The sequence below is a fragment of the Pinus tabuliformis genome, chromosome J, assembly GCF_031772625.1.
Source record: "Pinus tabuliformis cultivar Carrire ecotype Pingquan chromosome J, CPIR1, whole genome shotgun sequence".
Classification (NCBI taxonomy): domain Eukaryota; kingdom Viridiplantae; phylum Streptophyta; class Pinopsida; order Pinales; family Pinaceae; genus Pinus; species Pinus tabuliformis.
The window spans coordinates 1,642,518,826-1,642,590,914 of record NC_142295.1 but is presented as its reverse complement, the minus strand read 5'-3'; positions in this window follow the sequence as shown (position 1 = coordinate 1,642,590,914).

The following is a 72,089-nucleotide window of genomic DNA, read 5'->3' as shown; positions in this document are numbered from 1 at the left end:
AGATGTGGATGGAGCGACAGAGAGAGCGACAGTGCAGGGAATCCCAGGACAACGCATAGCATGCAGGCTGCAGCAATGCGAGAGGCACAAGTGTTTTGCACAGTGCTAGGTGGCACAGAGAGGTGTGCAATGGTGTGAGATGCATGGAGATGTTGCAATAGCGCAGATGTCAGAGAGGGAGCACTTGTCAGCAGCAGGTAGAGCTTCAGCATCAGAGTATTTTCCTAGCCCAATAGAGTGGTCAGTTGGGAGTGTTTTTGTTCCAAGTGTTGTTGGAGCAAAGTGGACCGGGCAGATGTGTTGCATGCGGAACATTCCAGAGTTACAGGACTGGGTTTGAGAGGAAGCCTTTCTTGTTGAGAGGGAGTGTTGAAAAGTGTGCAACAAGAAATGCTTTTTGAGAATGCAACAAGATGATGGAGCTTAGTGGAAAGGAGTCGCCTTCAAGTGGGCCCACAGGCAAATTATGGCGCAAAGTCTATTTTTAGACATATGGATCATGTCTATGAGTTGCAGGATGCTGTTTATGGATGAATGGTCATGTTGGGAAAAATAGATGGACTTCTATTTTTAGATCACAGCAGGAGTGATCAGAGTCTATTTTTAGACTGCTAGTCAAAAATAGAAAAGTCAAATATTATTGTCTCATAATAATATTTAGACTATAAACTTTATCTTATCCTTTTGGAGCACTTCAGTTCGAGCTACGGATGTGGCACATGCAGCTGACAGAAGGAATCACTTGGTTTCTTATATGTTAGTTGAGCTATTGCATGCAGGACATCAGTTAGAACTCATGTGGTTGAGTTCTTTGGAGTTGGATGAGCAGTTAATGGAGTTGTGTTCAGTTTGACTTAGTTGAACTAGTTGTATTTAGTCTAACTGGACAATAGACTAAGTGATGGGTTGTGTGAATTAGTTATTAATTAATTCACTAATTATTAACTCATAATGCAACTGAAGAATACATCAGTTAACTCAGTGCATGTACAGTTCAGTGGAGACAGGTGTTAGAGGTTGAGATTGCTATCAGTTGTGACTATAGTTGTGCATGAGATCTTGCACAATCAAAGGATTGAGTATGCCCATGAGAATTGCATATGCCCAGTGATATAGCCTGTGCTCACGTGATTTCCAGTGTGAGTGATTTTCCCAAGGTAAATAGAACGTGGAACAAGTTTGGATTCATCCATTCTCTTGCAGGATTGTGTAGTGGAGGCAGGCAAAGCAGTGGGGGAGATTTGGAGATCAGATCTGAGCTGTATTGTGTGTAACAGGTGGAGATAGTACTGAGTACTTGTGAGGAGTATTGTACTATGTTTGTTACATGTTATCAATCAATATAATATACAGATAGTTGGGGTTTTTAGCGAGATGCTTTCCCCGGGAAAATACTGTGTTGATATGTGTGAATGATGCTTCTATGTGTGCATGCGATTGATGTTTCATTGTTTTTTATGCTACCAAATTGATGATCAACGTAGAGGAGCTTATGTATTATGCATGTATTCCGCAATAGTGTATAATCAGGATAATCTCTGTTGAATAAGTGTTTATTATTCAAAATTTCTACAATGGGAACTTGAGAAGCAACTGGAATTGACTGTTGATTTAATGAAGGGTTCAAGATTGTATTCATTCCAGGGTAAGGCATTCCAATGACAGGTTGCGGCATAACAAGTTGAAAAAAACTGGTTTGAGGCATTTGAGCATAATTAAGATAATTTCTGGTAAGGGGTTTCCCCCCATCTTTAGGGTAAGATCCACCTAAAGGTAGTCCTTCGGGTGGAGGATACGATGGTTACCCCCCAAGAGGGTAATAACTACCTGTTGGGTTGATTTGAGGATTACCAACATTACCAGAAATCATATTAATAAATTGTTCAGATGTCAAACCTTCATTGGTAGGATTAATTACACTAGTTGGCATGTTTCAAGATGCATTTGAGGAAGAAGATCCTCAATAAGCTCCAACAAGAGAGTGATACCTAGGTGGTAGAAAACCACCATACAATGTTGACTCCAGAGAAGTAGAAAACATATATGTATACGATGAGGTACTTCTAGAAGCCATCATAGACCAGTCAAAACATGGTATGGTAGAGTAAGGAGTCGTGTATCGCGGAATCCCTTGTCCTAAAAATTTCAAGGGTGTAAAATATCAAGGGTTAGGGTGAAGGGATATAAACAAAAGATCCTAGATATCTGACCGTTCACTGGTAGAAACTATTGGTTCTTCCTCTTCATCTCAAATGATTTCTTCGATGCTAATGAGACTAGGAGGGAGACTATCAGTAATAATAAGTTTCACAGGTGGTGAATGTGGAGGACATGGAATATGTGATGTAGCAAGCGTATAAGTCTCAGGTTCAGAAATATTAGACTCATGTTCATCAATATCTGGTTCAGAAATGATATTTGTCTCTGAAAAGTCTCCAGTATCTGATTCAGTTTGAATGAGTTCAGTAATTTGTAAATCAATTGCTTCTGAGTGTGATGTTAATCTCCGAGTTTGATAAAATTCAGTTTTTGTGACTTCAAGGCCTAAAAAAATAGATGTTTCCAGTTGATTAAATTCACTTCCTTTTACATTGGAGTCTATAATAGTAGAAGTTTCAGTTTCTGATGCAGTTCCAGACCCCGATGATTTAGATTTTTCGGCTTTTATCGTTTCTAACTGACTCGGTGTATACTCAGGGGGTTCCCCAAGTATCCTACGTGATTGTCTTGGTAATTCCGTCACAATGAAAAAAATTAATTTAATAAATTACACAATATCTAAATTACACCTAAAGTATCTAAAAAGTAACAAGAACAACACAGAAAGTAACACGCGCTAAAAATATAGGAGTTCAAACCATACAAACAGACTCTTCACAGAGATCAATAATTACTAATTGGTGATGAAACCCAATGTTGCAGTGACCAAGGTGAAAAGCTTTATAGAAATGAGCGTTTGGAACCAAAAACCCTAACAACCTACTTAATGAAACAATCTGGTTCAAGTAACTGTGCTATAAACCATATCGAGCAAAGATAACCCTCCAAAAAGTTCAAGTGAGTCTAGTCAATGTCTGTTCCAGGTACATCAAGACCTTCCCTCTACCGTCACCTTAGGTAGAACCCTAGGATTATAGTCACTAAGTTCACCAAATAAAGCAATTTTACCTGGGGGGATAGTCGCAGATCGGGCATACATTCAAGGGCACAGTAACAAGCTCAATCCCCTTGAAGGATCCTCCACATGATCAATTGGAGGTTTAGTTTCAAGTGACCCCAAGTACCTTTCAGTAGCATTGTAAGATGCACAAATCACTATATCTGGGCCGATGAAGTGGGTACGATCACTTCACTAGATTCGACATGATCTCATGCTTGACTCATGTAAAAGAAGAGCTTCCCAGAGAAAAACGAAAATAATTGGATTTTCTCTCCCTAACTCAAGATTCTATTATTCGTTTGTAGCTTTGGAAAGTTTTCCTTCCCTATTCCAAAGCCCTATACTTAAGCTACTGTAGGTGACAAGAGGCCTAAAAAATGTAAAATTTTAGATGGATTTTAATTAACGTTGTATTATTAAGTTGTTCTTTACTCAATAGGTAATGAAGGTGACCCGGATGTGGGTGACATTCAATTAAATTTATGGTAAATATGAAGAACAGCGGTGAGAGGACGGGCCACTTGGCCGATGGCGCCTCACCCCATACCACTCTAAGATGATCTCTTGACAGACCGCAGGTAGCATTTAATGCAGGCTCGAATCGAGGAAGAACTATTATCTGCTCAGACATGGACTCCCCTCGGCTCATTATCTCTCCTTCTCCCCTGCTCCACTGTAAATGCCCGCTCCAAGCTACTGAACCCAGCTCCCGCACAGTTACAGGGCGTCGCTGCTGGTTAGCTTGCTGTGTTGATTTCGGAAATGGGCATCACCATTCCCATTCTAGGTTCTGTCATTTAACCACCACCCAGCCGGTCCTTGCTCCCCTTCTCAATCCCTTCGTCATCGCTCCCTTTGAACACTTAGCCAGGTATTCCGACATGGTTCGACATCGCATGAGAAGTTGAAGAGGAGGGACTCGGGGAGGTAGTACCCACCCTCAAATTGAGCCGAATCCTGAGCCTGCTGCCTCCTCTCCTTCCCTTGAACTATACCACCCCCATAGATATGGTTTGGGAAGATATCCCACTACGTGTAGTGGACAGGGTCGTGCTCTGTCTTCGGGAGCAGGTCACAGAGATTTTGTAGTTCACTCTGCTAGTTTCCCTTTGCCCCCTCACCCCGCTCCCCACTCGACCCAATTTAGATTTCGTAGCACCCTCAATAGGCCAGTAATTACTGCTACAATCTCCATCCTTTTCACTAAAGACAATGAGCAGTGAGCTACCCAAGAGGAAAATTCTGACTTGCGGCAAGAGGAAGCCCACCGTCGCAGAAATGGCCGAGACATAGGAAAGAATTTGCTGGATGAAGGAAATGTTGCTCTGCATGGCAAGACCATTGGTGGCGGTCAGCATGCTGAGGGTGGTAGCTCTGGTGCCACGCGCTCTCCAGGTGGAGCAGGAAATGAAGGGCTAGCTCCGAAGGTGATGGCTGGAAGCCATGGCGACGTCCATCTGGCGGGTGGGCCACACGGCGGGGCATCGACAGAGGAGGAGGATGACTGGGCGTGTCCGATTGTTGAGGAACCCATCCCGGACGAACTCAATTGATATGATGTGGCTGCTAGGTGTCTTTTGTCTGGTCTTTTTGGTTATGTTAGTTCTACTGGAATCTGTCTGGATCTTTTTGTCATGGTAAAACTTCTCTGGTTTTTGTTGTTTCCGGTTTTAAGGACTGATATCCCAACTGGGTATTTTTGTCTCTGCGGATTGGTTTCCCCAATGTTGGGGCAGTCAAGATATTCTCTGATACACTATGTTAAACTATGCTGAGGCCTGGTCCTCTCTGTACATTTTTGTTACATATTAATAGATTAACCTAACTTAGAAAAAAAAAAGGTAATGAAGGTGAAATTCATGATGTTGTGACACAACTCAAAATCTTAATGCATTAAAAAATGAACTAACAACTTTCAAATTCAATGAAATCCTATTTATAGGAAAGAAAGAGTTTCTTTGATTTTCCTGAAATGAAATGCAAAACTCACAACTTTTCCAATTTTTCTAAAACAACCAATTTCATCTTAATGCAATGAAAATGCAGAAAAAAAACCAAGTTCTAGATTTCCCTAAATATCAAATAAACCAAAATACTCTTTATCTTTTATCACTCAAAACTTTCAAGTACACAAAAATCAATCAAGAGAGTTGGAGAAAAACACATTTTCCCTATGAATGCTTTGATTTAATGATAATAATAGTGTAATTGTGAGAAATTCCCAAAATTGAAAGCAACAATTTCCTTTATCAAACAAAAATGACCACAATTTCTTCACAAAATCACTAGATCTCAAGAAACCCTAATTTGCAATTCAAAATGAGTTTGATCACAAATAAGAAAAAAATTAAGGCTAACTAGTGTATTTGACAAAACAAAATAAGAATATCATAAGCAGAAGGACAACCTATCTTGTTTTGATCAATCAACAAATCAACTAGGCAAAACCCTAACCAGTTTCTTCAAAGAGACCTAATTCTCAAAAAATATTAACAAAGCACTCAAATGAGTTCAAAAGAGACATAACATGGTCTAAACAAAGATAATGACATTTCCAGAAAAACAAACTCAGGTTTGGGTTGAAGCAAAAGCTAAATTTTCAAAAATTATGAAGGACTACGCAGGTTAGCAGTACAAAATGTAGTGCATGCACCCAGTTTCTAAGGCGAAATTGGCGCAGAACTGCGCTTTGTTAGTGAACGAAAACAACACAGGTTTAATAAACTCAAGGAAAAATAAAAATTCGAGGAATCAACCACATAGATATGAAAGTTCATTAATTCATAAAGACTCAGGTCGAGATAGATCACAAGAGTCAGAAAGAAAAACTAAGGAAAAAGACGAGAACAAAGACGTTCCCTAGTGGAGTCACCAATTTGTTACACCTGAAAAAATCCCTCTTGCGGAGAAGAGCGATCTCCCTAAATCCTTGATGAAAACTAGAAACAAGGAAGACAATTGAATTGACTCTTTCCCTAAGTTGGACTTGTTTGAATTATAATAATTAAGGCTAATGGATGATCCTCTTACTTATTTCATGAAATGCTTGATGAAGATCCCTTGTTGTGATTTGATGGAGATCCTCAATGCTTGATAAGACCTGCAAACATCAACCATAAAAGGATCAAAAGCACATGTGATATAATAATCCAAACAAAACTTCACCTAATGATCAAGGAAATTAGGAATTGAATTTGCCTTAATAAACATTATAAACAATTATAAACCATTCATCACTCCAATAAGACAAATCAATGGGAGAAAGTGTTCATTTGTATTAATCAAAGATAAAGAGGAGCCTTACAACCTTCGCCTTGATGCTGTGAGGTCCCTCCCAAATGCCTTCAATCTCCTCCTTAGATGACAAGCTTTCCAATCGCAAATTAACAACATAATTTTATCTTCTCTGAGCTCTTACCTCCTCAATCCCTCTAGTCATTTTATAGGCCAAGAGGTAGAATTTTCAGATCCAAAAGAGGAGGATGAGACTTCTTAATTGGAGGACTAGGTTTCCATGAGAAAAGGGATTAAGATGCATCATCTGAGGGTTATAGTTCGAATAGTCATCACCTGGAAGCTTTTAGTTGAGAAATATTCGACCAACTATGTTTCTAGAATGTAATTTTTATTTTTAGTTTCTTAAATTCACTTTCATGGGTTTATAGTGGCAGACAAAGCATAGCTCTGCGCTGTTCTCAGAGTTAATTCCAACGAATGAGCGGGAAAATCTAGAAAAATCGGCATAGGTGAAACTTAACAAGGTGTGACAACTATTTTCCCCAAATTTCTCATCTACTTCAAGATATTTTGGGTTGTTTAACTTCTAAGGGAGTTCATTCCAACATGTTCACGCATGGTAAAAAGACCGATAAACTGATCAAGTGTCATGGCGACAAATTGACATGTAACAATAAGGGAATTGAAAATTTTTATATCTTATGCGTAGTTCTCCTCAGACTCTTTCCATCTTTCCTTCAATGCCCTCTGGATGATTTTGTATCTTCCTTGAATAGTTAGGGAGAATAACTATTTTGTAATTAATCTTACTTTTAGGAAATCAAACCCATTTTTCTTTGTTTCAGGAGAGGTTATTTAGAAGGACTATTAAAATAACTTAATTCATATTTATTAGGTGGGGTTCATGACAATGTTCATTACTATCAAATACTAAAATATAACCTTGTGACTCCCATAACTAAAACATACATATAAATATGACATCATAGAGTATTATCACCCATCAAGCATCCCATCAATCATCTTGCACATAAAACATCACATATCATCTCATAAATAGTAATATAAACCAATTATTGTGCCTTCCATAAGTTATCATGTCATCAAAAATATTGTATAACCAAAATAAAAACATTGTCCAAAATATTAAAATATGTTGAAAACTAAAAATATGTCCAAATTGTAGTCAAACTGAAGTATGAAGTAAAAAAAAAACATGTAAATCATGAAATCTCTGAGTGCATGTTAGAGCCAACAATATGCTTCTTCCCTACACTCCTACTTTCTCCTTGTATCTATGGATGCAAATCATGGAAAGGAATTTCCCTCCTCCCTTCTTCATCTGCCCCTAAAGTGTTGGTATGTGAGTGGGAAGATGTATCTTCTATAGGAGAATGCACAAGTATAGAAGACATGTGCAATTTTCCTATCACAACATGAGGAGGGGAGTTGAGCAGTTGATGTTCATGAGAAGACATGGCCTGTGACAATGCTAAGGGAACTCAAGGTACAACTATCGATCAAGGGACTGTGTAATGTGACACAGAAGGCCAATGAGAAAAAACTTGTCAGGCCAGGGTAACTCCAGAATGGCAGAGAAAAACTGATTATTTAATTCATTAGCTAACTATAATTTATATACAGAAATAGGACGGATCAGTTCATCTTCTTGATGACTGATCGCGTTCCAGTTCACCCATCCGTTGAGGATTAGGTGTCAACATTCCCCCCCTTAATCTGAAGGGATGTTGGTGAGTCCAAGCATCGTTCTGAATCTTTCAAGCTTTTCTCTTCCAAGCGCTTTGGTGAAGATGTCTGCAATTTTCTCGTTTGTGGAACAATGACGGAGATGGATTGTTTTGGCCTCAACATGATGTCGGATCAGATGATATTTAGTATTGATGTGCTTAGTACGATCATGGAACTTTGGGTTCTTGGCCAACTTTATTGCAGAGGTGTTATCAATCATGAGTGGAGTTGATTGTATTTGTTTTACCTGCAAATCTTCAAGAATTTTCCTGAGCCACACAATTTCTTTCGTTGCTTCAGCTGCTGCCACATATTCTGCTTCTGTTGTGGAATCTGCTGGTACTGATTCTTTGCGTGATCTCTAGGAGACAGCTCCTGATCCAAGACTCATAGCATATCCTGAAGTAGATACCCCAGTTTCTTTGTCTCCATCGAAGTCTGAATCAGAGTATCCAATCAAGTTGAAGTCGTCCACCTGTGTATACTTGATTCCAAGGTCTTGAGTTCCCTTCAAGTACCTTAGAACTCTTTTTGCAGCAGACCAATGTCCCTCACAAGGCTTTTGAATAAACCTGGAGAGGATTCCAACAGCAAATGAAATGTCTGGTCTGGTAGTAGTGAGGTAGATGAGACTTCCTACAAGCTGTCTATACTTTGTTGCATCCTCAAATTCCTTTCCTTCAATAGATGTGAGCTTCAAGTTTTGTTCCATTGGAGTAGAAAGAGGATTGCACTCTGTCATGCCAAATCTGTTTAACAAATCTCCAATGTATTTCTTTTGAGAAAGAAATATGGATTTTGGATGTTGGGTTACTTCAATGCCAAGATAGTAATGAACATAGCCCAAATCAGTCATTTCAATTTTTTTTCCTAATTCTTTCTTTATGGATGCAATATAGCTTTCATTGTTCCCTGTCATTAAAAGATCATCTACATATACCACAAGGTATGCAACTGTTTTGCCAACTTTCTTGACAAATAAAGTTGCATCATCAAGATCAAAATGTTTGAAGTTGAGTTTCAGAAGATGCTCAGTTAGTTTTTCATACCAGGCTCGTGGTGCTTGTTTGAGGCCATACAAGGACTTCACAAGTTTGCATACTTTGTGTTCATGTCCTTTCACAGCAAATCCTTCAGGCTGGGACATAAAAACATTCTCTTTTAGATCTCCATTCAAGAATGCAATTTTTACATCCATTTGATGGACTTTCCAACCGTTCTGAGCAACTAGTGCAAAGAGTGTCCAGATGGTTGCCCATTTTGCTGTGGGGGAAAAAGTTTCCTCATAATCGACCCCTTCCTTCTGTGCAAAACCTTTTGCCACAAGCCTAGTTTTGTGCTTGTCAAGTGAGCCATCAGCTTTGTACTTGTTCTTGTAGACCCACTTGCAGCCAATTGGTTTGGTTCCAAATGGAGGATCAACCAGCTTCCAAGTGCCATTCTTTATGAGGGCATCATACTCCTTCTGCATCGCTTCTTTCCATTCATCATGAGAAGCAGCTTCTTTGAAGGAAGTTGGTTCAAAATCTGTAGACAAGTTCAATTCACAATCATAAGTAACATCCATATCAACAGGTGAATTAGAGTTATCTACATCACCTCCATCTTGTCGGTTTGTATTTCTGGTTCCTGTTTTTCCAATTTCATCAGGATGAACACTTTCAATTGTCTTTGTCAGCCACTTTGGGGGACCTTTCTGAGATGGTCCAGGCTGCTCTGTTGATTGAGTTGGGTCTGAATCAAGATTGAGTCTCCCAATTCTATCAATTACATCACTTAAATCATCATCCGTTGTTGGAGTGTCATGCAGGGGAGATTGTTCTTCAGAAGAAGATTCCACATGTTGATCTAGTATAGGAATCCCCCCTTCAAGATGTGGAATCTGATTATCAAACTCTTGAAATGATTTCGGTTTTGTGAATCTATCCAAGCGATCAAGTTGCCGCTCAACAACACTGTCAGATTTGGATGATTCAAGAAAAATGACATCTCTAGATAAAACAAACTTTTTATTTACTTCATCATAGAGGCGGTATGCTTTAGATGTGTTTGAATACCCCAGGAAGATACACTTACGACTTCTAGCACCAAGTTTGTTTCTATGTACCTTTGGTATTAAAGCATAACAGGTGGAACCAAAGATCCTGAGATGTTTTACCGAAGGAACATGTCCATACCACAATTCATAAGGAGTCTTGTTTCTTATAGCATTAGATGGACATCTATTCTTTATATATGCAGCACATAGAACAACATCAACCCAAAACATTGTCTTTACATTTTTGAAGAAAAGCATGGATCGTACCATATTCAAAATTGTTCTGTTCATTCTTTCAGCTACACCATTTTGTTGAGGATTATAAGGCACAGTTGTTTGATGTTTAATCCCATGTTGGCGAAGATAGTGTTCAAATTCATTTGATGTATATTCTTTTCCATTATCAGTGCGAATAGACCCAATATGAGATTGTGCATCATTTTCAATCCACTTATGAAAATTCTTGAATGTTTGAAAAGCATAAGATTTGTTCTTCAATAAATAAACCCAACACATTCTGGTGTAATCATCAATAAATGTCATGATATATTTATTTCCATTTGCAGAAGGAACAGGCATTGGACCACATAAATCTGAATGAATGAGTTCAAGCTTCCTATGTGCTCTTGAATGTGAATCATGAAAAGACTGTTTTCTATGCTTTCCTAGAATGCAAGCATCACATTGCTTATGTTTTCTAGGAATTGTAGGCAAACCAGCAACACCATTTTTCTTCAACAAGCGGAGACTATCATAGTTTAAATGTCCAAATCTAGCATGCCATGATAAACTTGACGGAAGTGTACCTTCTTCATGATGAGAAATATATGAGAAATGTTGTGCATGAGTAGCAGTTCCTTGTAGTTTAAGAAGTCTTTCTTCTTCTATACCTCTCATGAAAAGTGAGTGGTCAGATGCCTTTCTTACCTCAAGCTTGCCATCAAACAGATGAATGGAGTGACCTTGCTGGTGGATGTGGACCAGGGACAACAAGTTTCTCTTGAGCTGTGGGAGATATAGAACATGGTCCAGAAGAAAGTCTGGAAGACCAGGCAGTTTAAGCCTGATTGTGCCAAGCCCTGATGGCTTGATTTTTGACTGATCTGCAAAGTATATTGCTCCATCAACATTGTCAGTGAAATCTTCAAAAAAATCTTTCCTATGAGTCATATGACAGGTTGCTCCTAAATCAAGCAACCAGTCATTTTTCGAAGAAGCAAGTGAAGCATTAAACAAATCTTCATTTACTCCAATGTTACATTGTGCCTCAATATAGTGAGCGGATTCAGGTGCTTTACCTTTGTCTGTGTCATCAGTTTTACCTTTCTGCTGATTTCTTCTCTGCTCAATTTTGTCCCATGGTAGCTTGCATGTAGAAGCATCATGTGATCCATTTCGTTTGCAGCGAATGCAATGCAGATCTGCCTTTTCTGCTTGAGAATGTCTGCCCCCCCTGCCTCTGAAGTATCTTCCTCTTCCTCTTCGTCCACCTCTTCCTCTTGTAGAATCTTGAGCATGATGCTTTTCTTTATGAGCAAGACAAACAGTCTCTTCAGAAGATTTAGGGACTGTTTTCTTTCCAAAGGCTTTCTCTCTTTCAGCAAACTTTTTCACAAGAGACTCAAAGGTTATGTCTTTAAGATTTCCATTTGCTTGTAAAGACTCAAGATAATTGGAGTAGGTAGGATAGAGTGCTTTGAGAAAGGCAATAAGAGAGATATCCAGCTCAACCTTAGTGGATTTAATATCATGCATTATAGACTTTATTTTAGATGCAAGAGCAAGGGGATCATTATTTTTCAGTTCAAGAGTGAAGAGTTTAATCATGAGCTGAACAACTTCAAGTGCAGAATGTGAATCATAGAGTTCTTTCAGCTTTTGTAAAGCTTCAAAGGCAGTGGAATAGGATGAAATATGACGACTTACTTCTTCATTTACAGATGTTGCGATCAATGCATAGGCTTTGCTGTTCTTGTTTTCCCAAATGACAAGTTCTTTATCTGATGTAGGCTGCACAGGGTCTTTGTCTTCTTCTCCGACACACACTCCTTTCCACAACTCATTGTAGATGAGGGTGTGTTTTACCATCTGAAACCATTCAGAATAGTTCTCTTTGCCAGTGAGAACTATTATGACCATAGAGATGATTGAATGCATTCTGTAAAAAAAATACTTCTGCTAAAAAAAACTTCTGCTGATAAGAAATTTCTGCTGATAAAAAAAACTTTTGCTCAGGCTAAAAAATCACCATAAATCCCTTTGATTCTCTGGACCTGAGCCCATAACCAGATTGAGTATCGTTTCTATTAAACACAGATTGAAAAGTTTATTCAAAATCTGGTGGCTGTGAAGAACAGACCTTGTAGCAAAAGAAGATAGCTTAGGATTTTTAATAAAAATGAATAAAATCCCCAGTTACAGCCTTCAACCCACCATGAAAGCCGTGAATGAAGCATCAACTAAAACACAACAAATCCATGTTATAAAACTTGGTTTCTAATTCAACGACAAAGCCTTTGTTTGAAGCCTTCGATCACCATCATGACAATAAGGAAAATGAAAACATATTAACCCTGCTGTCGATGCTTTCTCAGTAACCAATATCTTTATGCGGATCTATCCGAGACCATAGATGCAATTGTTTGATTCAACGAAAATATACAACAATTGTTCAGATTGTGCCACAGCGGAGGCTTAATTGACAAAGAGAAAGAACAGCTTAAGCTACGCCCCGAGTTCGAATGGTCCTTGGACTCAATACTGCGTTTCTTGAGAAAAGAAACTGGAGAAGCTGAGATGGAAGCTCATAAAATCAAGAGTGCTCTATTTAAGCTTTTCGGCAAGAAAGATAGCTCCAAAGTTCAAAGGCTTGCTACAAATAACAACTCTTTCCGGAGGAAATGGGACTACAACAGTTTGAATTGCAGTAGGGGAAGCAGCGTATACATGAGGACATGGGTATTCTATTGAGTGGATGCCAAACTGATGAGACATCTGCCGACGCGTCCCTTACAGAGGATCACCTTAACAATTATAAGGTTAGCTCGAGTGTTATTTCACACCTCCTCGCAGAAGGAAATGCGGACCTTCATGCAGGAACGCGATCAGATCCAATACCTCCTCGCTGCGGAACTTTCAATTCAACGATGAAAAAGACAGCAGCTCAAACATTACCCGTGAATAAACTTCAATTAGCCGCTTTAGAGGAAAATTTGAGTTTTTCCACCAAATCCCGCGCCCTTGAGATCAATGTCAGCAAAAACGGATGCGCAGAGGCAGAGCAGGTGTGGCAGATGCAGGTCAGAGGTAGAAACGCTCAGGTATTCAGCGCAGAGACTGAAACGCATGACAGAGGCAGCGCTCAGGTATTCATGCGCAGAGAAAAGGAGTTACGACTATTCTAAGGACTGGGACCTGTGCTCTGATACCATGTCAGGCCAAGGTAACTCCAGAATGGCAGAGAAAAACTGATTATTTAATTCATTAGCTAACTATCATTTATATACAGAAATAGGACGAATCAGTTCATCTTCTTGATGACTGATCGCGTTCCAGTTCACCCATCCGTTGAGGATTAGGTGTCAACAAAACTAGATGTCGGTTTGGCTGGATTGGGCTCCCAACCATCAATATGTATAGGTTGATGTTGAGGTGTGTGTGGTTTTGGGGATTTCCATAATGCTCGAATAAGGTGGTAGTGAGGTTTGAGAAGCATAGGGGGTAGGTGGAGGAGGACCCAAAATATATGAGTGCCTTGTTTGTGTCAATTGATAAAACTTCTCTGAATCTTGATTATTTTATTCTTGTTTTCCCTCCATGTACATTAGTTTTCTTGCCCCAACCTCATATGTTTCCCCAAGATCCTTTGCTAAAGAAACTCATCATATGTTTTAAGAATAAGAAATATGTTATGATGCAACATATTTCAAACCATAAGATAGCCAGCAAGCCAAGAAATGGTTTGCATGACATCAAATCCAATACAACTGCTTCGGTATTTGAAAACTCACATATGGGAGATAAAAATAATTGAGTGAGGGACATGATAATTAATACATGCAATGAAGAACAATGATGTCAATGGCATATGTTATAGAAATGGGAGGACCAAACTTTATCAATGAATTTAAGATAGAGAGGAGCTCGCAATAGAAGAGTATGCACTCTCATGGCAATAAAAGATGTTTGAATATGCGCCAATCATCATACTATGTATGAGGGAGCTATACAAGAATGAAATACATGAATGAAATTATGGTGTTGCCATGTATAACTGTGTCAAAGGTGACTTTATTTTTATAACTATTACATTAAGTGGCTGAAAGTGGAGTTGGGTATGTGGGTAAAGTATAGGAGACATTTGTGGCGAAACATTTGATTTATCTTCCATTGATAAGTAGTTTTAAATGTAACAAGTGGTCATGCTAATGGTATAATAGGTCATTTTAATATATGGAAATGGAATTGGATTAATATGAATGTACAACATGTAGAGAAATATCAATTGCGAAAGTATGGTTGCCGATTAGGGGAATTTTGAGGTCTAAAATGGGCCTCCTAAGTAAATTATAAAATAATAATGGAAATAATAAAATAAGATTAGATTACATCATCAAATTTTAGAGGGAAAAAAGAAAAAAAACTATTTTTTCAACTCATATTTTCAACTTAACTCCCTATGGGTTTACTCAAATTTCAAGCGGAAACACTCATTGGATGCAAAATTTGATTCCTTATCCAAGGAGTACCCAATTTGCATATTTTTGATGGACCCTACTACATGAAAAATTAGAAATACATGAACAACATGATTGCGATCACGTTTTTTCATGTATTTCTCATTTTTCGTATAGTGGGGTCCATCGAAAGTATGCAACATGGGTACTCCTTAGATGAGGAATTAAAATTTGCATCCAACAAGTACCCTTGCTCGAAATTTGAGTAAAACATTATGAAGATAAGTTGAAAATACGAGTTGAAAAAATACTTTTATTATTTTATTATTTTTTAAACTTTTTATTTTTTTACTCCAAAAATGGTGAATCATCCCCCATGCTTGACATCATCATCTTGAATCCTATTGGTTCTTATAAAGTTTATTTTTCTTGTACATTTTTATTAGGAGGTCCATTTTAGACCTCAAAATTCCTCTAATATTATATAAAAATCAATAAAAAGTTCACTATATAAGCATTCTAAATGTATGGGATAGTTGTGTCCAAAAATCATTTTTACCTTGTATCTACAAAGATTTCATGACGTGGAAGCATTTCCTTCAAATGTTAGAGACTTATACGTATGCCACACAAAATAGTTCCACAAAAGACATAGCCTTATTCCATATCAATATCGGCTCACTAATACATGTTTGACAGGTTGTGATGTTTGCATGAAATGACATAGTTATATATGACCTAGTCATGAACGTCTTTTATTCCTCAGCGTTTTTAGAATGTGCAAGGGGGGATGTTGTGATAGCATGGGGAAAATAAAAAAAATGAAACGATGGCAAATGAGTTGATATGGTTAAGCTACGTTAATATAATAATATTTGAGAGCCACAATGTAAGCAAAATTCAAAGGGAAAATAATTTGTAACATTATTGATCAATAAATAGTGACAAGTTCCTTTCATGGAAGCATTGCAAACATGTAATACGCTAAGTCATAGGTTACAAATAAAATTTTTACTTGGAACTATAAATCGTCAAACCGATACAGCCTCGAAAGTTTAACCTTGGAGTAAATCTACAGAGCATGATGATGTTGTAAATAAAATGCCAAGCAAATAGAATCACAATGGAGTGACTTGGCACATTGCAAGGCCTTGTGAAATTGGCACAAAAAAACAACAATCCCTGCATAAATAAAGGAGAAGGCCACAAAATATTCTTACCACACAAAGCTTGAGTTTTACGAGAGCTAAGATTGGGCATGTAGGGATATATTTTTGTATGTTAAACAACTTTGTCATTTCAGGTTAGGAGGATGGGAACACGGGGCATCATCACCCAAATCTTCTTTTACCCATTATACAAAGATTTTACCAAACAAAGGATAACCAAAGTCAAATAACGAAGGATAACAATACATGCAGGAGGGAAAAGTGGCAAGTGGCTTGAAGTGGAGATTGCATATATTCCAATGACAAACTATAAAGATTCATGAAGTGCATGATGGCCTATAGGGTTGTATATTTTCTTATACTTTTCTTGAACCATAATAAAAACTGACTCATATGAACTAGATACTATTTCTTAATGAATTTTCATGTACAAAAGGAACACAACACAGGGAGAAATGAAGTGGAAAAATAATATTGGAAAAAAATATTAACCCATAAAAGTGATCAAATAGAGTCACATAGACACATCACTCAACTAGTATCCATACAAGTGAAAACCTTTCAAATCTGAGTTGATTTCTCTTCACACTTTTGCAAAGAAGTGATTTTATGCTACTAATGGAGTCCTTATATGGTTACCAACAGTTTCCTTTAGGTTCTCACGCCACAAAGCTCTTCTAAACTAGGGTTCAAGCAAAAAAAAAGAGCTCAATTCTAAGCCTGAACCTCAAGGATAGTGGTATGAGGAATGGTAAGTTGGCAGCTAGCATTTTAGGTCAACCAATTTCCACTGCATGTGTTGTTATCGCAAGGAGCACCTTGGGATAAGGCACTTTTAACACACGTAACATCACCCAGTGAACCACCTTACCATCAAACCAAAACTTCATAAATCATTTGAAAAGAATGCTAATGAGTTGATAAACTATGGGGTAAGTTATATCATGTAACATCAATTGAATAATATGTCATACATTGAAAACTAGAACATTCATCATTGCCATATCATTGTTATAACATATATAAATATTGCTTGGGCACTTTTCATAACATGAAAATTAACCTTTGGAAATTGCCACCTCAAGATTTAACCACTTGTAAATTATAACTTGCATGCCTTCAAAGAATTGCCATTCCAAAATTTTATTGCATGGTGTTGTGACATGAGGTCCATTATAGTATTTTGTTCAATGTTTCTTTCAACAAACATGAACTAAAGCATATGGTATTGATGCACATGCTTCATATATTTAGCACAAATGTTCATATTAAGTAACCATTTATTTTGTGTGGTGATATCTTCCAGAGTTATTGCATTCATGTTTTTTGTAATCGACGTTTCGAACCAACCTCTGTGGTTCATCATCAGGATCAAATGAGTGAATAAGTCAGAGATGAATAGGGTAATAAATAGAGGAGAGGATTGGGATGGGAATGGATGGAGCCGACAGTTTAGAAAATGATATGAAATAGATCTAGTTATTATTTATTAATTTTTGTTAATGAATATTTAAATTTCTATTAATGAATATTAAATATTTGATAATTATATTGTTTAGTTATTTAATAAATGATTATAATTAAATGTTGTGACCTAATAATATTACTGATTATCCACTAACTGATAGTTTTTTGCATAATTAATTAGTTTATGTTAATTACAAAATTTTAATGACAAATTCTTAGTGATGATAATAATGTTTAAATATTGTATGATTTAAAATGTTAAGTACTAATTAAAACATAATGATTAATAATGATCATGAACTAACTTATTCCTATATGCCTAATTAATTGAAATTTTATTATTTTCAAAATAATAGTTAGAACTTAATGTTTTAATGATAATGAGCAATTTTAATCTAATGTTCTCAAATTAATGGAAATATATAATTTCCTAATTAAAAATTGTTAAGATATTTAATTAGTGATGTACCTAAGTCATTATGCTTAAAGATTGTTATTTTATCTTTATTAATAGTTATTGAGTTATCTAGTTAGTGATGCTCCTCAGTCTTAATCCTAATGCTTCTAGCCTATTATTATATCTAAATTAATTACTAATTATTATTTATAAATTAATTTCTAATTATTATTTATTGTTTTGTAAAGTTTTTAGTTATTAAAAGCTACTTAAGTTAGCTCATGTTTAATTAAAATTTAAAATTAAATAAGTGGTTTGTTCAATATATGGTGAGTTGATTAAAATATCTTGTACCTATAGTATAACTACATAACCATAAATAAATACGAAGTGATAAACATGATGGGTGTAACCACTATGAGACCATGTCCTTAGGCATTCCAGTGCATCCAAACACACTTATAAACGGTTATCACACATGCTACTTCTTGTGTAACTAGGAATATCATAAATAATTATGTACAAGTATCATAACCATGAAGAAACAACTGAAAGCTAACAAGTCATTATTACTTACGGGGACCCTACCTACTAAAGTAGTTATTGTTATTATTATTATTTATTTAAGAGAAGACATAATGTGCAATGGTTTACACAAATTTTGTAAGGGTGGCTCATGAATTAGAAATGAGCCAACACGTGTGTAAGGTCATATCATAGAGTAGGGTTGTATAGTGATTGTAAGAACACTTTAATGTGTATCTGAAAAAGAAATGATATTTTTTGTTGTTGTCTCTTATCTTTTCTCCTATAAACTTTCTCCATTTCCTCACTATATGTGTTAGTTATTAATTTCTCTTAACACTAGCATACAAAGTAGCTATGCACTCTGTGGGTAGAAATCGAGTTTCAGTAGTGGTTGTGTACATGGTTGTAATGTCACCTTCTCAAGAAATGATTAATGTTGATTTGATCTTAAAAAGTAACAAACAACATAAATGAAGGAAAGGAGAATGATCATTTATAACCTAGTCTCCAAATTTTAACTAAATAGCTTAAGAAATTATATGATAAAAATTATATATTTTTTGTTTGGTAGTTTATGTGTCCTAAGATGACTGGCATGACTAACCTATGGCTTGAGTAGTCATGACCTAGGGGCATCTAAGTTTTAAAAATCACCTTGGGATCACACTCCGCTTGGGCCACACAAGCACTTAGCATGGCTAGATTTTTTCGCACGAAGTTTTGAACCGATGACCTTTACATCACGGAGGGCCTTAACAGTACACCTTATTTTTGTTTTCTCTATTCCCCACAGGCTATAATACAAATTATATTAGGAAAGTGACAATGTATTCATTTGAATATCTACAATGTCATAAATGTTAAATACATTCTATAGGATGTACTCTGTAAAATAATTACATTGAGAAGTGTTTTATTGTCCAATATAAGGGAGATATCATCACTTTAAGTTAGATAAAGTTACCTTAAAAATTAATAAAAAGATATTTACATTAAAAAAATAAAATAAATATGAATTAGATTTCAAGGAAAAAATACAACTCGACTTTAAAGTAAATCTAGAATAAAAAAACACTTACAAGAAAAAAATTAAAAGAAATACAAATAAGCTTAAGAGTTTATAAAGAAAAGGATTAGACAACTTCATGAGCAAACTTAGCAAGTGATGGAACAAATTGAGGGAATTGAGACTATAGACAAATCAAGAAGAATAAAGAGAATTAAGAATTTCAAAACATAATTCATATTTCGTACAAGGACACTTGTATGGTACATTTGAGTGTTGTTATAGATCTATCATACAATTATAATGCTTATAATCATAATAGTAAGGTTCAGGGATATTTCTGTGTGAATTCTATAATTTTTTTTTTTGTAAATTCCCCTATGCTAGAGAATTCCATGAATATTTTTTTTTGAGAGGATCTCAAATCCATGAATATTTCTATTTGAGATATTTTGACAACACTCATTTTGGATCCTTTTAGTAAGCTACCACAAAGATGATTATACCATCTTAGTATTACAAACATAAATGATCATCAATTTTTCTAAATTCAGTGCACTCAAAGGATAGAAATATTTTCAAATTACGAAGTACATTGCATTGAAAAAAAGGAAGTATCAACATATCTTGATTTGGTTCTAAACAAATGTTCAATTTTTTTTTAAGATACCTCCATGTGGAACCTTAATGCACGATGTTAACTCATACGAGGTCCTCCATTTATTCAATTAGGAGATCAACTATTGTTTTTGAGCTTTTGGAAGTGTAATACCCTCGTCTTGATCCTTGAATTGTAAATGTATATGTAAACATGATACTTAGGCTAGTCAATTGGGTTACATTTAGGCTAGTAATCCAACACACATATATGTATTGAGCCCACAATTCTTGTGTCATTTAGGTTGGAGAGCCTATGTGCAAAAAGAAAAGAGCTTGGAAATGTAATATGTAAACATACTCAAATTGATAAACTAACACCATAACTGCAGACTGGGGGATGAAAAGAGTAATGGAGCTAGGAATCCACAAGAAGAGAAGGTGAGGGGGTTATAGGCCTTGTGAGATGGCTAAGCCAAGAAAATATTATTTTATTCCTAGCCTAAGTTATAAACCCATAATATATATTCCTATGTGAAAACTATATCCTAAGCCAAAAAAGGTAAAGGAGTGTAGACTAGTTAGTGATAGGATGTGCTGTTAAGGAACTCTGTGTATACAGTTTACCAGTTTAGACCTCAATATACCAATGGTTTGTAAAGGGAGTCATAGGAACGTAATGGTTATAGTGGTAGTGATCACAATAAACCCTTTGTCATGTGAGTAGGAGCTCAACCTAGTTGTTGATTCTTCTAGTTACACAAAAAAGGAGCCCAATATTAAAGTACTTTATAATATTATATAATAATTCCCTTTTTTCTGAGGAAGAATCATAATTTTCATTATAAAAAAGAAAATTACATCTTTTATATGCACTAATGTGCATTTGAAACTTGGCTAAAGAATCATCAAAGAAAAATAAAAATAGGTCTGTAAATAGCCCTTATCATGTCCAGAATAATGTCCGTCAACAAAAGATACATGGAAAATAAAAGCTACATAAATACATATCACCTATGATAATACTTTGAAACATTATCATCTATTTTATCAAAGATTCTCTAAGTGCCCAGAACCTACAAAGCGCCTGCTTTAGATAATGAGTATGCATTGGAATTTCTTTCCCTAATCTCCAAATATGACAACATGAGATCCAATCAAAAGCATGTTTTAATTGTAAAATATCTTCAAGGATTGGGTACAATGTGTGCATGTGACATCTCGAAATCTCATTAAAACAATTTATAACAATCATAGAGTCACCAAAAATCTACAACTGATGACATCCCTTCTCAATAGAAAATAAAAGAAGAAGCTTGAGGTAAAGTAACTCAGAATAATTATTTGAGCCTCTGCCCAAACCAATCTAAAGCTTGAAAAAATGATTTTCATGTAGGTATAAAATAACCCCACCCAAAATTCACCCATATCTAGAGAAGCCCCATAAAAGAATGCCCAGGGGTAAATCGGTCTATTACTTCAACAATTATATTACGAGGATTATGTGTGGGCTCAACAACATATAGGAGAGAGAAAGTGGAAATGACTTGCGTTGCAACTTTTTCAAGAGTAGTATACTTGTATTGTAATATTTTGTAGTTCCTTAAGATCCAAGTTCCTCAACTAATAAGTGAAGGTAAACTCTTGTTCTTTTTTGGATTTGCTTATTCCCACCACTGCTTCCAGGCAACATTGATAGATGCACCCTGCCAATTTGAGACGATTCCCAAGTAGTTTCTTACTGAGTTCCATAATACCAAAGTGAAAGGGTAGGAAAGAAAAAGGTGATCGACAATCTCCTCAACGATTTTACACAAATCTCACTAGTTGGGCCCAAACATGCATCTTTTTTTTTTTTAATTGTCCCCTGTGGAGACTTTATATTGTAGGACGCACCATTGAAACAAGCATGCTTTAGTTGGGAAGATAAGTTTTCATAATTTCCTCCACCACTAGGTCAACTACCTTAGTCTCTTGTCACCAATAATAAACAAATATCCCAATTTGGTTAATATTCCCGAAACTGTGAATGCACCTAGCATAACGAATCTTCCCTATCTTTGAGACAAACATGGGAGATGCTGAGAGAAACAATGTAATTTTTCCATTGTTCAAAGTAGTCATTGGAAAGTTAAGTTGGTGGGAACAAATCCATCCCTCTGCATGAGTGGATATACTTCCTAGATATAATGACTGTCACAAAATATCAGTAGATATCAGTCTCCATCCAACTTTCGCGGCCAATGCCTTTACAAAGAGGTGGAGCTTTTTTATACCCCACCCACGCCACATATTTGGCAAAGAAAATTTTCCCCATTTAACCCAAGGGAAGACCCAACCATGTTTTGATCCCAACCATAAAAGTTAGTAGCATGTATTACATATAGAATTTAGAACTCCTTTTGGGATCTAGGATAAGGAATTCCAAAATATTGGAATAGCTTCAAAGACAAATTTTATGAGGACCAATGAGTCAGCTCTAGATAACCATATGAAATTCCATAACTTTAATCTCTTTTTAATCTTTGTAGTTAGCCAATTATAGTTGGCCATTCTATAGTCATTTGGTTTCAAGTGGAACCCCAAATACTTTAAACCTTCATCAAAATTGTTAGAATGAAAAGGAAAAAGATTATAAGCATTGGTGGAGTCATCCTGGGATAGGTTGAGAGGGGAGAGAGTAGATTTATGAACATTTACTTGCATGCATATAGCATTTTCAAAAAATGATAGGGCCTCTTTGATGGCTGCTATACCACACCTAGATCCATCAAAAAATAATAAAATATTATCCATGAATAATAGATAAGTGATTTTCAAATCATCAGCTATAACATCACCCCTTAAGTCAACCCTCCTTTTTTCTTTAGATAACAACTTACTAAGGCCCTTAGCCACCAACAAGAATAATAAGGGGGATAGAGGGGAATACAAATGCAGGAGCCTACCCATTTATTAATACTTCAAATGATACCATGGTTATGCAACTCATAATCCAATTTATAAAAAGCACTTCATAGCCTAGATGGGTCAATAACAATCTCAGATATATCCAAATCACTCTATCATATGCTTTAGAAAGGTTAATTTTTATCACCAAACCTTTGATTTTATTGGATTTTAAATTATGAAACCCTTCATGAGAAACCCCAATTGCCTAACGAATCTGCCGACCTTCCATAAAGGAAAATTTTTCCTTAGATACATATTTTGATAGAATTGGTTTTAGCCTAATGGCTATGAATTTTGCATGACTTCGTATATGTAGTTTCACAGTGATATAAGCTTGAAGTGATTAAAGGACTATGGAGTATTTGATTTGGGAATGATGGAAATAAAGGTATATTTAAAATAATCAAGCATCCTACTCGATTGTCTGAAGTCATCAACCATCCTTAAGAGATATCCCCGCAAAATATCATAAAGCCCCATAAAAAATTCCATAGACCAACCATTAGGACTAGGGATTTTATCCTTCTGAAAGCTATGGAGGACCTTTTACAACTTGGCCTCAGCCACCAAGTCCATTAAATATTGGTTATCTTCAACTCTTGAGAACCTAGGGAAAGATTGAGCCAATAACATTACCTCAATAATGGTCACCTCAAGAGGGACCTTATATAGGTTACTGAAGTGGTTTTTTTCCTAGATTTTCAATATCTTCAAATGATGAAGCTATGCCCTGGTCCAAATCATCCAGAGCCCAAAAAATGTCGTGTGCTTGAATTCCCTTTGCAAACTGCTGAAAAAAATTAATGTTTTCATCACTTCTCTTCAACCATATGGCTCTACTTTTTTTCCTCCAATTCTCCTCCTTTTCTTCCAAAAATTCCTTTTAGCAACCTCTAATTGAACGATCATTTGTTTAGAGTCCTCAGATAAATAATCCCCCATCAAGAGCCTCCACAGGCTCCAACTCTTCCTCCACTAGTTTAAGATCTTCCTCCTCTCTCTACCTTTTTAGGGTAGGCCACTCAATCATAGCCTTTTTCACCATTTTAATATTTTTATCAAAGCGATCCGCAATAGGCACATCCCCTTCAGGGTTGAAAGTAATCTAGTTTTTAGCGACCAAATTATGAAAAAATTCATCTTTTAACCAAGATGCATTGAATTTGAAGGGGATTCCTGGTTTGTTAAAACCCCCTTTCATTTCAAGAAAAAATGAATGAAGATCAAATTAACTCCCCACACCAAGCCACTGATGAAATAGAAAATTCCTTTCCAATAAAGACTCAGCCATAAGAACCCGATATATTCTCCTGGCACCCATCCAATCCCCTGTTCTCCTGTTTCTCCAAGTGATCTTGTACTTAATCAGATCCACATCACATAATTTGTGTTCCTCCAAAAGGTGACTGAAATAGTCAGATAGGGAGTCCACATGGGCGTGAGGACCCCACATTTCAAAATCTCCAAGAAAAAATTTGAAATCCACCACTACCACTAAATTATCAACTTTCATAAAAGATTGATACATAAAAAAAATCCTAGAACACAATCCTTTCTTGGAAAGGCCCATAAATATTGACCACCTTTAGTTCATTCCCCAACTCAGAAGAGAAAATATCATCTCCCAAAACTATATTGGATCCCCAAGTGCCTGCAATATTAATATATTTTTGGTTGAAACCAACAACCAAACCCCCTGATCTACGTTTTGCATTAGATGCCACAAAACTCCATCCTTGAAGTAGAGATTCCAGAACTCTGACTATTGATTCCCCATTCCCCTATGTTTCTTGTAAGAAAATAATGTCCATATGTTTAGAATGTACCAACCTCCTCAAAGCTATGTTTAGGGCTAGCTAGACCCCAACAGTTGAAGGAGAAAAAAATCTTTTGGGAACTAGGCCAGGGGCACATGATGCTCTAAGTGCCCCATCAATTTACTTCTATCTACTAACTTTGACATCCATACTAGCCTTAATATTTACCCTTGAGATACAATATTTTATTCCTTGCATGCACCCTCTAGGCTTGATAGGGGAAGAAGGGCCCAAGCCCCCCATACTTGAGATGGAATCCCTCTTCTTACAATTGGATTGAAGGTTATATCATGATTTAGATCCAAAGGATGTCACCAAATCCATAGATGGGCGAGATATAAAGATAACAACAAGTAGGGCCGGGGGGAATCGGATAGGAGACATGATCTAATTTGGGAAAAGAAGGGGTGTAACAACCTCAGGTTAAAGTTTCATGTAATAAAGGATAATAAAGGAAAAATAAGACCAAGGTCATGGGATACGTTTTCCAAGTTGAATGTTGGGAAAGTAACTATAGTGGGAATCACTTGTGATTTATTTATGGCTATGGAAATTGGAAAAGGCATTGGAAAAGACAATGAGGCAATAATTGGAATTTAATTATGAAAATAAAGGAAAATAGGAGAAAAGGAAGGTGAAGAGACACAAGTTTGCATGCAAGGAAATTAGAGGGAAAATAAAGGAAAATGAAGAAAAAATAGACATCAATAATAAAAAGGCATCATAGGATCAGTTCACAGCTTTTGTCAGTCTAGTTTGGCTCTCTCCTTTCATTTATCTCTCTCAGACACTCTTGCACACATAGAGTATTCTTGGAGCATTTTGGCATTCATTTATAATTGGAGAAATTAAAGCGAAGGAAAAACAAAGGAAAACAAGGAGAAGGTTGGATCAATAACTTCAACATGAGGATTTTGTAGGTAATAGGTTGCATGTGTGATTTCCTATCTGAGGTGTGAATGCATGGTACATGCATTTGTTTATTTGGTTCATTTGCTGTCATTGGCATGGGTTTTTCCTGGTTTGACAATGGTTTCAGCCTTTCCTTGCCATTTCCTTCATAGCCATGGTGTGATGGGATTCATTATTTGTCGAGCTTTGGATTGCCGAAAGGTTTTGGAATCGGATGAGGCGGTCCCAAGGGTTGGGGGTGGAGATGGTTTTCTTGGGAAGCCCTTGAAAGGTGGGTGGAGACAGGAAAATTCCTCAAGGTATGGTGAATAAATTCTGAGGCATCCAAGCTCGGTTTGGTTTTGTGATCTCGAGACCGGTTTAGGTGAGATCAAGGTAACTTGAGGGTGGAGGTGGTTTAACCTTTGGATTCCCAGGTTGTTTATTTCTTGATTTATCCCATGAGATCCCACATTCATGCTTGGAATATGGCATGGGGGTGATTGGTTGAAAGAATATTTGTATAAGCCCAATCTATGGTTAGGTGGTTCGTGGAAGTCCCTAACTTGGTTGGATTTTTCATATGTTAATAGGAAATATTTTCGTATTGTGATCTATGAGCACTTTTACTTGTTAATGTATTGATTTGATCACTGATTTGTTATGGTTAATATTATGGTTATAAGCATGGTTCTATGATGTGCTCTAGCTATGGCTCTTGTTCATGATTTGATAAGTATTTGAATGATTTATGAATGCATGGGAAAACAAATGTTGTTGCATCTATTTTAGAGGGAAATAGACATTGTTGGTGATTCCCAGATGAAGTTCAAATATTTAATATCATATATGCGTTCTGTTATCACTCAGGTTGTTCCCTGCCTCTCGAAGGGAATACGGCCGAGGTAACCAGTAACCAATCTTTTAGTTGCAGATTCTAGCCAATCTGCAACCAGAGAGGGCTCTCTCTTTGTAATTTAGCTTTGTTTTGAAGTATTTTAGGCTAGTTATTATGCACAAGGTTTTGTTTTAAATTTGTTGGATGGTGATTTCAGACAGAGCTGAGGTGCAAGTCCACTACAGTCTGTGCCATTGGGCATATGGAGTCCATGATGGTGTACTGCAGAAAGTGTTTCTTGGGGAATGGTGATACTACAGAGCAAGATAGGCAGTTATGGAACAATTTTCAAATCTGGAAATTGATGGAATGAAGTCAAGGAATGAAAGGCAATCAAGAATATTTCATTATGCTGGCAGAGGGAAAGTGTATGAATATTATCCAGGAGCAATTAAGAATTCCTAAATAGTATTCAAATGAAGGAATTAGTGCAAACATGAGCAGTTAAGAATTCATATTTATGACTAATTCTAAAGAAAATATAGTTAATAGCAGAGATTGAACACAGGGTGCATTTAAACAAACCCTGGGCTATTCTTCTTCTCTGTTACTAAGATTATGGGACATATGTGAAATTTGCAAACGCAGAAAACATAAAACAAGGTTTAGAATAACTTATTGATCCATAGAATGACACAGGAATTCTGTAGCAGGTATCAGAACATCAAGTCCACATCCAGACGGTCAGCAATAGTGAACTTCAACAGCTTTTGTATTATAACATTCTTAGAATTTACAGCGCAGCCCAGAGAGAAAATCACCAACCCCAAATACATATTATGGGGAGGTATTTATACAAAAGGGAGATACAAAATATCATGAAGATAAGTCCTCAACTCATAACTTCCTTTACCAACTCTTAAGAACCAGTAAATGAGGGAATAAGTGCTGCATTAAATATGAATGTGCTAGCTGTCATATTTGTCAGAGGTATTTTGACTTTCTGGGCTGAGTGAGTCGGATGTTTGTTGCGCATTCATTCTGCATTTGCTTCCTTGATGTTGCTATGTTGCTTGTCGTTGTCTTGGCCTTGTCATCAGTGCTTGATTTTCATTAGCGAGCTGTAGTCACCATTCAATTTTTGCTTTTTGTTCTTCTCTTCCCTTTGACAGGTGGACCGTGCCTCTGTATTTGCTGACCTGTATCTCATCAAAAGAATCAATAAACAAAATTACCTGAGCAATGTCTCCAGCATTCCTTTCCACCAATCCTCTGTAGGCAGCTGATGTCTTTGTATCTTTATCAGTGTTTCATCAGCTTCAGTGTATCTATAAAAGTTGGGCTGGACTTCAAAAATATGGTTTATCTCATGTTTAATGTAGAACAGATTTTCCAGCTTGTCATAAAGACTCTGTCCAGAGGGAGGCCCTGCTTCTTCTGAGGTGCTTGAGGATGTTGTAATTTGATTGGAGGCATAGTTATTTACCCTGTTGGCATATTTCTCATGGGATAGTAGTCTTCCAGCGTTGGTTAATAAACTGGGTAGCCCTCTGCTCTGTAATGCTGCAAATTTTATTATGAAATCATTTACCTCTGCCTGCATTTCTTGGCATTTTCTTTCCAGAGTTTGCACAAAATTCCTTAGGGTCAGCACCCTTTTCACTAGTAAGATGGTATATGTCCTATTCCTGATACCTATTGCTGCCAACTGCTCTTTGGTATGAGTGTTCAGAAATTGAATCATTCTATTGGCTTGCTCAGGCATATTTCCTAATGATGCTCTAGCCTTTTGATTTTCAAATTGAGCTAAGCCTATCAATTCCATTTGCTCATGTATAGTTTCAATTGATTGCCATTGGTCAGTAATGGATTGGCCAATTTTGGCCCACAGAATTTTCTTGACCTCAACTAGAGTCTTATCAAGAGTAAGCTCTTTTTCCAGCTCCTTTATCCTTTTCTCCAGGGTTTTTACTTCTCTTGTCTTCTCAGCTACATCCATCTTTGATTTGTCTATCTTACCTCAGTTTTGGCTAGCTTTTCTTTGGCCTCTTTCAATTCTGCCATCTGTACTTCTAGGGCCTTTATTTCTTTCATCATCTCCTCCATACTCAGGCTGGCCTCTTGTTCTGCTGCTGCTGTAGTTGTTGCTGAAACTGCTACTGAAGTTGAGGCTAGAGTTGAGGTACCTGATGTTGATGTTGGATCAGCAGGGGGGACTGTTGAGATGACCATAGGAGGAGCAGCTATAAGAATGTGAGTTGTTTGAACTAGCTGAGAGGCCAACTCTCCCTGTCTTCCTTGTAGTGATGCCTCCAAGGCACTCTCTGTTTCTATCAGTCTTTTATGCATCCGCATGAGCAAGCTCACTACATCCTCCTCTTCTTTCTGTTGTGCCACCTCTGTAGTTTGAGGATGTATTGTAGCTGGCAGCCTGATTTGTCTTTTGAGGGCTGCTATGTCTTCCTCTTTCTTTTTGATCAAGGCCAGAATGCCCTTAGGATCCTTGGGATCATGCCCCAACTCTATAATAATCTCCTCCAAGTATTTGATTCTATTATCCTTAGCCATTGAGGAGGCCTTCTCTAATTCTAGTTGGGCAGAAGTATTGTGCAATGAATTATGCAATCTATGAGCCAATAATGTTTTGTCTACCAAGGTAGAATATACCATTTCGCCGGTCTGTTTGTGTAATTCAATCTGGTCCATTGGATGGATGTCCCTGGAGAGAACTTCCAGATTGGTTCTGATATAGTCAGCAGCTGATTGTGGTTGCTGTGTTGTAGGTCTAAAATGACTGAGGGTCATTTTTCCTTCCTGGATATCATAGGCTGCCATTAGCCTTTGTTGATTAGTTGGAGCCATTCTCAGCAATTGGTTATAGAGCTGGAATCTCACTTACTCATTTTTGGCCTTGATATCAGTGAATGCTTTCTTGATGTCAAAACCCTATCTGCTCTGTTGCCTAGTGGATGTAACCTCCACACCTTGTTGTCTCTCTTGCTCTGGCTGAAAGGAGCTCGCTGATGTTTCCATACTTGGGGGAAATTGCTGTTCAGTTGGCCCCTCTGGCAATTCTTCTTCTGAATAAGGATTTAATCTTTGTCTCTTTTCTCCTTGCTGATCTGCAGATGTCCCTATGGGTGTCTCTTCCTGTCTATCCCTTTTCTTGGCCCTTTCCTCATTAAGAGGAGTCTGTAACACAGGGATTTCAGTCACCCTTGCTTGTGTTGAAGGGTCTTGCCCTTGACTTTGTTCATCTGTTGAAGTTGGTCGGTCTGCCATTGTCTCTTGCTGCTCTAAATTGTGCACCTGCTGCTCTGAATGTTGCACCTCTTTTCCTTTAGATATCCTTGGTGGTGGAGCACTTTCTTGGGCAGGCTCTTGGGAAGCTGTGGCGGATGAGGTGCCTTCTCCAAGGTGCCGAGGAGATGGGAAAAACACCTGTCCAAAAGATTCCAAGTCAACTGATTTTTCAAGGTTTTTGATTGCTTTTTCTATTGTTTCTTCTTCAGTAAGCTCTTCCATTAGTGTGCCCTCTACCCATTCTTGTTGATTGGCATATTGTTCAATCTCAAGGATCCTGTGGTGCACATACCCTGTGAGCTTGTTTTTAACTCTTCTAAAGCTTATGAAATGTTCTGGGTCATATGGTGACCAATGGAAACTTAGTTTGAGCTTAAGTTTCTCTCTCAGAATAGTGTCATCATCCTTCCATGCTTCTTCCCTTTTATTAAAGATAAAGGGGCCCAATTGATGTCTTATTTTAAGCCGTGCCTTTTTCCTAGCACCATGGAAGTGAGTTAAATCTGCACTATTGAACTGCCGGTAGTACTCCAAGAAGAAGAGTCTCATGGGGACATATTTTGGTAGTCTGTATGGGGCTAATTCACAGCCATAGATCCTTATTACAATGTCTTTTTGATAGTAGTACCAGTCACCAATGCTGTATCCTTTTGAGAGATGTAGGATTCTCTGCATCTCAACAGTGAGCCTGGGAAGAGGATCTGCTGACAATAAGCAAGTGGCTGGATAGACAAAAAGGTCAATGAACTCACAGTAGGTGTATGGGGAGAAATTAACATGATGGAACACTGATGACCAAAATATTACAGACCTTCGCTCCCCCTAGCATCCAACTTTTTAAGGAAGACCAGGAAACTATCAGACTGATAGTACAACAACAAATGATATATATATGCAGTGTATTTGAACACCCTTTCTCTCTCCAAATTCATGAACTGCTCATGAATCTTATTGGCTATGTAGGTAGCATAGTCATACTTGATAGCAGTGGGCTGTCCTGGGGTAAATATGGACATCACAACAAATACAGTTTCATCCACAATCTCACTTGTTCTGAATCCCAGGATATAAGAAATCATGTCTATGAGCATTTTTCCCTCCTCAGTAAACCAGGCATGATGATAAGGAATTGTGTATTTGGAGTGGCGTTCTAGAGGCATAAAAATCTTGGCAATACGGTCAATTTCTGCAGAGGACAACTTTGAGGCTTGATCCAGCGATTGTTTCATGGAAAGTGGGACCAAAGGCTGTGCTGGCTTGAATTGCAGCATCTCATTTATGGACTGAGGGGTAATGTAAAAGAGGACATTTCCAGCAGGGTCCATCACTGCCATTTGAGAAGGCTCATAATTAGCACAACACTGGTGGATGAGGTCAGGGAAGACATTCACTGAGGGCAGGTAATATATTGGCATATTAGACTCCCATATTCCAAATAGGTCAGCTTTGTTTTTGAAGTTATTCCTTATTTCACAGAAAGCCTAAAGGTGAGGCTTGTCTCCCTCCATATCTTCAATCTGAAAGTCTCTGTCAGCAAGAGGTAGCCACTCTAACTCTTTATGAGGTGCATTTAATGGTGCAATATTTACAGCTACTGGAGCCTCCATGATTGACTGTGATTATAGCAGGATTTGAGTCTTATGTTTCAACAGGAAACAGAGTCCAGATAGTGGATGTTTTGGTAGGGAATTTACAGTTTGAGTTCTGTGCGAAGGTGGCCCTGCTGAGTAGAACTCAACGGGAACAGAGAGTATGCAGGGTTCTCCAACAAGAAAGCTTGAAAACAGTGGCGAGAGCGGGGATTTTACAGATTTTTTGATTGTTTTGCAGGCGAACAGTAGCTGGATTTCGAGATTTAAATGGACAATTTATCAGAGAATCACAAAAATTGGCAGGTTTGCTCGAAATTATTGTTACACAGTGAGGCAGAGTGGAGGAGCTTGCGGGAGATTGAGTTGAATTTAGATGTATTGATGATCTTTTACAGATAATTTATGAAAAACAGGGTTTTATGGGCGTTCCCGGGTAAATACCTGTTTGTTCGAGACTTTGCTGTGGAATGGAGTTGCAGGTGAAGCCGAGGAGGTCAGGTTTGTAGGCTGAATATGTCCAGGTGGCAGACTGGGACGTCAATGGCAGAATGGACGTAAATCTCATGCATAGACTTTTACCACTGACCACATAAAAACAAACAAAAACATCACTTTCGTGGGTTTTTAACGAAAATTTGTGTTTTTTCGGCCTTTTTGGTGCTTTTTGTGCTGACGTCAGCATGACGTCACATTGTCCTGTAGCATGGTACGGAGGGTAACGTGGCAGCTGATGTGGAGGGGTGACGGGGCGGCCACGACGGACTATACAGTAGCGCGGGCGCATGCGTGGTGTATGACATGGGCAGCGGGGAGGATGAGCAGTAAGCGGTTTCCATCGGACCGCTTTTGGTACGAGGGCGGTTTGTGTCAGCGTGGGCCCGATGCAATAGAAACAGGCCACACGTCCCTGCGTACGGCGACAAAACTGCTTTCTATCGGGTGCTAACCCTCGTACAGCGGGGTGGCTCCGATATCAGCGAGGGCTGTCCGATCTGCCGGGCACAATCCAACGACTGATGGGAAGCGCAGGTGCTGGCACGATACGGCGCAGGGACCCGCTTGTATATTTAATTTTATAAAATGTCGTGGGGGTAAAAATTTTGGGTTGATGGGTTTATATGGTTGATCCAGTGCGGGCATGGTTATTGGTTTAATCAAATATTAAACTAATCCCAAAATAAAGATATGCGCGCGGGGTTCTTATGTATGGTTTATGTGTGGGGGGGTCAACTGTGGTTATTTATTTAACGAGAGGTTAAATAAACTCGACGGTCTATACGTGGAAGGGTTATTATTAAAGTCCCGGGTGGGCTTAATAATCCCCAAAACTGTTGTATGGCTATAGTTGCCAAGGGAAAGGGTATTTAGTATTTTTTGGGTTTTTATATAGTTTTTCGTAGAATAGGGGTGAGGAAAATAATTTTAGGGAGCTAAATAATAAATTTAGAGGTTAATATGACTTTATGGAATGAGACTGCATGAGTAAATGTCAAGTTTATAAAGTGAAAACTTAGGCATAAGAAAATGCGAGGAGCGTGGGATAATGATTTTTACACAAGAAATGTGGCTTCTTTTCATTAAGTAAACTCAGAGTTTAGCTTAGCATTTCTCATAGAATGAAGTGAAATAGGACTATTGGGAAGATCCCAAGGTCCTTGAGGGGATGTTAGCAAATGATTTCTGGGGGAATGATAGGGGAATTAGTCATGCTTCCACTGTTTCTGCAATCCAACAACTGCCATAATACTTGTGTCATTATTGAGATGAGTCCTTCTTGACAAGGCAAAAAGATCACAACCTTGTTTCTGCAACCTCAAACTGCCTACCCAGCCTACACCTAGCATTTTTTCTTCATTTTGATTGGGTGCATTTGAACTTGCAAACCCTGATTTAAATCTTTTCTTTTGATTGCCCTCCTATCTAATCTACCCTTATCTCTTCCAAGGACCCAGATTAAGCAGTTGAGCTCCTTATTTTCTCTATCCATGTACTCATCTGCCAAGCTTGAACTGTTTGGACATATATTCTTTCTCTATTCTACAACAAGAAATTTAAACATGGAATGGTACAGATTGAACTGTTGGGCCATCCATGAAGTGTGATAAACAAAAATATTTGCACATTGTGAACTTGCAAAATAAGATAGCAGTGGCATTTTGACTGGCCACTTTCCTGGTCTTTTGGTTTGGGGTTCATTTCTATCATTTTTTCTAACCAATTTATTCTTCTTGCCCTTTGATTTTTCTTTTAGGGCATACCCTCTTTACATTTTTAATTTTCTTTATCTGTATACAAAATATGGAACCTTTGCAACCTGGAAAGGATGATCATATTTGGCACTTCCATAGTCAATCATGAAAAATGAAACCTATTGGTATAGGAACCTAACAGTGGCTCCACTTGGGGATGGCTTTTCTTGGTTAAAAGCCAAGAACAACAGGTCAGATGGCCTTATTCTCAGTTGGCTGCTGTAATTCAAACTTCCTTCTCCTGGAAACCAATGATCGTAACCTTTGTAGGTTGTGTGCACTCCTTATGAGCTATTCTGTGTGAAATTACAGCTCTATCTTTTGCTGGTTTCTCTGAGTGCTTATCATTATCTTTATAATTCCCAAGTTTTCTTCTTGATATTTTGTAGTAAATTCAAAATATACACCAAAAGTGGTGTAATTCCCTGACTTTTTCCTCAAAATCTGCTGCATTTTGTTCCTTATCTAATTGTTGTAAATGAAAACTGGTGGAAATACAACTATTTATGTACAATATACAGTTGTGATGTGTTGATCAACGGGAGTCAAAATACTGCTTGAGCATTCTCCCATTGACTAGGCCTTCCTCAGTATCTGTGCCATCCAAACTCTTCAAAAAATAGGTGTTGTTACCTTGTACAACATGAATAACATAAGGTCCCTTCCATAGGAAATCAAATTTGCCATGCTTCCCTTTATCTTCCCTCCTAGAGTCCCATCTCAGCACTTTGTTTCCTATGAATAAATCTTCAGCTTTTGTTCTTTTGTCAAAGATCTTCTTGAGTTTATCTTGTAGAACCTGGGTTCTCTGATATACTTCTTCTCTTGTCTGCTGCAAATGAATAGTTTGATTGATCCTTCTCTAAATATCATTAGGCTCTGCTTGTATTTCTTGCAGCAACTTGATCACAGGGATTCCTAAGGAGGAGGGAAAAACAACCTCAAGACCATACACTAATTCATATGGACTTGTTCCAATTGATCTTTTGGTGGTCAATCTGTCTGCCCATAGTGCATTCACAAGTTTCTTATGCCAATTCTTTTTATTCTCCTCCAAAACTTTCTTGATGATATTGATGAGGCTTTTGTTGGATGACTCAGCTAGGCCATTACCTTGAGGGTAATAGGCTGTGGAGTGGCCCAAGGTAATGTGGTACTTGTGGCAAAAATTGATCATTATTTTGGATTTGAAAGCAGCAGCATTGTCAGTAATAATCTTTTCTGGACAGCCAAATCTAGACAAGATGTTGGTTTCTAAGAATTGCATGATGATTGAGTCATTGGCTTGCCTACAAGGGATGGCTTCTATCCATTTGGTAAAATAGTCTGTGGCAGTCAAAATCCACTTGTGTTGGCCAGAAGAGGAAGGATGAATTTCACCAATGAAGTCTAAACCCCATTGTTGAAACGGTATTTCAGTTGAAATAGGTTTGAGGGGCAAAGGTAACAACTTTCTCTTGCCTTCAAAGATCTGGCATTTATGGCATGAAACGACAATTTTTTTCACATCAGCAAACAGGGAGGGCCAATAGAAACCAGATCTTAGAATTTTATCAGCTGTTGATTTCCAATACAAGTGTCCTCCACAATCTCCTACATGAAATTCCTTGAGGACTTTGTCAGTTTCATCCAATGTTAGGCAATTAAGCAAAATACCTTCATGATTTTTCCAAAATAAGACATTGTCTATAATACAAAACTTTGATGCTTTCATTTTTAAGAATCTCTTTTTAGTCCTGGATAACCCTGGAGGAGCTTGCAGCTTTAACAATACAAAACATATGTCAGAATACCAAGGAGATTGTAAAAAGGCTTGATTGATCTGTGGAGTCGCCATCTCCTGTTCGTTATCCAGTTCATTGATGTCAAGGGCTTGAAAATTGGTTTCGGTCATTAGCTTGGCTAATCCCTGTCCTTTTATCAGCTTGGTGGGCTTGATTTCAATGTCATATTCTAAGATGTTGGCTATCCATTTGCCCCTTTTACCTTCAATTCCTTCTTGTGTTAAATTATTCTTAACCACAGCATTTGGAACATAGGCTATCACATGTGAATATAAGATGTAAACTCTGAAATCCTTGATGGCTTTTACAAGGGCATAAGCTTGCTTTTCCATGATCTGATATTTTAAGGGAGCATCTCTAAGGGCTTTGCTGTAGAAAGCAATGGGCTTCTCACACCCTTGGTCATATTTTTGTAATAAAACAGCAGCAATAGTATGCTCAGATGCAAAGGAAAAGATCATGAAATGTCTATCAAATTTGGGACTTGTGAGGGCTGGTGTTTTTTTTAGGGCTGTTTTGATGTCCTCGAAGGCTTGTTTAGCTTCCATTCTCCATTTGAATTTAGAATCTTTCTTCAGCATGTTATTCAACAGTCTAATTAGCTCAGCCAAATTGGGAATGAACCTTCTTAGGAAATTGATCTTTCCTAAAAAAGCTTGCAGTTCTTTGATGTTTCTTGGATGAGGCACTTGGAGAATAGCTTGAATTCTGTCTGGGTCGATCCTAATGCCATATTTTGAAATTATGTGACCTAGGAGTTTGCATTCTTCCAAGCCAAACAATGATTTCTTTAGGTTCAATGATATGCCATATTTTCTGCAAATTAGGAATACTTGCCTTAAATGTTCTAAATGTTCTTGGTTTGATTTTGAAAAAGCAGTGAGGTCATCAAGGTATATGACTAAGAAATCATGGATCTCTTTGGCAAAGGCTATATCCATTTCTCTTTGAAAAGTGGCCCCTACATTCTTGAGTCCAAAAGGCATTTTGACATATTTGAAGGTTCCCCAAGGTGTTGTAAAGGCAGTTTTGTCTTGATCATCCGGGTGTACTAAAATCTGATTAAATCCTGAGAATCCATCTAGCAATGAGATCCTAGAGGCTCCCACTACCCTTTGTAGGATATGGTCCATTTTTGGTAAGGGGTAATGGTCTTTGAGAGAGACTTTGTTCAAATTTCTCAAGTCAACACACAGTCTTATCTCTCCCGTTTTCTTCCTAGTAGGCACTAGATTTGAAATCCATTCTGAGAATCTGATAGGTGCAATGGTTCCAGCTTCATACATTCTTTTAACTTCTTTTTCAATCAGGGGAAGGAGGACAGGATTCACCCTTCTAAGCTTTTGTTTAAAAGGTTTTTGATTCTGTTTCAAAGGTATAGTGTGTTGGATGACTGAAGTATCATAGGACTTGAGGTCCTCATAACTCCAGGGAAAGACATCTTGGAACTCTTTAAACAAATCAATGTATTTTAACTTCTGATCAGCAAGCAATGCTTTGGAGAGTTTTACCATTTTGGGATTTTCTGTGGTTCCAATGTTGCAGTCCTCAATTTCTACATTGAGAGGTTGCATCTTTGGTTTTCTAGGAATATCATTTGAATCAAATATGTCCTCCAAAGGAGTTAAACCCGTGGGCAGAAAATTATCTTTTAGTTCAATTACTTCAGACTCTGCCTCAGCTATTTCATCAAGGTCTGTTTGCTTTAGTTCTTGTAAATTCTTATCATCAAAAGTTGTTGGGTGCAAAATCAGATTTGCTGTTTCAGCTGACATGGTTTGCTCACCTTTGTCTATTTGTTGTATTTCATCAATGGTGCTAGTATCAATGTTTATACTAGAGAATTCCTCTTTCAAAGTCAGGAAATTATTTATTTGTGTATCACTCTCAAAGACTTGCCAATTTTTGACATTATCTGGGATAGCAGGTCTATGTTTGATTTCAGCAGTGAAATGGTGATTGGGTTCAAATGGAAGTTTGCAAGTGCTGGCAAAAGTTGCCAAGCTGTGTGCATGTAAATTGTGCTTTCTAGGGATTTTGGTGAGCTGAGTTTCTGAGAAGGTGTTAAGTATTTCAATGGCTGCCCCTCTATAAGCCCTCAACCTGAGATCATCTGTAACAAAGTTTCCCTTGATCTGCGGTATAATCAGATCTGAATCCCCTAGAATTGAAAGTTTAGTTGCCCCTAGACCTCTGATCAGTTTGAGTCCTAACAAAAGGGCTTCATACTCGACCATATTGTTTGTACATCTGAAATTTAACATGTATGCATGACCTTCAGCATGATCATTTTGCATGTTGTGAATCCAAACCCCTGCCCCTGCTCCTAATTTGTTTACCGAGCCATCAAACTCTAAGTACCATAAGATCTCTTGGTTATGATTAGCCTTAAGAGTTTTAGAAGCTTGTTCAGTGGGCAGATTTGGCTCTTGTATTTCATATGATATATCATTTTCCTTTGTTGCATCAATCATATCAACAATTTTATGATCTTGGGCACTAGATTGTTCATTCATGCTTTCTGTTTGTGCTGTTTCTAGGAGTTTGACATCAGTTTTGGGACACATCCCAGCATTATATAAAATGAATGAATCCATATCGGAATGCATAGAATAGATGGGGAAGTTTTGGGGTTTTTCTTGACTGCTAACCACATATTTCATTAATGTTTCCCGGTACAATCTCTTTGGTTGTCCAAAGACTGAAATAGTGGCATAGGACATGTCTAGTTGCAAAGATCCTTGGAGTTTTGCACCCCAAGATCTGGACAAAAGCATACCATACTTAGGTGGAATATCAGCTACCACCACATCCATCAAGATTGTTTTAGCTGGATATTGAACTAAAGATACACAAAGGTCTTTGATTAGGCCTAGACACCTAACCTGACTGGAATCAAAGGAGAACAAGTCTTTGTATGGCATTGTGATGTCTAGATCCAGTCTTTCCATCACAGATTTAGGAATTAGGTTATGGGAAGCTCCCGAATCAAACATAGCATTATGCAGTACTTTGTCATGAATGTTTAAGCTCACATAGAATGGAGGAACTCCTCCATCTATTGTTTTACCATTGACTTCAGGACCAAAAATCAGTTCTGGTTGATCATCTAGAACGTTGACTGCATCCCTGTTCTCTGGTATCTGTAGTGACCTATTGATTTGCTATCTGTAGACCTCATGTTTAACCAATTTAGAGAGGGGAATAGCTATTTTCAGCTTGCCTATTTCTGTTTCTAAGTTAAAAGGTTTCTCTATCTGAATTTTTGCATTATGGACAACAGGCTTTTCCTTTTCAGCTGAACTTTCATTGCCCTTCTCTTGATTACGAGTGCTGTTATGAGGTACATCTGATTTGAAATTATTTTCAAGAGGGTGATTCAAATTTTCTTTTGAAGAATGGGATGTGGATGACTGGTTTTTTGAAGGCTGTAAGTCTGATGTATCTTCCATAGTGACTTCCTTTGGGTCTGGGTCTGTTTTAGTAGAGGGTTCTATTAGGACAACTTTATCTTTTGTTTTCTTTGGCTGCTTGGTATCCTTCAGTTTGGCGGGTTCAGGAACATCTATGGTTCTGCTTCTTAATTTGTACTGTTTATGGACCTCATAGACCGCTGCATCATAGCCTTCCCTGAAATCAAACGACTCTCTTGATTTGGTTTGAAATTGGTGGAAATTATGAGCCTCTTGGTCTTCTTGGGTTAAGAAGATTTCTTTCTCACTGTTTAAATCCATTAAGTTGATGTGAGGGTCCTTTTTTGGTTCACTAGATGTTGAGGCCTCACCATAGTTCTCTTGAAATGGAGGTCTGATGTTCTGGTCAGGGCCAGCCCTTCCAACATTTGGATTTTGATTTTTTCTAAAGTTTGGGTTTCTTGTAGTGTTACTTGGTTGACTTTCCCATGATGATTTTCTTTCAATAGTTTCCACCCTATCCCCAAGTCTGTCCATGCCTTTGATGATTGCATCAAGTTTTCGTTCAAATGATGAAGGATCTTCTTTGAAAGTTGTCCTTCTTTAAGCTCTTGCCCTATTTCGTTTAGCAATTAGGTTTGCCTCCACACTAACTGCTATATTCTGCATGTCTGCTAAACTTGGAGGGGCTCTTTCCCTCAGTTGGTATGCCATGTTAGAATCAAATCCATCAGGGAATTTGATCAAAGCTAAATCAGGTGGAGGTCTAAGGTTTTGAGGAATAACATTATAAACATTGTTGAACCTAGCACAATAGTCTTGGACAGTTTCTTGTGGGCCTCTTTTCAAATTGTCATATTCTGTCAAGATGTGTAAAGGGTCTTTCTTCTTTTCCCATCTGTTTAGGAAGGATTGATAAAGAGCTTCTGAATCAGCTATAGAATTTGCAGCAAGTGCTCTAAACCAAATCCTTACATCACCAGTTAGACTCTGGACAAAAATCTTCATTCTCACATCATCATCATCTATTTCATAATTCTCAAAATAATCTTGCATTTTCTTAGTCTGTTGCTAGGCTGTATAGGAGCCAGCACCATCAAAATATGTGATTTTACTCTAATAATCCTGAGGCATAGCCCCTGGATTTCCAGGCAACTGAAGAGGAGCATAACGGTTTGCCATATTTACAGGGATAAATGGGGCAACAAGAAGAAATGGGACAGCTGAAACAACAGGGACTGGAGTAGAAGTATGTGCAGTGGATGGAGGTGTGGAGAAGGTGCTTTGGGAGGTGGATGAGGAACTAGGAGAAGCAACAGTAATGTGAGGATGGACCGACGCTTTAGAAGGAGTTGGGATATAGTTCTGCTGCACTGTTTTGAAGGTTTAAATCAGCAGATTTTTCTAGTTCTTCTTGTTTCCTAAGGGTCTTAGGGATCAAGTTAGGATTTTCAAAAATAGCTGGAGGATCTGGGTTAGGATTTGACCTGGTGTAACAAGTTTTCTTCTTTGGAGCCAGCTTCTAAATTTGTTTTTGGTATTCTCTAGGAATGTTTTAAGATCATAGTTTTTTCACAATATTTGTACAGGAAATTGTTTGAAAGATAAGAGGCTTTGGGCTTTCCTTTAAATATGTTGAAACAGAGGGAAACTGATCAAATCTTTGGAACAGCTATTTATAGCCTAAAACTATACTGGAGATTGACTGAAGTAGCTTTTATTTACTCCTATAAATGTAGAGCAAAGACAGTTTCAAAGGCTACCTGGCTAACTTCAGGCTCCATCTGTAGCTTTAGAAAATAGACAGCAGTTACAAATAGTCATTCAGATTCCCCAGTGGAGTCACCAATGATGTTATCACTCAGGTTGTTCCCTGCCTCCTGAAGGGAATACGGCCTAGGTAACCACTAACCAATCTTTCAGCTGTAGATTCTATCCAATCTACAACCAGAGAGGGCTCTCTCTTTGTAATTTAGCTTTGTTTTGAAGTATTTTAGGCTAGTTATTATGCACAAGGTTTTGTTTTAAATTTGTTGGATGGTGATTTCAGACAGAGCTGAGGTGCAAGTCCAATACAGTCTGTTCCATTGGGCATATGGAGTCCATGATGGTGTACTGCTGAAAGTGTTTCTTAGGGAATGGTAATACTACAGAGCAAGATAGGCAGTTATGGAACAATTTTCAAATCTGGAAATTGATGGAATGAAGTCAGGGAATGAAAGGCAATCAAGAATATTTCATTATGCTGGCAGAGGGAAAGTGTATGAATATTATCCAGGAGCAATTAAGAATTCCTAAATAGTATTCAAATGAAGGAATTAGTGCAAACATGAGCAGTTAAGAATTCATATTTATGACTAATTCTAAAGAAAACATAGTTAATAGCAGAGATTGAACACAGGGTGCATTTAAACAAATCCTGGGCTATTCTTCTTCTCTGTTACTAAGATTATGGGACATATGTGAAATTTGCAAATGTAGAAAACATAAAACAAGGTTTAGAATAACTTATTGATCCATAGAATGACACAGGAATTCTGTAGCAGGTATCAGAACATCAAGTCCACATCCAGACGGTCAGCAATAGTGAACTTCAATAGCTTTTGTATTATAACAGTCTCAGAATTTACAGCGCAGCCTAGAGAGAAAATCACCAACCCCAAATACATATTATGGGGAGGTATTTATACAAAAGGGAGATACAAAATATCATGAAGATAAGTCCTCAACTCATAACTTCCTTTACCAACTCTTAAGAAGCAGTAAATGAGGGAATAAGTGCTGCATTAAATATGAATGTGCTAGCTGTCCAATTTGTCAGAGGTATTTTGACTTTCTGGGCTGAGTGAGTCGGCTGGTTGCTGCGCATTCATTCTGCGTTTGCTGCCTTGATGTTGCTATGTTGCTTATCGCTGTCTTGGCCTTGTCATCAGTGCTTGATTTTCATTAGCGAGCTGTAGTCACCGTTAAATTTTTGCTTTTTGTTGTTCTCTTCCCTTTGACAGGTGGACCGTGCCTCTGTATTTTTTGACCTGTAGCTAATCAAAAGAATCAATAAACAAAATTACCTGAGGAATGTCTCCAGCATTCCTTTCCACCAATCCTCTGTAGGCAGCTGATGTCTTTGTATCTTTATCAGTGTTTCATTAGCTTTAGTGTATCTATAAAAGTTGGGCTGGACTTCAAAAATATGGTTTATCTCATGTTTAATGTAGAACAGATTTTCCAGCTTGTCATAAAGACTCTGTCCAAAGGGAGGCCCTGCTTCTTCTGAGGTGCTTGAGGATGCTGTAATTTGATTGGAGGCATAGTTATTTACCCTGTTGGCATATTTCTCATGGGATAGCAGTCTTCCAGTGCTGGTTAATAAACTGGGTAGCCCTCTGCTCTGTAATGCTGCAAATTTTATTATGAAATCATTTACCTCTGCCTGCATTTCTTGGCATTTTCTTTCCAGAGTTTGCACAAATTCCTTAGGGTCAACACCCTTTTCACTAGTAAGATGGTATCTTTCCTGTTTCTGATACCTATTGCTGCCAACTGCTCTTTGGTATGAGTGTTCAGAAATTGAATCATTCTATTGGCTTGCTCAGGCATATTTCCTAATGATGCTCTAGCCTTTTGATTTTAAAATTGAGCTAAGCCTATCAATTCCATTTGCTCATGTATAGTTTCAATTGATTGCCATTGGTCAGTAATGGATTGGCCAATTTTGGCCCACAGAATTTTCTTGACCTCAGCTAGAGTCTTATCAAGAGTAAGCTCTTTTTCCAGCTCCTTTATCCTTTTCTCTAGGGTTTTTACTTCTCTTGTCTTCTCAGCTACATCCATCTTTGATTTGTCATATCTTACCTCAATTTTGGCCAGCTTTTCTTTGGCCTCTTTCAATTCTGCCATCTGTACTTCCAGGGCCTTTATTTCTTTCATCATCTCCTCCATACTCAGGCTGGCCTCTTGCTCTGCTGCTGCTGTAGTTGTTGCTGAAACTGCTGCTGAAGTTGAGGCTGGAGTTGAGGTACCTGCTGTTGATGTTGGATCAGCAGGGGGGACTATTGAGATGACCATAGGAGGAGCAGCTGTAAGAATGTGAGTTGTTTGAACTAGATGAGAGGCCAACTCTCCCTGTCTTCCTTGTAGTGATGCCTCCAAGGCACTCTCTGTTTCTATAAGTCTTTTATGCATCCTCATGAGCAAGCTCACTACATCCTCCTCTTATTTTTGTTGTGCCACCTCTATAGTTTGAGGATGTATTGTAGCTGGCAGCCTGATTTGTCTTTTGAGGGCTGCTATGTCTTCCTCTTTCTTTATGATCAAGGCCTGAATGCCCTTAGGATCCTTGGGATCATGCCCCAACTCTATAATAATATCCTCCAAGGATTTGATTCTATTATCCTTAGCCATTGAGGAGGCCTTCTCTAATTCTAGTTGGGCAGAGGTATTGTGCAATGAATTTTTCAATCTATGAGCCAATAATGTTTTGTCTACCAAGGTAGAATATACCATTTCGCCGGTCTGTTTGTGTAATTCAATCTGGTCCATTGGATGGATGTCCCTGGAGAGAACTTCCAGATTGGTTCTGATATAGTCAGCAGCTGATTGTGGTTGCTGTGTTGTAGGTCTAAAATGACCGAGGGTCATTTTTCCTTCCTGGATATCATAGGCTGCCATTAGCCTTTGTTGATTAGTTGGAGCCATTCTTAGCAATTGGTTATAGAGTTGGAATCTCACTGGCTCATTTCTGGCCTTGATATCAGTGAATGATTTCTTGATGTCAGAACCCTGTCTGCTCTGTTGCCTAGTGGATGTAACCTCCACACCTTGTTGTCTCTCTTGCTCTGGCTGAAAGGAGCTGGCTGATGTTTCCATACTTGGGGGAACTTGCTATTCAGTTGGCCCCTTTGGCAATTCTTCTTCTGAATAAGGATTTAATCTTTGTCTCTTTTCTCCTTGCTGATCTGCAGATGTCCCTGTGGGTGTCTCTTCCTGTCTATCCCTTTTCTTGGCCCTTTCCTCATTAAGAGGAGTCTGTAACACAGGTATTTCAGTCACCCTTGCTTGTGTTGAAGGGTCTTGCCCTTGAATTTGTTCATCTGTTGAAGTTGGTCGGTCTGCCATTGTCTCTTGCTACTCTAAATTGTGCACCTGTTGCTTTGAATGCTGCACCTCTTTTCCTTTAGATGTCCCTGGTGGTGGAGCACTTTCTTGGGCAGGCTGTTGGGAAGCCGTGGCAGATGAGGTGCCTTCTCCAAGGTGCCGAGGAGATGTGAAAAACACCTGTCCAAAAGATTCCAAGTCAACTGATTTTTCAAGGTTTTTGATTGCTTTTTCTGTTATTTCTTCTTCAGTAAGCTCTTCCACTAGTGTGCCCTCTACCCATTCTTTTTGATTGGCATATTGTTCAATCTCAAGGATTCTGTTGTGCACATACCCTGTGAGCTTGTTTTTAACTCTTCTAAAGCTTATGAAATGTTCTGGGTCATATGGTGACCAATGGAAACTTAGTTTGAGCTTAAGTTTCTCTCTCAGAATAGTTTCAGCATCCTTCCATGCTTCTTCCCTTTTATTAAAGATAAAGGGGCCCAATTGATGTCTTATTTTAAGTTGTGCCTTTTTCCTAGCACCACAGAAGTGAGTTAAATCTACACTGTTGAACTGCCGGTAGTACTCCAAGGCGAAGAGTCTCATGGGGAAATATTTTGGTAGTCTGTATGGGGCTAATTCACAACCATAAATCCTTATTAGAGTGTGGATTTGGTAGTAGTACCAGTCACCAATGCTGTATCCTTTTGAGAGATGTAGGATTCTCTGCATCTTAGCAGTGAGCCTGGGAGGAGGATCTGCTGACAATAAGCAAGTGGCTGGATAGACAAAAAGGTCAATGAACTCACAGTAGGTGTATGGGGAGAAATTAACATGATGGAACACTGATGACCAAAATATTACAGACCTTCACTCCCCCCTAGCATCCAACTTTTTAAGGAAGACCGGGAAACTATCAGACTGATAGTACAACAGCAAATGATTTATATATATATTTAGTGTATTTGAACACCCTTTCTCTCTCCAAATTCATGAACTGTTCATGAATCTTATTGGCTATGTAGGTAGCATAGTCATACTTGACAGCAGGGGGTTGTCCTGGGGTAAATATGGACATCATAGCAAATACAGTTTCATCCACAATCTCACTTGTTCTGAATCCCAGGATATAAGAAATCATGTCTATGAGCATTTTTCCCTCCTTAGTAAACCAGGCATGATGATAGGGAATTTTGTATTTGGAGTGGTATTCTGGAGGCATAAACATCTTGGCAATACGGTCAATTTCTGCAGAGGACAACTTTGAGGCTTGATCCAGCAATTGTTTCATGGAAAGAGGGACCAAAGGCTGAGCTGGCTTGAATTGCAGCATCTCATTTATGGACTGAGGGGTAATGTAAAAGAGGACATTTCCAGCAGGGTCCATCACTGCCCTTTGAGAAGGCTCATAATTAGCACAACACTGGTGGATGAGGTCAGGGAAGACATTCACTGAGGGCAGGTAATATATTGGCATATTAGACTCCCATATTCCAAATAGGTCAGCTTTGTTTCTGAAGTTATTCCTTATTTCACAGAAAGCCTGAAGGTGAGGCTTGTCTCCCTCCATATCTTCAATCTGAAAGTCTCTATCAGCAAGAGGTAGCCACTCTAACTCTTTATGAGGTGCATTTAATGGTGCAATATTTACGGCTACTGGAGCCTCCATGATTGACTGTGATTATAACAGGATTTGAGTCTTATGTCGCAACAGGAAACAGAGTCCAGACAGTGGATTTTTTGGCAGGGAATTTACAGTTTGAGTTATGTGTGAAGGTGGCCCTGTTGAGTAGAACTCAACGGGAACAGAGAGTATGCAGGGTTCTCCAACAAGAAAGCTTGAAAACAGTGGCGAGAGCGGGGATTTTACAGGTTTTTTGGTTGTTTTGCAGGCGAACAAGAGCTGGATTTCAAGCTTTAAATGGACAATTTATCAGAGAATCACAAAAATTGGTAGGTTTGCTCGAAAGTATTGTTACACAGTGAGGCAGAGCGGAGGAGCTTGCGGGCGTTTGAGTTGAATTTAGATGTATTGATGATCTTTTACAGAGAATTTATGAAAAACAGGGTTTTATGGGTGTTCTCGGGTAAATACCTGTTTGTTCGAGACTTTGCTGTGGAATGGAGTTGCAGGTGGAGCCGAGGAGGTCAGGTTTGCAGGCTGAATATGCCCGGGTGGAAAACTAGGACGTCAATGGCGGATTGGACGTAAATCTCATGCATAGACTTTTACCACCGGCCGCGTAAAAACAAACAAAAACATCACTTTCGTGGGTTTTTAATGAAAATTTGTGTTTTCTCGGGCTTTTTGGCACTTTTTGTGCTGACGTCAGCATGACGCCACATTGTCCTGTAGCATGGTATGGAGGGTAACATGGCAGCTGATGTGGAGGGGTGACTGGGCGGCCATGGCGGACTGTACAGTAGTGCGGGCTTAGGCGTGGTGTATGACGTGGGCGGCTGGGAGGATGAGTGGTAAGCGGTTTCCATGGGACCGCTTTTGGTACGGGAGCGGTTTGTGTCAGCGTGGGCCCGATGCAATAGAAACAGGCCACGTGTCCCTGCGTATGGCGAAAAAACCGCTTTCTATAGGGCGCTAACCCTCGTACAGCGGGGTGGCTCCGATATCAGCGAGGGCTGTCCGATCTGCCGGGCACAATCCAACGACTGACGGGAAGCGCAGGTGCTGACACGATACGACGCGAGGACCCGCCCATATATTTAATTTTATAAAATGTCGCGGGGGTAAAAACTTTGGGTTGATGGGTTTATATGGTTGATACAGTGCGGGCATGGTTATTGGTTTAATCAAATATTAAACTAATCCCAAAATAAAGATATGCGCGCGGGGTTCTTATGTATGGTTTATGTGTGGGGGGGTCAACTGTGGTTATTTGTTTAATGAGAGGTTAAATAAACTCAATGGTCTATACGCGGAAGGGTTATTATTAAAGTCCCGGGTGGGCTTAATAATCCCCAAAATTGTTGTATGGCTATAGTTGCCAAGGGAAAGGGTATTTAGTATTTTTGGGTTTTTATATAGTTTTTCGTAGAATAGGGGTGGGGAAAATAATTTTAGGGAGCTAAATAATAAAGTTAGAGGTTAATATGAGTTTATGGAATGAGACTGTATGAGTAAATGTCAAGTTTATAAAGTGAAAACTTAGGCATAGGAAAATGCGAGGAGCGTGGGATAATGATTTTTACACAAGAAATGTGGCTTCTTTTCATTAAGTAAACTCAGAGTTTAGCTTAGCATTTCTCATAGAATGAAGTGAAATAGGACTATTGGGCAGATCCCAAGGTCCTTGAGGGGATGTTAGTAAATGATTTCTGGGGGAATGATAGGGGAATTAGTCATGCTTCCACTGTTTCTGCAATCCAACTACTGCAATATTACTTGTGTCATTGATGAGATGAGTCCTTCTTGACAAGGCAAAAAGATCACAACCTTGTTTCTGCAACCTCAAACTGCCTACCCAGCCTACACCTAGCATTTTTTCTTCATTTTGATTGGGTGCATTTGAACTTGCAAACCCTGATTTAAATCTTTTCTTTTGACTACCCTCCTATCTAAATCTACCCTTATCTCTTCCAAGGGCCCAGATTAAGCAGTTGAGCTCCTTATTTTCTCTATGCATGTACTCGTTTGCCAAGCTTGAACTGTTTGGACAGATATTCTTTCTCTATTCTACAACAAGCAATTTAAACATGGAATGGTCCAGATTGAACTGTTGGGCCATCCATCAAGTGTGATAAACAACAATATTTGCACATTGTGAACTTGCAAAATAAGATAGCAGTGGCATTTTGACTGGCCACTTTCTTGGTCTTTTGGTTTGGGCTTCATTTCTATCATTTTTCTGACCAATTTACTCTTCTTGCCCTTTGATTTTTCTTTTAGGGCATACCCTCTTTACATTTTTAATTTTCTTTATCTGTATACAAAATATGGAACCTTTGCAACCCGGAAAGGATGATCATATTTGGCACTTCCATAGTGAATCATGAAAAATGAAACCTATTGGTATAGGAACCTAACACATTCATGACCAGTAACTTATATGTTTACCATATGTTTTATGAAATGTCTATTGTGTACTAGAAAATCTAGCTCAAGTTCTGGCTTCAAGTTTGAATGTTTGGCATTGTCATCATGTTAATTATGATTATAGAAAGTTACAGGTAGTTTTGGGGAGTGGTCTAGAGGCTAGCCTAGAAAAGTGGCTCATATCTTGGGATTGTTGACATTGAACTGGAGGACTTAGGTCATAACTGAAAAAGTTACAGGTAATTATAGGTAGTGAAAAAGGGTTCCAGCTCAGGGATTTACCACTTGGGGTGGTTTGCAGCCTCTTGAGTGATATTTGGTCTTTGTGGGATGTCCATTCATGGTCGGATTATAGGCCCCACCTCCATAACTAGAACTTGGAGGTCAGGTCATGTCATAGTAACACTTAGCCTCACATTTACCCTCGGAGCTTGTAAAAGCAAGTAAATACTCGGAGGGGTGGTTACAGATTGGTATCATAGCTTCTAGGTTCAAACACTTGGATTGGATGGGCTAGATGTGATTTTTATGCATGCATGTCAGTCGTATGCATGCATTGCAGTGGCTATGGTTGTCATGTATATAGTCGGTGTTATAGTTGAGTTATCATGCATGATGTCAATTAGTTGATATGTTGGTGTCATTTTATATATATATATATATATATATATATACACGTATCTCATGCTAATATGGATTGATTTGTGTAGACGAGATAGCCTCCCCTTAACTTCATTAAGGTATGTTTGGTCATGTTTCTATTTGGTTTATCTAACATGGTATGTTTGAAAGAAGAAGAAGATCATAAATGACGAGCAAAAAGGTGGATTACAGTTCATGTGATTCTCCTTATAAATCAGCTGAGCAACAAGGAGATGAGCACTATCCTGATGTAGTAGATTAACTAATATCTTGAAGGAAGAGATAAGAAGTTGCAAGGGAAATAATGACAAGATAATTCAGTCATAAGAAAGACTTATTAGAACTCAAGAAAAGCAAGCCGAGGTTAATGCATTGATCCTTTAGAGCTTATCGGATTTGAAGAGACATGGACAACCATGAATAATTCATGGACAAAAGGAAAGTAATAATGGGGCACATGGTAGTAGGTCTCGATCAAGATACAGGTTGGACATGGATGACACAGTCAGAGGTGGCAAACAATTGGATACACCTAACATGAGATGTAGTGCTTGATGAGCCTCATAAATGGGTAATTATATGGGCTCATTTTACCTCCTAACCTAGTCAAATCAACCATTCTCTTAGCTTATTGTATGATTTTGTGATTATATTTATGCTTATAGGGTGAGTGGAGTTAGTTATTATGCCATGTCGTCTAACATGTATTTATGCAGATTATTGATGGATTTCGAGGTCAAAGTCAAGGATATAGTGGTCAAACTACAACAATAACTTGAATTAGACAGAGGAGAGGACTTATAGGAGGGAATCCCCCTCATTTATTTACTCCTCACTTCGAATTCCTCTTCATTTAGCTCGGAGTACAAGCAGCTGAATCATGCACTAGAAGGCAGCTGAGCAAGTGGAAGATGATCGTTAGTTATCTCGAGTTTTGGGAGCCAAGCCTCCCTGATTTTAAGGAAGCTGTTGGTAGCTTTAGATGTATAAGTAGAGAGGCCTAGGGCCTCACTAGGGTTGGAATTTTTTCTTATGTAAACTTTGCTCAAATTTCGAGCTTATTTTTGTGTGACAGTTTTATGTAATCTTGCTATTTTTTGATAATAAAGACAGAATCATTTTTGAGCTAGCACTGAGTTACCTCAGAGGACTGAAGCTCTTGGGTTAGGGCCCAATCCAAGCAGCCAAGCTTCTCTTTACTTGTATTTGTATGCTTTACTTAAGGTTGTAGATTAATTTGCTGTTAGATGTATTTCTTTTATGGTTAAGAATAGGTTGCTTTTGATGATTTAGTCGCTTTCTTCCATTTGTACTTCCTGTAGCAAGTTAAGCAGTGATCAGAAAAGATTCAAAAGGCTAGAAAAAGTGCCTTGGCTTCTCTTCCTCCCTCTGGGACGCTGATTTGAGGCAAAGACTCTCTTGCTGCCCCAAAAACACAAATTTTCCTCATTCATAGGACTTCTAGTGTTTGCAGCTCTCTAGTAGGTTGATAGTCCAGTTTTTCTTTGCTTTAGATCTTACTCATAATGTTCACTTCATGATTTTCAATAGTCCTTTTGCATGCTTTCCTTCCTTACAGCATTTCCCAGCACTTCCTTCTATGCATCATAGTCTAGGCCATTTTAATGCAAAACTCTGTTTTTCCTAGTATGCACTCATTTCATTGGTTGCTTGATTCTCTTGGTTGACTATTAGTTTCTATGCAACAGATCTCTTCCAGTAGTAGGTCAGTTTACCAAAAATCACACCATCCATCTGATCCATGCCCTATAGGTCTCCAAAACCTCACCTTAATTCTGCCCTAGATTCCTTCATTTTTCATAGATCTTCTTCCTCTCTCCTTTAGCAAATCCAATCATCTTTTTCTCTCCTGGTGATTCATGGTAGACCTTAGGCACCCTAACACCTCATTCCAACCTTCATCCATCTTTTCCAACCACTCTCACACCCTCAAAACAACAAAAATTTCTCTCGGCCTCCTCCTGTAGGCCTCCTGTAGTTTTCCTGTGTCCTCCTGTAGTTTTTCATGTAGGATTTATTTTGAAGGCTAAGTGTGGGAAAAGCCTTCAGAGAGCCACCTAAGACCTCCTAGGACCCATCCACACCATCCTACATCCTCCCAATCTCCAAAACTTCCCTCTAATGCCACCTATTCGCTGCCACACTCATACACAATAAATTAGATGCATGTGAAATTCACATAAAAATACATGAAAATCCAAAAATATGTTTTTTGCTTATTTACTTATAGAAATAGCATGGTTAGATGTTGTTTATTTCCTTGAGTAGGTAATGGCATTCCTTTCATGGTTTTCATAGTGTTTTTGGCAAAAGTAGAATTAGCTTGTTAGTTAGGGTTTACTAGGTTTTGCTTTACATTCCAGCCTTTCTCCTTTCTGCAGTTAGAATAACACCTGTAGAGTAATCTTTCTTTCCTTTCATCACACGTAGAGCTTCTTTTGAAATCTATAGAAGTTGGCTTGAGCTCCTAGTGATCTTGCGCCGGCTGACTAAGTGACAACATGCAGTGAGAACTAGTACTTGTGCATACAGCACCGATGCTTCCAAGTTTGTTACGAACTGTCGAGTTGATAAAAGTAAAGTTGGAAGCCCAGGAGTTGCAACATTCTTGCTGCAATACTGGCGCTCACCAGTGCTTATGGGTTCTATTCTAGTTCTGGTTCAGAGAGACATCATTGTCATCACCGACATCATCCTTATAGGAGGAGTGAGAAGTAATTCTTTCCAGATGAGTTTAAGAAAGCCAAGCCGGATACATTTGATGGAGAGATGAGGAAATCAAAAGATGCAAAAGCATGGATTCTTAGGATGAAGAATTTCTTCGAATTGCATAATTATACAAAGTATATGAAAGCCATGATAGTTATTTTTAGTCTCAAAGGAAAAGTAGATATCTGGTGGGAAGATGTGAAGCGTGTTAGAGGCATCAAGGTATAAGTGTTGAGTTGGCATGAGTTTAAAAGACTCTTCTAAAAGAAGTACTTGTCCGAGATATATTATGATGGAATGGCTAAGGAATTTTGTGAGCTGAATATGGGATATATAATAGATGAAGAGTACATGACTAAGTTTCTGGAGCTATTGAGGTATGTGCCTTGCCTCAAGGATGAGAAGACGAAGGCTAAAAGGTTCATAAGTGGATTTCCATTAGCATTCAAGGAATAGATTAAGTATGATGAGCCTTGGTCATTGGAGGAAGTCATCAAAATATTTAAGCATTTTTATAAGTAGTCGAAGTGTAAGTCTGAGCCTAAGCATGATTGGAAAGGAAATGAGAAGGCTAAAGGAAAATGGTCTCAAAATCGGGGAAGACCTCAAGATGCAGGTGAGAAATAAAATGTGGCTCATTACAAGAATTTAAATGCAACTAAGAAGAGACATGGACCTCAACCTGAAGAGTAGCAAAATAAAGGTAGTGGCAGGGAACCATTGAAGTGTTGGATTTGTGGCAAAGATCATCGCAAGAAGGATTGTCCATTGTACCAAGGTGGCAGATCTCTTATATATAGTGCTTAGGAGGCATAGACAATTGAGGATGTTGTTCATAGCATTCTTTGGATCTATGAAACACTTGATAACATACACACGGATAATCATGCATCCGTTATTGAGATGGAAGGTAAGCTATCTGCTCAAGTTGTTTAAATTCTGATTGATCCTGGATCTAATTATAGTTATGCTAGTCATGACTTGGTGGATAAGTGTGGATTGAATAAACAAGTGCATGCAGAGTCTTGGTTGGTGTAGTTGGCTACATGGACCAAGAAAAGAGTTCATCATTAGGTGAGAGCATGTGCATTTGAGTTGAATGGTATGCCTACATCAACACATCTAAATGTGCTTCCTTTGGGTTCATATAGTGTGCTTTTTGGTATGGATTGGTTTTTTACTTATAGGACCAAGGTAGATTATTATAAGAAGCCTATTGAGTGTCTGGATGATGATGCAGAGAAGATCATCTTGCAGGGAAAGAGGAGGCCTAAATCAGCGAGAATGGTTACAACCATTCAAGCTAAGCACAATTGTAGGAAAGGGTGTGTATTATTTGCAATGCATGTTTCTAGTGACAATGGAAAGGATGTTGAAGATGATGAAGTCTTGACGAGGTATCATGTTTTGCAACAATTTCAGGATGTGTTTCCAGCAGATATTTTAGATATATCGCCTCATAGGGAAGTGGATTTATCTATTGAGTTGGTAAGAGGAGTAGCACTAGCATCAAAGACACTTTACAGGATGAGCACTCTGGAGTTGGTAGAATTGAAGTTGTAGCTTAAGGAAATGCTTGATAAAGGATACATAAGGCCAAGTGTGTCACCTTGGGGTGCAACAATGTTGTTTGTGAAGAAGAAGGACAATACTCTCAGGTTGTGCATTGATTACAAGCAGTTGAACAAGGTGACCATCAAGAACATGTATCCTTTGCTGCAGATTGATGATTTATTTGATCAGTTGAAGGGAGCAACAATGTTCTTAAAGATTGACTTGAGATCAGTATATCATCAGGTGCACATCAAAGAAGAAGATATCTATAAGAATGCATTTCATACTAGGTATGAGCATTATGAGTTTGTGGTGGTTCCTTTTGGTCTTACAAATGCTCCAACCACGTTCATGTGTTCGATGAACAATGTGTTGTGTATTTATCTGGAAACGTTTGTGATAGTATTCATTGACGACATATTGATATATTCTAAAAATGAGGAGGAGCATGCAGAGGACCTGACAATAATGTTAAGATTGTTAGAGAGCATTGATTGTATGCCAAGCTTAGTAAATGCAATTTCTTTCAGATGAAGTTCATTACTTGGGCATATTGTTTCCAAGGAAGGTATAGTATTGGACCCGAAAAATATTAGAGCTATGATGGAGTGGCTAGGTCCTAGAATGTGGATGAGGTCAGATCATTCATGGGACTAGAAATTTATTACATGAGGTTCATCAAGAAATTATCGCAGGTTGCTTATCCTATTAGATCTTTGTAGAGAAAAGGAAAGAATTTTGAATGGACTGAGGAGTGTGCAACTATTTTTGAGAAATTGAAGCATTTGATTACAAATGCTCTGGTTTTGAAGATTGTAGGTCTTGATAAGGAGTTCGTGGTATGTACATATGCTTGCAAGAGAAGACTTGGTGGAGTCCTAATGCAGGAAGGACAAGTGGTATGCTATGGGTCAAGGGAAGTTGAATGAGCATGAGGAGAACTATGAGACTCATGATCTTGAGTTGGCAACTATCATTCATGCCTTGAAGATGTGGAGGCATTATCTTCTTTCCAAGAGGTTTGTTTTGATGAGTGATCATAGTGGAATGAGGTACTTGTTTGACCAACCTAATTTTAATGCTAGACAAGCTAGATGGTTGGCTACCCTCGTTGAGTTTGATTTTGAGATCACATACATAAAAGGAAAGAAGAACAATGTTGTAGATGCTCTTAGTAGGAGAGTGTAGGTGAAGCATATTTCAGTTGTGAGTTCTTATGGGATAAATCTATAGGAGAAATACTTGTAGGTAGGACAACATGATGACAGGTACCAGTGGTTGCGGCACAAGTTACAATAGTTGGGTGAAGGTGATAGGGATGAAGAATATCATCACACTGTAGATGGCTTGGTCAAATTTAGGAACAAGATTTATGTGTGAGATAATAGTGAGCTCAAGAGCCTTATCTTGATGGAGTTTCATGTCAAGACATATTTAGGTCACCTAGGATATTAGAAGAAATTGACAACAATTAAGAAGTTATATCATTGGTTGAAGTTGAAGAAAGAGGTGGATGATTTTTGATCTAGGTGGATCTTCAGATACAGTGGCATGGAAAAGCTCAGAAATCAAAGTGCTCAGAACAAAGTCAACCCAAGACCATAGCGTAGATCTCATTGTCCTAATTCCAATGACGTGAACAACACTTCAATCCGAGTCTAGATGATGAAGTTATCATGAAAAGAAGGTTTCTTTGTTCCTTAAAGAAATGAGGATTTTTTCCTTTAAAAATGGGTTTTAAGACTTAAAAGGAAAAATCGCAGTCGGAGGATCTAGAGAGGTGGACTTGAGGAGGCGCAGCAGAACCCCCGATCAGTGATTGCCGAAATATCGGGTCGGAGGAAGGCCATATATGCATGTCGGCGATATTGGAGCAGGCAGGGGCCGACTTGCGATGCGATCGACGATATAAAACGATCGGCGATAAAGCGATCAGCGGGATCGTTATCGGCGATCAGAGACGAGGACATCGGGCCGTTATGTGAGCGGGATGCCAATGTGATCAGCCGACGCCGATATCGGCGATCGACAGTCAGCAATCCCCGATTACAGGACTGTTGCACTCCTGCTATGCCGATTGCGATTTTAGGCTCAAACCCGATAAGGATATAGGCCTGATTTAATAAATTTGGAATCCAGGTAAATGGTTTGTGGTCAGATTTTAGTGTATTACAGGGGTTTTTGTATATTATCGTTGGAAATGGTAAAATCTTGTATTGGGGGTTTGTTACACCCGCCGACCCTTCTACTAAAACGACCTCTATTTTATGCCCGATTTAAGCAGGATTTGTCCAAATGACCCACTATAACAACCGATGTTGGAAAAAGCATGAGGGAGGAGGATTTTCAGTGCGTTGTTCGAGGTAGGAGATTTTTCAGGTGGCTGATGGTGCACTTTTTCTGTTTTGGACAAGTTTTACATGTTTCTAGCCCCTCTCATTTCCACAGACGCATTGGTGCTGCTCACTTCTCCATCTTGAGGTCTCCATTTCACAGCCATTTGGAAGAATGGAGGTATAAGCCTCTTGGTATACAATTGATGATTTTAATTCTCTTCTTTTCATGCCATTTAATATAAAGGCCTCCCCATTGTTCGAGCAGGGCCCAGAGACGTAGTCCGAGTTGGACGAACTTCGTTATCAAGTCTTGCTGTCTTCTTTTAGTGCCTTTATGTGTTTTCTTCCTCTTTCTTTGTGCACATGAAATTCCTATGTTAAGCTGCAATTTTACATGTGATTCTTTTCATACATCTATAAGCGAAAGTATCCTGGATCAAGTGGTATCAGAGTAGGGCTTTTTAGATGTGCATTGCATGTTTGTATTCTAACAAGAAACAAGCTTCAAAGAGGTGAAGGGGAACTAGAACCTTTCGACTTAGAAGCGGGGTGCGCACATCGAAGGAGAAACATGGCAGAAGATGAATCTCATCTTAAAGAGGAGCGTAATTTCAGAAAGACTTTCTATTCAATGGTAGAGAATATCAGCCAGCTGGTTTTAAGGCTGGAGAAAGTAGAGGAAAGAAAACCAGAAGGACAAGGTTTAGCACATGGGAATGGTGGAGAAGAACCCCCTCCTTCTCCTTCCAGGAGTGAAGGTTCTCCTTCCTCTCACCACCATAATTGTAGAAATTCAAAGGATGCATCTAAGAAGCCTTTTTCTTCAAATTAGATGTTAAATTTGATCTTCCCATGTTTAATGGTGAAAGTAACGCAGAGAAGCTTAGCAATTGGATTAGGCAGATTGAGGTCTATTGCAGGATTCAACAAATCTTAGAGGACGAGGCGAAGATACATCTGGCCTCTCTATGGCTGAGCAACACCGCTCTCATTTGGTGGGAGAGAAAATTATAGAGTAGCAAGAATGTGGGTAAGCTCTTTTCCTCATGGCCTGATTTCACTTCTGTGTTAAAGGAACAATTTTACCCCTTAGGATACAAGCAAAAAACCTTGATGAATTGGCAGTATTTAAGGAAAGTCAAAGGGAAGGATGTTCAGAGTTTTACAGAAGAATTTAGAAAGCAAGCACTGAATCTGGGTATAGCACTTGATACACCTAAAGTTGTGACTAAGTACATAGTCTCATTACATAGCTATCTTAGGCATTCATTGTTGTTGTTTGAACCAACCACTATTGACACAGCTAGTGTGAAGGAAATTCATATTGAGAATAGGGGTAGAAATGAGAGAGATGATCATTCTAGAAAACCACCATTCAAACCTCCCAATGACAAATCCAAAGCGAAGTGGAAGGGAAAGGAGAAGAAGACGACAACAACCAAAGAAGGGGAGCGGCCATATTGCAATCATTGCAAAAAGGAAGGCTACGATGATGATCACTGTTGGAAACAACACCCAGAAATGTGTCCCAAGAGGTATGGAGGAAAAGGGAAGCATAAGACAATGGCAATGGCGTAGCAAGAACTTGGATCAGATTCCGGAGATGAAGCGCTGATCACAGGAATGAAAGGTACGCTTACACCGCATATTAATTCTGAATCGCATGAAGGCACTAGTTCTGTAAATGAGTCCCTTAGTAATGACCAAAAGAGGATTGAACTGTTTCATATCAGAGTAGTTATAAATCATACCAAAGTTGAAACTCTGTTTGATACTGGGTCTCAAGCAAACTTAATTGCAGAATCCCTGGTAAAGAAACTCGGCTTAGAAACAAAACCACACCTGAAACCTTACCCGCTGGGATGGATACATGATAAAGCCAAACTGAATGTAACCGAACAATGTAAAGTCAAATTTGTGATTGCGTCTAAGCTAGTAGATGAAGTAAAATTGGATGTAATACCATTGGACATCTGTGGCATGGTGTTAGGGAGGCCATATCTGTATGATAGAAAGGCAGTCTTTTTCCATCATGAAAACAAATATCAAATCACCAAAGATGGGGTAGAATATATAGTAAGGGCTCATCAAAATAAAATTAATGCCAGCCTTGTAAGTGCTTGACAAATAAAAAGACTGGTGAATTCCAGTAAAGGATGCATGCTTATGGTTGTAAGGGAAAAAGAGGTAGAATTTTCTGATGCTTTCCAGGGCTGCGATCAGGAGCATAAACAAGAATTATCTGACTTAATTTCTATTTATGATGAGCTGTTTCAGGAGCCGAAGGGATTACCTCTGAGGAGGGAAATCCAACATGAAATCCATCTGCATCATGCTGCTCCTTTGCCAAATATTGGCATGTACAGGATGTCAACTATTGAGATGGATGAAATCAAGAGACAAGTGCAGGAATTGTTGGACCAGGGAGTCATCAGACCGAGCACTTCTCCATGTGGCTCATCGATTGTCTTAGTTCCAAAGAAAGATGACATATGGAGGATGTGCATGGATTACCGTGTGCTAAACAAAATTATGGTGAAAAATTGCTAGCCCCTTCCATGCATAGATGATTTATTAGATCAATTAAAGAGTGTTGTTTATTTCACAAAGTTGGATTTGTGCAGTGGCTACCACCAGGTCAGAATTGCGGAGTAGGACGTGTGGAAAACCACCTTCAAGACCAAGTAGGGGCTGTTCGAATGGATGGTGATGCCATTCGGACTTTGCAATGCTCCAGCCAATTTTATGAGGGTTATGAATGATATATTTCAACCTTTAATTGATGATTTTGTTCTTGTATATTTAGATGATATACATGTCTTTAGTAAGAGTTGGGTTGATCATGTGTGTCATGTAAGAAAGTGCTTGATGTACTGAAAAAAGAAAAACTCTTTGTAAAATTTTCAAAGTGTGAGTTCGAGAAAACCTCTTTGGGTTATCTAGGTCATATTGTTGATCATGGTCAGTTAAAAATTGATCCCTCTAAAGTTGAAGCAATTGTAAATTGGCTTAAGCCTACTAGTGTAACCAAGGTCTGTAGCTTTTTAGGTGCAGCCTAGTATTGGAGAATATTTATTGCTAATTTCTCTGTTATTGCAGCACCTTTGCACACATTGATAAGTGTGAAACAGGTCTTCCAATGCGGAGGAAGACAGTAAAAGTCCTTTGAAACATTGAAGGAAAATATTAGCTTCGTACCAGTCTTAGCCATACCCGATCTCCAACAGCCATTCAAGATCAAAACCGATGCCAGTGGCTATGCCATGGGAGCTATACTGATGCAACAAAAGAAGCTGATTTGTTACCATTCTGAGAAATTTTCTCAAGCTGTGATAAACTATCCCACTTATGACAAGGAGCTTTATGCCTTGGTGCAGAGTGTGAAAAATTGGAAACACTACCTGATCGGCAAGGAGATCATCATCCATACGGATCATCAGCCCTTGCAGTACCTTTAGTCACAAACCAAGTTGTAGCAATCTCGTCATTTCAGGTGGATGGGCTTCCTTCAACAATTTCATCTGGTAATAAAGTATAAGAAGGGCACTAGCAATAAAGTGGTCGATATGCTATCTTGCCCTCCTATTTCCACTTTTGTTAATTTGCATAATGCTTCGTTATCTTTTGAGAGTTATGTTGAACAATATGCTAACGATGATGACTTTATGGTTCACAGGTGGACAACTATCACTTGCAGGGGAAATTGTTGTATCACCTTGGTAAATTGTGTATTCCCATAGGGGAAAGAGTACATGTAATTTAAGAGGCCCACACCTCTCTTGTGTCTGGACACTTTGGTGTCGAAAAGAGTTTATGTCATGTACAAAGATTTTTTTTTTGGCCTCATATGAAAAACATTGTGACTCGCTATGTAAAGGGGTGTGTGATGTGTTCTGTTTCAAAGCCCTCTAATAGAAAACTTGGGCTCTACACACCACTCCCTATTCCGACTCGTCCATGGGAAAGTGTGTCAATGGACTTTGTAGGAGGTTTACCTTTGTCTAAAAAGAGTCACGACTATTTGTATGTTGTCGTTCACTGTTTTAGCAAAATGTGTATTCTTATGCCTTGTAAAAAGCAGATTACTGTAGAGCAAACTGCTTCTTTTTTCTTTCAACATGTTTGGGTCCATTTTGGATTACCCACATCGATTGTGTTAGATCAAGACTCCTGCTTTCTTGGGGAGTTTTGGACTAGATTATGGAAGATGATGGACACCAAATTGCAAAGATGCACGACATTTCATCCGCAGACCGACGGACAGACAAAGGTTCTTAACCGTACCGTGGTACACTTGTTACAAGGCTATTGTGGGAAACATCCCAAGTTGTGGGATGAGCATCTCCCCTATGTACAATATTCCTACAACCGAGCAGTGCATTCATCTACGTAGCGTTCACCATTTGAGACATGCTTTGGTTACTTGCCAAAGGACCATTTTGATATGGTCTTTCGAAGGGAAGATGGCTCCAATGGACGTAATGATAGGGACAAAGCTCAGCAGTTCATTCAGTGAATCCAACTGATTCACCAAGCAGTGCAAGAGTAGTTGGAGAAAAGTCAAGCTCGTTACAAGGCTCGACATGATAAACACTGAGTCGACCATCAATTCTAAGTGGGTGACAAAGTGTGGTTCCACATCAGCAAAGACAAGATGAAGGGATAAGGAAAGAAGTTGCGACCAATCCGGTATGGACCATTCACCATTTTGGAGAATATTGGAAACAATGCCTTTCATCTTGACTTGCCAGTATATATGCAGATGTACTTAGTAGTGAATGTGGAGAACCTAAAGCTGTATGAACCACCTTTGATCATGGACACTGATGAGGTGGGCACAGTTCCTACAGTCGATGATTTTGCACCAGAATATCTCGATGAGTTACCTGAAGACATCATTCTTGACAAAAGAACCAGGACTTCACGATGAGGAGATGTGGAATATATTTGGGTTGGTTGCAAGGGAATGCACCCCAGTAAGGGTAGATGGCTGGAGAAAGAGAAAGTGAGGGAACAATTCCCTCACTTACCAATTGACTAATGAAAACTTTTGGCGGTCCAAAAGCTCCTCAATGGGGAGGATTGATCCAGGTGGATCTTCAGATACAATGGGATGGAAAATCTCAGAAATTAAAGTGATCAGAACAAAGTAGACCCAGGACCAGAGCATAGATCTCATCGTCCTGATTCCAATGGCATGAACGACACTTCAATCTGAGTCCGGATGATGAATTTATCATGAAAAGAAGGTTGCTTTGTTCCTTAAAGAAATGGGTATTTTTTACTGTAAAAATGGGTTTTAAGCATTAAAAGGCAAAATCGCAGTTGGAGGATCGAGAGAGGCGGACTTGAGGAGGCACAGCGGAACCCCCGATCAGCGGTTACCGAAATATCGGGGCGGAGGAAGGCCATATATGCATGTCGGTGATATCGGAGCAGGCAGGGGCCGACTTGCGATGCGATCGACGATATAAAGCAATCGATGGGATTGTTATCGACGATCGGAGACTGGGACACCGGGAAGTTATGTGAGCGGGATGTTGATGCGATCAGTCGAAGTCGATATTGGCAATCCTTGATTACAGGACTGTTGCACTCCCACTATGCCGATTGCGATTTCGAGCTAGGACCTGATAAGGATATAGGCCTGATTTAATAAATTTGGAATCCGGGTAAACGGTTTGTGGTCAGATTTTAGTGTATTACAGGGGTTTTTGTATATTATCATTGGAAATGGTAAAATCTTGTATTGGGGGTTTCTACACTTGTTGACCCTTCTACTAAAACGACCTCTATTTTATGCCCGATTTAAGCAGGATTTGTCCAAATGACCCATTATAAAAGCCGATGTTGGAAAAAGCACAGGGGAGGAGGATTTTCAGTATGCTGTTCGAGGTAGGAGAGTTTTCAGGTGGCCGATGGTGCACTTTGTCTGTTTTGGACAAGTTTTACATGTTTCCAGCCCCTCTCATTGCCACGGATGCATTGGTGCTGCTCACTTCTCCATCTGAGGTCTCCATTTCACAGCCATTTGGAAGAATGGAGGTATAAGCCTCTTGGTATGCAACTGATGATTGTAATTCTCTTCTTTTCATGCCATTTAATATAAAGGCCTCCCCATTGTTCGAGCAGGGCCCAGAGACGTAGTCCGAGTTGGACGAACTCCGTTATCAAGTCTTGGTGTCTTCTTTTTGTGCCTTTATGTGTTTTCTTCCTCTTTCTGTTGTGCACATTAAATTCCTGTGTTAAGCTGAAATTTTACATGTGATTCTTTTCATACATTTATAAGCGAAAGTATCCTGGATCAATTTTGTTGTTAGATGTATGGACTGTCAATAAGTAAAAGTAGAGTGTAAGCATCTAGTTGGTTTAGTACAGCCTATTCTGATTCCAGAGTGGAAATGGGAGGTCATTTCCATGGACTTCATTACATGTTTGTCGAGGAAATTGAAGAAACATGATTCCATCATGGTTGTAGTTGACGGGTTAAGTAAGATAGCTCATTTCATTGCAGTTAAGTCGACTAATTCAACTAGAAAGGTAGCTCAGATATTCATTAGGAAAATAGATAATACCTGAGCCACTTATAATTCTAAAGTCTCTTTATCTTTTGAGGGACTGTTTAGCTCAGATATGCTACACTAGACCAATTTATACTTAACTATTTCCTATGTGTCGACTATTTCGTAATTCTAAAGTCTCTTTATCTTTTATTTAAGTTACAATTTAGTGGGTAGCTCATAAAGTACCATTGTAAAAGTGACTTTCACTTATTTATAAAAGTGAGTCACATATTTTTTATTTTTATTTTTTAAAGTGAGCTAATTAGATTAAGTTTGGAAGGGGGGGGGATTTTTTTAAAATATAACATTATCATTCACTTCCGCACATTCACGCACTTCGTCAGCATCTTCAACAACTTTTCTTCAAAAAGCCATAACTTCTTCATCCGGAAGCCATTTTCAGAGCCATTTTTTTTTTTAATTGGCCTAATTTTTCGAGATCTTTCCATTGGAACACTTAGTTTCAACATCTATAGCTTCAGTTTCTGTTAAAATGGAAAGTCCATGCCAATTTATTCTTGCCAGCATCAATTACTTTCAATGGGTGTCCTACATGGAGGATTTACTTAGAAGTAAAGGTCTTTATAGAATAACCTCAAGCCAAGAGTCTAAACCTAAAGATGAAGATAAGAAAGCCAAATGGGAAAATAGGCAAGATCAAGCACGTGGGTTGATAGGGATGTTTATTTCTCCAGACCTTAGATTCCATATTATAGAACTTGATACCCTTGATGAAGCAAAGAAACAACTCAATAAAGTTTTTGGAATTAAAAATGAGATTAGAGCCCATCAACTCGAAAATGAGTTGCTTACATTGGAACCCAATAATTTTTCTTCCATTGAAGATTTTTTGTCCAAGTTCAAGACCCTTAGACTTCTCTTGGAAGGTGTTAAGGTTAAAAAATAAGATGGTAGCCTTATCTATTCCATTCTTACTAAGTTGGGACCAGCCTACTCTGTGTTTGTTTCCACCTTCCATTCTACTAGAGAAGCCTTTATTTCTCAAGGACAAGCCTACAAGTCCCCCTCTTTTGATGCCTTTTGTGATTCTTTAATAAGATAACAAGAAAAACTCTTACATCTTGGTCTTCTTAATCTTGGAAACTCTTCTAAGAAAGCTTTAGCCACACAACAAAAACCAAGTTCAAAGAATCCTAAGAAGAAGTATCCTAAAAAGAATGGTCCTAAACCAAACAAGGGTCCTAAGCACTTTCAATCTCAACAAAATGAAAAATCAATTCAACAAAATGATAAGGCAAATAAAAACAAAGGGAAGAAGACTGATAGACATTGCAACTTTTGTAATCGAGATGGCCACTTAGAATCCAAATGCTTTAAGAAGATGGAAGCCTTGGAAGCAACAATGAAGAAGCATAACATCCATTTGGATAATTCTTCAACTTCAACTTCATCTTCAGGAATAACATTTTCTGCATGTGGTTGTCAAGCATCTCGGTCTAGTTATGCACCAAATGTATATTCTTCTTCTCATTCTCATGAGTGTCTCATTGATTTTGGAGCTTCTTATCACATGGCCAAAAACAAAGCCATGTTTTCTTCTTTAAATGATTGTAACACCAAAAATATATATGTTGGTGATGATAGATCTCTTAGTGTTGTAGGGACTGGAACTATTCATATAAACAATGGTCAATTTAATGATGTATTATGTGTTCCTACCTTATCCTGCAACCTTCTATCTGTATATCAGATAACTCATTCATGTGATGGAAAACCTGTTAAATTTTCACCTCATGATGTTGTAATTAAGGACCTAAGAGATCCTAGACAGATTTTAGTTACTGGCATTGTTGATGATTCTACAAGGTTGTATAAGTTTAACAAATTTAGGTCATCAAATCTTCCCTCGGTATTTGTTGCTCATAATGATGAAGTGAGAAAACTTTGGCATGAGTGATTTGGTCACTTAAACTATCACTCCCTTCAAAATATATGTAAGGAAAATATGGTGACAGGTCTTCCTATGGTATCTTGTAGAGATGGTGTTTGTTTCGAATGTATACTTGGAAAAAATCATCGGGATAGTTTTGAAAAACGTGCCTCTTGGCATGTGTCAGCGCTTTTACAGCTTGTGCATAGTGATTTATGTGGTCCACTTCCAGTTGTTTCATTCTCTGGTTACAAGTATTTCTTAACTTTCATTGATGATTTCTCTAGACACACTTGGGTATAAGGCCTTTGTTGAGAAACAATCTGGACATCAAATTCTTAAGCTAAGATCTGATAATGGCGGAGAATATGTTAACAACAAATTCATCAAATTTTGCACTGAGCATGGAATTCAAATGCAACATACTGTTCCATATACTCCACAACAAAATGGTGTAGCTGAAAGGAAGAATCACACCTTAAAGGAAATGGCTAATTGTGTGCTTTAATCTAAAGGACTTAGTCTTAATTTTTGGGCAGAATCAATTAACTGTGCAAATTACATAGTAAATCACACTCCTACTAAGGTTTTAAAGAATATCACTCCAAAGAAGCATGGAGCTCAATTAAACCAGATGTAAGTCACTTTCGTGTTTCTGGAAGTGAAGTATGGGCCCATATTCCAAATGAGAAACATAAAGCCTTAGAACCTAAGAGTGAAAAATGTATTTTTGTTGGATATTTTGAAGATGTCAAAGGATATAGACTTCTTTCACCTAAATCCAAAAATGTTATCATTAGAAGAGATGTAAAGTTTGCTGAAAATATTTCAGCCTACGAGCCTAGTTCAGTGGATGTGCCATCTCTCTCTATCCCTTCTACTTCTGAAAATGTTTCTTCTTCAGATGATGACATTGAAGATGACAATCCTCCCCCACCTTCTTAGGATCCTCCTCCATCTCCTCAACTTCCAAAATGGGTCCGTAATACTCGGGATGCAGCAGGTGCTCTTGTAGGTGATCCTACAGATCAACGACGTACACGTTCTTAGTTCGATAGAGCCTCTTCTTTACTGGCTCAAGCTTCAACTAATTATGATCCTAACACCTTTTTAGAAGATTCAGGCCATCCAGATTGGGACGCAACTATGAATGAAGAATATCATTCATTATTGGCAAATGATACATGGGATCTTGTTCCTCTTCCAAAGGGAATAAAACTTGTTAGATGTACATGGGTTTACAGAACCAAGTTTGAACCAGATGGAAAAGTTGATAAACATAAAGCTCGTCTTGTTGCTAAGGTATTTTCACAAGTTGAAGGCATTGACTATACTAAAACTTTCTCCCCTATTGCCAAAATGAATTCTATCCGCCTTATTCTTTCCCTTGCTGCCTCTTTCAAATGGGGAGTCCATCAGATGGATGTTAAATATGGCTTCTTGCATGGGGAATTGCATGAAGAAATCTATATGGAACAACCTCCTGGCTTTATAAAAACAGACACCAGCCTTGTATGCCGACTTAAGAAATCCCTTTATGGTCTCAAGCAAGCCCCTCGGGCTTGGTATGCCAAAATGGATAGCTTTCTTTTAGATACTCGCTTTTCTAGGTGTCATTCTGACAATATTGTCTACACCAAGAAAGTGGATAAGTCTCTTACAATTCTTGTTCTTTATGTTGATTATCTTATCCTTACTGGTAGTGATCCCAACCTTATAAACCATGTGAAGTCCAACCTTAAAAGACGTTTGAAATGATAGACTTAGGACACTTGCATTATTTTCTTGGTATTCAAGTCTTGAAATCAAAGGAAGGTATTTCCCTTTCCCAGTCCAAGTATGTCTATGATATTCTACGCCACTTTCACATGGAAGACTGTAAGCTAGCCCCTTCTCCCTTTCAGTTTGGAACCAAACTTTCAGTCACTTGTACTTGATTTGAAAATGGGGCTCTTAGGCTTCTTGTCTAACTTACAAGAACCTCTCCCACTTCCAAAGCTTCAATATTCCCAAGTCTTTATGATTAACCAATGCGGAATCAATAAGTGCTTGAAAATCTAGGTGTATGCTTATGTTTGTTTTTAAAATTGTTTATGTGCTGTAAATCGATTGCTTAAACTGATATATAAAACATACAACAGGGAAATAATGCAGCAAATAACAAACACATGGACAACAATATTAATTTGGAGTTCACCCAAAACTCTTGGGCTACGTCTCCTTGAGCTCTAGTCAACTTGAATAGGCTCTCTAGGATTATGGTATAAGTCCTTTTACAAGCTCTACACTTAACTCCATTGTTTCTTCACAGAAACAATGGGCTCAGACACCATCTTATCCCTGACCTTGAAGCTCTCGGGCTTTCTGGCTCTGTGCTTTTGCTCTGGCTCTTGGATCTGGCTCGTGGCTCTAGCTTCTTTGAGCTCTCTCTCAGCTCTGCATGCCTCTATGATTTGCTTGACCTCCAAGTGATCCTCGGCAGCCTTCCAGCGACCTTTTTGCAGCTTTACTGCCTGTCAGTTGTGCTCTCAGTCTTTTTCGCTCTTTTAGCTCTCTGTGCTGCTTGCTTATTCTCTATTTCATAAACAACTCCTTTCTATCTCTGCCATTCATGGCTTTTAAGCTAATCGGTGCTTGTCTATTCTTTTTCCCTCTCGGGCTCTCTGGCTCCAAGCCTCTATCCACTCAAATCCCCCTCTAAGCATTAATAAATCATTGCTAACGTCTTCAGGGATGGTGGCCACCTGTTCTGCAACGGAAGGGACCATCGGCGCCGTTGAAATCCCAAAAATGGTCGTTATCTGTTTACATAGATAAATACTCTAAAACACGGGAAAATCCGCAAAACTTTCGTTTATCAGAGCTGAAATATCATTAAATCCACCCTAGATTCCTATCGGGTCCGCCTGTAATCGCTATCGCAAGTCGCAGTGCCCCTGCGTCGTGTTTTCCTTTGTATTTGTAAAAATACATTAAAAACACTGAAATCTTGACGAAGGGCTTTATGGCGGGCTTCAAATGATACACAACTGCATTGATAAACCCTTTCGGGTCCGGCTTCATCGCATCGGGCGTATTTCCCTTGTATTTCATTTATTTAACGAAAATGCGAAATACATAGGAAAAGCCCTTTTTCCAGAACTCAAAATATATAAAATCTCATCCATAATATTATCCGGTCCAACTATCACAGTCACATTTGTATTGCCCCGCTCCTTTGTATCTCTCTGATGCGATACTGCGATGCGACATGTCACAATCGCATATTGCATAGTCCCCGGGTCGTTGGTAAGCACTCCTTGTATTTTGCCGACGCGATATTGCGGGTTAACCTGGGCCATCGATCTGCGCGCTTGATCGACGGTCCTCATTGAATCACGTTTATCACTGTCGCAACAGTGACTTGATAGCCTTCGATAGCCTCCACTTATCATCCCTAATTGTGATATGCCGATCGGATCTGGACCGTTGATTAGCCAGATCCGACGACTCTTGTGCATCGCTGTCCAAGCCTCCGATAACTCTGTTTTTGGCCATTTCTTCATGTTTTTCAGGACCGATAGTGTAATCCGCCTTTTGTAAGGTTTTTCCTTATGCGATAGTTTTTTGGTTTTGAAGACTTAGAGGGTTTTTAGGGTCCATTTTTTATTTTGCCTCTTTTTCCAATGGATAAAGGGTAGCTTCATTTTGTGATAACTTCTACATCCGAAGTCCGTTTTAGCCCATTCAAGTTGTAGTAGATTTAGAATGAGACGATCTATGCAATAGGGCTATTTCTAGGAGCATCCTTGGACTTTCATTTTCCTCTGTGAGGAACACTTAGACTTAGGAGTCTATCCAAAATCCATTTTTGGATCACGCCTTCCCACTAAAAGAACTTTTGGTCTCCAAAAGACTGATGTACTGATCTGAATAGTAAATGAGAGTGACTCCCCTATTATTTTAGCCTCCATACACTTTCCTTTGCATAGTGCCTCTGAACAAAAGTCTTCGACCACTACCCTTCTCGGATGTGCTGGTCCTTCTAGGAAGAACTGCCTTTTGCCTTGCCTTCTGTAGAACTCCTGCTGAGATGGTCACAGAAGGTAGTTTGAACTTTTCTACCTTGAGCATTAATCCAAGGTGGCTCAAACAAATGTGAAGTACATCTGCTTCACAAAAACTTTCATTTGTACCTGTTTGATAGGCTGTCAACAACAACTGTTAACAACAACAGAAATACAGACAACAACTTGATGGACTAAACTCCTGCTTCAACAAAAGAAACAGTTTTCACATCTTGTGAACACCTCCTTGTCTTACATCTACACACAAATGATGGACTAGACAACGAGCCCACAAAAAATGCCTTTAAAACAAATGACCCTTCAAGTCAAGCATGTAGAAAAATACCTTTAGGACTCTTTTCAAAAGATGAAAACATTTCATCACTATTACATGCATGTTTACAACAAAGCATTCAACCCTTCAAGTTAATTACACATACATGTTCAAATACAAAGAAAACATCAACATCCCTGTGTTCATGCATCTCATGCTCATGCATGCATTTCATCCTTCAATTTTCACTTAAGCACATTGTACTTTCAAAGCTGAAATGAAATATAATGTTGCGGCAACAAAGTGAGTCTCCTACTCAACCTTTTTCCATTCACCATCTTGGTAAAATCTGCAACTTGCATCCAATTACCACAAAAATGCAAATAGATGCATTATATCAATAGACATGCAACTTTTAATTGGATAAGAACTCTAACCATTTCTTACCAATCCATTTCAAAGGTCCTTCCTTTGTCTGCACATCAACATCAACATGTGAATCACTTTGAGACACATCATTCATGGAATCTTCCTTTCCATTTATGCCATCTTCTCTTTCCACTTTCTTTAGCTTTTGTGGAAGCATTGCTGGATTCAGAGTCCAACATCTTTCAACAAGATGCCCTTGCTTATGGCAGTAAGTGCAACACATGTGCATCCTCTTAACAACATGATTTTCCTTGTCCAATGGACCTTTGGCTTTTTGCTTCTTTATATTCAAAGTTTCCTATATGTGGCCATTCTCTTCCAACATCTAGAGACATGATGGTTATCCAAACCACAAAAGGAACATGCAACTCTTTTCCCATATTTATGTGGAAATTTATTGTGCTTTGCAAAATTAAAAGGAAGATGATTAGAACCAGATTTATACCTTTCTCTTTCACCTTTATTACCTTCATGAGGAGGTGAATTGAGTGAAGAAGTAGCTCCATTTGGAACACCATCAATCTCTTCAAGGCTTTCAGAGTTTCCGCAACTCTCTGGTTCAAGTGTGTGCTTCTGAACACCTGCATCATGCAAATGATGTTTCAATCTATTGCATTCCTCCTAAATACCATCTTCACACTCTTGAGGTAGAGGACATGAAATGAAACTCCTTCTTGGGACTATTTCAATGGCCTTCATGGCAGCTTTGGAACTCTCTCCATAAGACTCTTCTTTAAGCTGATACTTGACTAGGGCTTCTTTGGCGATAAAGAGCTGTGACTCCAACTCATGCATCCTTTTCAGGTTCATATTTGCAATATGAAGTTGCCTCTCCATTTCTTGTAATTTGTCAGAAAGCAAATGCTTCTCTTCCTCCAAGGAATTCAGTTGCTCTCTACGTATGCTGCTCTTCCTTCCATCCTCATACATTTATCTCACCATGTCCATCATGATGAACAAGTCTTGCTTCATGTCTTCATCAAATACTTTTGTGAAGAAAGAAGAATTTGAGGACTCACTTGTAGAAGTATTCATTATGCCAATGAACAAAAGAACTTCAAACAAGATTAATAAAGAACTTATTCAAGCAACCTTTTGTAACAAACCTCTTATGTTTCACTTGAGGTCCTTTGGGATAGAAGAATGCCTTCAGCCCTTCTTCCTTCTTGTCCTTCATGGACTAAGCTATCAATAGCTTTCCCTTCACCTCTGCAAACTCAGAAAATAGTCAGTCTGCAACAAGCATACAATCAATTAGAAAATCAATCCTTGACTGCCCAAACACCTTTCAGACAAGAAATCTTTGCTCTGTCAATCAAGCATTCTGATATAACCTTCTTTGAAGGTGGGGTTAACCAATCTTCGGCTCCAATACCACCTGATCTGAAAATGGGGCTCTTAGGCTTCTTGTCTAATTTAAAAGAACCTCTCCCACTTCCAAAGCTTCAATATTCCCAAGTCTTTATGATTAACCAACGCGGAATCAATAAGTGCTTGAAAATCTAAGTGTATGCTTATGTTTGTTTTTAAAATTGTTTATGTGCTGTAAATCAATTGCTTAAACTGATATATACAATAGGGAAAAAATGCAGCAAATAACAAACACATGGACAAAAATATTAATTTGGAGTTCACCCAAAACTCTTGGGCTACATCTCCTTGAGCTCTAGTCAACTTGACTAGGCTCTCTGGGATTATGGTATAAGTCCTTTTACAAGCTCTACACTTAACTCCACTGTTTCTTCACAGAAACAATGGGCTCAGACACCATCTTATCCCTGGACCTGAAGCTCTCAGGCATTTTGGCTCTGCACTCTGGCTCTGGCTCTTGGCTCTGGATCTTGACTCTTGCTTGTGGCTCTGGCTTCTCTAAGATCTCTCTCGGCCTCTGTGTGCCTTTGTGATTCGCTTGACCTCCAAGCGATACTCGACAGCCTTCCAATGACCTTTTTGCAGCTTTGCTGCCTGTTAGTCATGCTCTCAGGCTTTTTCGCTCTTTCATCTCTCTGAGCTACTTGCTTATTCTCTGTTTCAGCAACAAATCCTTTCTGTCTCTGACATTCATGGCTTTTAAGCCAACCGACGCTTGTCTGTTCATTTTCCCTCTCGAGCTCTCTGGATCTTAGCCTCTGTCCTTTCAAATACCCCTCTGAGCATTAATAAATCATTGTTAATGTCTTTAGGGATGGTGGCCACCTGTTCTGCAACGGAAGGGACCGTCGGTGCCCTTGAAATCCCAAAAATGGTTGTTCTCTATTTACACAGAGAAATACTCTAAAACACGGGAAAATCCGCAAAACTATCATTTATCGAACCTGAAATATTATTAAATCCACCTTAGACTCCTATCAGGTTTGCCTGTAATCACTATCGCAAGTCACAGTGCCCCTGTGCCGTGTTTTCCTTTGTATTTGTAAAAATACATTAAAAAAACTAAAATCCCGACAAAGGGCTCTATGGTGGACTTAAATGATACAAAATTGCATTGATAAACCCTTTCAGGTCTAGCTTCATCGCATCGGGCGCATTTCCCTTGTATTTCGTTTATTTAACGAAAATGTGAAATACATAGGAAAAACCCTTTTTCCAGAACTCAAAATATATAAAATATCATCCATTATCTTATCAGGTCCAGCTATCTCAATCGCATTTGTATCACCCCGCTCCTTTGTATCGCTCCAATGCGATATTGTGATGCAACATGTCGCAATTTCATATCGCATAGTCCCCAGGCCATTGGTAACCGCTCCTTGTATTTTTCCGACGCGATATTGCGAGTTAACCTGGGCTATCGATCTGCGCGCTTGATAGACGGTCGTTGTTGACTCACGCTGATCGTTGTCGCAACAGTCACTTGATAGCCTTTGATAGCCTCCGCTTTTCATCCCCGATTGCGATATGCTGATCGGATCTGGATTGTTGATTGGCCAGATCCGATGGCTCCTGTTCATCGCTGTCCATGCCTCCGATACCTCTGTTTTTGGCCATTTCTTCTTGTTTTTCAGGCCTGATAGTGTAATCCGCCTTTTGTAAGGTTTTTCATTATGCGATAGTTTTTTGATTTTGAAGACTTAGAGGGTTTTTAGGGTCCATTTTTAGGGGATTTTGCCTCTTTTTCCAAAGGATAAAGGGCAACTTCATTTTGTGATAATTTCTACATCCGAAGTCCGTTTTAGCCCATTCAAGTTGTAGTAGATTTAGAATGGGATGCTCTACGCAATAGGGCTATTTCCAGGAGCATCCTTGGACTTTCATTTTCCTCTGTGAGGAACACTTAAACTTAGGAGTCTATCCAAAATCCATTTTTGGATCAGTACTTCCCCTGAAGTTGATGCTACCTTATACCGTCATCTTGTAGGAAAAATTTTGTACCTAACCCATACCCATCCTGACCTTCAATTTGCTATTGGAATTATTGCTCGATTTATGAAAAACCCACATGAAAGTCATTGGAAAGTAGCTAAAAGAATAATTCATTATGTTCAAGGTATAGTTCAGCTTGGGATTCATTACAATGCATAAGCATCTCCTCTATTGGTTGGTTTCACTGATTCCGATTGGGTTGATGACCCTGATGATTGGAAGTCTACTGTAGGTTATGTCTTCACTCTTGGTTCTGGACCTATTACAT